Source organism: Coregonus clupeaformis, chromosome 40, assembly GCF_020615455.1.
Source record: "Coregonus clupeaformis isolate EN_2021a chromosome 40, ASM2061545v1, whole genome shotgun sequence".
NCBI lineage: Eukaryota > Metazoa > Chordata > Actinopteri > Salmoniformes > Salmonidae > Coregonus > Coregonus clupeaformis.
This window is the reverse complement of record NC_059231.1, coordinates 6,901,506-6,960,085: the sequence shown is the minus strand read 5'-3', so window position 1 is coordinate 6,960,085 and position 58,580 is coordinate 6,901,506. Positions and strand designations below refer to the sequence as shown.

General features: G+C 45.0%; 3 long non-coding RNA genes across 3 annotated transcripts; all 3 read left to right on the top strand.

The window, feature by feature from the left end:
• The first annotated feature begins 310 nt into the window (after window positions 1-310).
• On the top strand, window positions 311-2,267 carry LOC123482883. The gene is made up of 3 exons (XR_006657998.1): window positions 311-607; window positions 1,056-1,202; window positions 2,174-2,267. It is a non-coding gene; the product is annotated as an uncharacterized LOC123482883 (long non-coding RNA).
• A 7,805-nt stretch (window positions 2,268-10,072) lies between these two features.
• LOC123482882 lies at window positions 10,073-10,847 on the top strand. Its single transcript, XR_006657997.1, has 3 exons — window positions 10,073-10,287; window positions 10,404-10,463; window positions 10,766-10,847. It is a non-coding gene; the product is annotated as an uncharacterized LOC123482882 (long non-coding RNA).
• A 1,675-nt stretch (window positions 10,848-12,522) lies between these two features.
• Window positions 12,523-30,129, top strand: LOC123482881. The gene is made up of 4 exons (XR_006657996.1): window positions 12,523-12,717; window positions 20,441-20,446; window positions 25,619-25,622; window positions 30,118-30,129. It is a non-coding gene; the product is annotated as an uncharacterized LOC123482881 (long non-coding RNA).
• The last annotated feature ends 28,451 nt before the right edge of the window (window positions 30,130-58,580 follow it).

The following is a 58,580-nucleotide window of genomic DNA, read 5'->3' as shown; positions in this document are numbered from 1 at the left end:
GTGACATATGAAGACAATTTTATGAAAATCCTCACCTTCAATGTCAGGACGCTCGGAAATATGAGGACATTTTGGAGTCCTCATTTTTCCGAAGCTCACTACAGTGTTCTAGACGACCATAGAATGCCCTAAACCAAAAAATCTGAAAAGTCTTTAAATGTCACAATCTCATGATTTGAAGTGTGTGTGTGTGTTTACGCTTTTTGCTCACCTGTGAATACGCCACCTAGTGGTCAGTTTTGGAACATTAACACACTTTAAACACACTTTAGTCACATGACACACTTTAGTCACGTGACACACTTTAGTTACGTGACATATCCTGATTTAGTTTGAGCACACTTTCCAACTATTCAAGATAGATTTACTTGAATACACATAATACATGTCATCATAGTCAACTATAACTAAGCTTTGGATAAAAGTGTCTGCTAAATGGCATATTATTTATTTATTATTATAAAATCCCCCTAAATCCCTCAAATAAAAACGTAATTTAGCATCAATTAGCCAGATAAGCTAATGTTAGCAAATTAGCTGAAAGGAATGAAAAGGACTTTTGCCACATGGAAAATTCAGAACTGGAAGAAGTGCAAGAGAAATGAAGGTAATACATTTATTTTTCTTCATTTACAACTAAAGAGATAGTTATTATCTAAGCTGTTCTTACATTTAAGTGTTCTTGACCACAAATGTTACTTAGCACTATCATGTTTTTCCATATAAAGCCAAAGTGATGATATTGGTTGTTCAGTTCAGATAATGTTATTTGTAGAGTTTACAGTACTATACTTTTATAACAGTATTTATCTTTGAAGGTGTTAAGATTGCTTACTGTGCTTACTGTGAAAAGATTGCTATTGTGATTGCAGTTGCATAAGGTTTGCACTGATCGGTTAGCCTAATAAGCTAACCAGATACTGCATTAGTAAGAACATGAGCACGATATGACTAAAGGCAGACTAATACCATTTGATATATCCTTATTCGATTCAAATCAAGTATTAGTCTTTTCTGTATTTGTCTCGCTGACTTTTTGTCATCTTCCAATGTAGATGTTTTCTAGTTGAGGAGCACATGGGCAATTGAAGAGCATGTCAAAACGAAGAGCCAGACTTAGTCCTGAGGCTGAGGCTATTCATTTTATTATTTCTGGAAGTGACAAGCCTTGTATAAAGTCAAATGGATCAATGACTATAAAGGTATGTTATACACACACGCTACTCATACCATATTGGGATGTCATTTGAAACACATTCAAGTCTTACACAAGTGAAAAAATCACTGCGTACCGCTGCATTAGACACATACGGCTTTAACATCCAATTTCAGAAGTTATGTTGTGATTATTTTGCAAGCAGTTGGGGGATGGGGAAAAAGATTCAAGATTTATGAACTACACCTCCCAACTTCTATTAGAATGTGTGATATTGGTGGTAATTTCCTTGGCCAGTCGGCAGACCGTTCGCGCTATGTGTGAAAGCCGGTAATGTGATTTAAATTCAAATTTTTTTTTAAACATTTGATCATAACAACCCCATCGATAAACGGAATGTAGAAGCATTTGGGTGATAAAAATGTACAATACATGTGAATGATGCGTATCAGCGCGTAGAACAAATACGGCACCATTCAAGTTAACAGAACAGCGAAAATGCACCGCCGAGTAGGCCTACCGACAAAGTGTTCACAACATGAGTGGGTGTGTGCGTAATCCCTGCCTGTTGTGATTTGGGATTTTTTTGTGTACGCTGATGTCCTTAAATACAAAGTCTGCAATAAAGCGGTCTAAAGCGAGGAGTCAAAGGCAGACTCAGGTGCAAGTCACTGCAGGTCTAGTGGTGATAACTGCTGGAACCTGACCGGGGATCACATCTCTTTTTGCCCCGCTTTAACGCCATTGTTTCGAGCGTTTCGTTTTAGCTATAGATCTGTCATTAAATCCAACATAAAATACGTCTCCTCGTGATTTCATAGTTTTCAGACCAAATTTATTTTGAATGATGTCACCTTTTTGGGTCCTTACCAGTTTGCACCCCTGCAATGGATCTTTCCCCTGAATATTAAATCATACACATTGATAAGCAGGCTAAATGGGTCTGATCAACTGCAATTCATTAACCTAATTTGAACTGTATTACTTGATACTAAGTTCTTAACTTTGTTACATCAGGACGTGGTGTATTTGCCTCAGCACCAATTGAAAAGGGATCCTTTGTCCTCGAGTACCGTGGGGAGTTTATATCGCAATATGAACGGGACAAGAGGCAGGGAAGTATACGGAAAAGCAAAATGCTTTCTTGTTTGATTTTGAATGGAACAATGGCTCATGGTGGTAAGTAAAACCCTATAAGACATCAGTTAATCTCTATATGTTTATATGTTTTGTGGAGAAAACGTAAATCTGTTTCCCTCTTCAATTTTAGCATAGATGCATCCTGCAAAGATGGTTCACTGGGGAGGCTGGTAAATGATGCCCACAGGTCCCCCAAATTGCAAAATGAAAAGATGATAGTCCAATGTAAACCTCATCTTTGCTTGTTTGCTATTGAAAACATCCAAGCAGAGAGTGAAATAACCTATGATTATGGATAATCTCAGTGGCCATGGCGTGCCTCTGGTAAGTAAATCTGCTTTTGATATATTATAATGTATAGGATCTGTCAAAGAATTATAAAATATATAAATACATGTCCCTTCTTGCATGTATGTTGTCACCGCTTATATATATATACAGTTGAAGTCGGAAGTTTCACATACACCTTAGCCAAATATATTTAAACTCAGTTTTTCACAATTCCTGACATTTAATCCAAGTAAAAATTCCTGTTTTAGGCTTCAGTTAGGATCACCACTTTATTTTAAGAATGTGAAATGTCAGAATAATAGTAGAGAGAATTATTTATTTCAGCTTTTATTTCTTTCATCACATTCCCAGTGGGTCAGAAGTTTACATACACTCAATTAGTATTTGGTAGCATTGCCTTTAAATTGTTTAACTTGGGTCAAACGTTCGGGTAGCCTTCCACAAGCTTCCCACAATAAGTTGGGTGAATTTTGGCCGATTCCTCCTGACAGAGCTGGTGTAACTGAGTCAGGTTTGTAGGCCTCCTTGCTCGCACACGCTTTTTCAGTTCTGCCCACACATTTTCTATAGGATTGAGGTCAGGGCTTTTTGATGGCCACTCCAAAACCTTGACTTTGTTGTCCTTAAGCCATTTTGCCACAACTTTGGAAGTATGCTTGGGGTCATTGTCCATTTGGAAGACCCATTTGCGACCAAGCTTTAACTTCCTGACTGATGTCTTGAGATGTTGCTTCAATATATCCACATAATTTTCCTTCCTCATGATGCCATCTATTTAGTTAAGCGCACCAGTCCCTCCTGCAGCAAAACACCCCCACAGCATGATGCTGCCACCCCGTGCTTCACGGTTGGGATGGTGTTCTTCGGCTTGCAAGCCTACCCCCTTTTTCCTCCAAACATATTGATGGTCATTAAGGCCAAACAGTTCTATTTTTGTTTCATCAGACCAGAGGACATTTCTCCAAAAGTACGATCTTTGTCCCCATGTGCAGTTGCAAACCACAGTCTGGCTTTTTATGGCGGTTTTGAAGCAGTGGCTTCTTCCTTGCTGAGCGGCCTTTCAGGTTATGTCGATATAGGACTTGTTTTACTGTGGATATAGATACTTTGTACCTGTTTCCTCCAGCATCATCACAAGGTCCTTTGCTGTTGTTCTGGGATTTATTTGCACCTTTCGCACCAAAGTACATTCATCTCTAGGAGACAGAACGCGTCTCCTTCCTGAGCGGTATGACGGCTTCGTGGTCCCATGGTGTTTATACTTGCGTACTATTGTTTGTACAGATGAACGTGGTACCTTCAGGCGTTTGGAAATTGCTCCCAAGGATGAACCAGACTTGTGGAGGTCTACAAATTTTTTCTGAGGTCTTGGCTGATTTCTTTTGATTTTCCCATGATGTCAAGCAAAGAGGCACTGAGTTTGAAGGTAGGCCTTGAAATAGATCCACAGGTACACCTCTAATTGACTCAAATGATGTCAATTAACCTATCAGAAGCTTCTAAAGCCATGACATCATTTTCTGGAATTTTCCAAGCTGTTTAAAGGCACAGTCAACTTAGTGTATGTAAACTTCTGACCCACTGGAATTGTGATACAGTGAATTATAAGTGAAAAAAATCTGTCTGTAAACAATTGTTGGAAAAATTACTTGTATCATGCACAAAGTAGATGTCCTAACCAACTTGCCAAAACTATAGTTTGTTAACAAGAAATTTGTGGAGTGGTTGAAAAACGAGTTTTAATGACTCCAACCTAAGTGTATGTAAACTTCCGACTTCAACTGTATACACTGATTAAATAGAGTATAATACAGAATATTTATTGTTGTGTTTCGTTGCAGACACCAAGTGACAAGATCCCAGCTCAACCTTCAGCAGACCCAGAAGTGAGACAGAGATCCACTTCATCCTTCCAACAGGTTATTACACATTTATTGTACATCTATTCTATTTAAATTAAATTGATGTCTCAGTTCATTCCTATATATGAATTAAATGGATTTTTACTGTATTACAACCAACCTTTTGTGTAAAATGTTCACAATATCAAAATTCCCATAACTTGTTTCGATATCATAGCGTAAACAAAATTAGCCCGACCATTTGACAGAACTAACCGCCCCTCAAAACATAAAATTAATCTTTATTCTCTCTAATGCCTATGTTTTTGTATTTTTGGGGCAATGTTTTTGCCCATTTAACATATTTCTTATCAATTTGCGTGATTTAATTCATATGGCAGTTGATCCATTTACATTACTTTTAAGGTTGTGAGCTTTCTTTGACAACAAAAGGATAACTCAAAGTCAGGAACCTTGACTCTAGATGTGTTCAGTCGTCAAGTCCTCATTTGGTAATTAGGCTGTTCAAGACGTAAATGTCTTTCAGATGACGTCCCGATATGGTATGACCCAACCAGAGTAGAGTGTGTGTGTTACACGGTCCTCATATTGTTGGTTAGCAGATATTGTACAGTTTTAACCATTTCTATAGAGTCTTGCATAAAAAGCCCAGATCCACATATGAATTATCTTTCCTAACATCTGTGGTCAATGCAGCCCTTGACCTCAGCAATGAGTCTCACCCCAAAGGCGATTATGATTGACAGGTGGTAGGAATAAATTAAAACTGAACTGAGTATGATCATTAGTTTACTAAATAGATATGATCTATATTATAAAACACAATATTTCTGACATGTTATTGTTGTATTTCGTTGCAGACACCAAGTGACAAGATCCCAGCTCAACCTTCAGCAGACCCAGAAGTGAGACAGAGATCCACTTCATCCTACCAACAGGTTATTACACATTTATTGTAGATCTTTTCTATTTAAATTAAATTGTTGTCTCAGTTCATTCCAATATATAAATTACATGGCTTTTACTATATTACAACCAACCTTTTTGTGTAAAATGTTCACAATATCAACATTCCCATAACTTGTTTCGATATCATAGCATAAACAAAATTAGCCCGACCATTTGACAGAACTAACCGCCCCTCAAAATTAAATGAATCTTTATTCTCTCTAATGCCTATGTTTTTTTGTATTTTTGGGGCAATGTTTTTGCCCATGTAACATATTTCTTGTCAATTTGCGTGATTTAATTTATATGGCAGTTGATCCATTTACATTACTTTTTAAGGTTGTGAGCTTTCTTTGACAACAAAAAGGATAACTCAAAGTCAGGAACCTTGACTCCAGATTGTTCAGTCGTCAAGTCCTCATTTGGTAATTAGGATGTTCAAGACGTAAATGTGTTTCAGATTACGTCCGAGTATGGTATGACCCAACCAGAGTAGAGTGTGTGTGTGTTACACGGTCCTCATATTGTTGGTTAGCAGAATGTGTACAGTTTTAACCATTTTTATAGAGTCTTGCATAAAAGCCCAGATCCATATATGAATTATCTTTCCTAACATCTGTGGTCAATGCAGCTCTTGACCTCAGCAATGAGTCTCACCCCAAAAGGCGATTATGATAGACAGGTGGTAGGAATATATTGTGACTGAACTGAGTATGATCATTAGTTTACTAAATAGATATGATCTATATTATAAAACACAATATTTCTGACATGTTATTGTTGTATTTCGTTGCAGACACCAAGTGACAAGATCCCAGCTCAACCTTCAGCAGACCCAGAAGTGAGACAGAGATCCACTTCATCCTTCCAACAGGTTATTACATATTTATTGTAGATCTTTTCTATTTAAATTAAATTGTTGTCTCAGTTCATTCCAAAATATGAATTAAATGGCTTTTTACTGTATTACAACCAACCTTTTGTGTAAAATTTTCACAAAATCAACATTCCCATAACTTGTTTCGATATCATAGCGTAAACAAAATCAGCCCGACCATTTGACAGAACTAACCGCCCCTCAAAACATAAAATTAATCTTTATTCTCTCTAATGGCTATGTTTTTGTATTTTTGGGGCAATGTTTTTGCCCATTTAACATATTTCTTATCAATTTGCGTGATTTAATTTATATGGCAGTTGATCCATTTACATTGCTTTTAAGGTGGTGAGCTTTCTTTGACAACAAAAGGATAACTCAAAGTCAGGATCCTTGATTCCAGATGTGTTCAGTCGTCAAGTCCTCATTTGGTAATTAGGCTGTTCATGACATAAATGTGTTTCAGATTACGTCCCGATATGGTATGACCCAACCAGAGTAGAGTGTGTGTGTTACACGGTCCTCATATTGTTGGTTAGCAGATATTGTACAGTTTTAACCATTTCTATAGAGTCTTGCATAAAAAGCCCAGATCCACGTATGAATTATCTTTCCTAACATCTGTGGTCAATGCAGCCCTTGACCTCAGCAATGAGTCTCACCTCAAAGGCGATTATGATTGACAGGTGGTAGGAATATATTGTGACTGAACTGAGTATGATCATTAGTTTACTAAATAGATATGATCTATATTATAAAACATAATATTTCTGACATGTTATTGTTGTATTTCGTTGCAGACACCAAGTGACAAGATCCCAGCTCAACCTTCAGCAGACCCAGAAGTGAGACAGAGATCCACTTCATCCTTCCAACAGGTTATTACATATTTATTGTAGATCTTTTCTATTTAAATTAAATTGTTGTCTCAGTTCATTCCAAAATATGAATTAAATGGCTTTTTACTGTATTACAACCATCCATTTGTGTAAAATGTTCACAATATCAAAATTCCCATAACTTGTTTCGATATCATAGCATAAACAAAATTAGCCCGACCATTTGACAGAACTAACCGCCCCTCAAAACATAAAATTAATCTTTATTCTCTCTAATGCCTATGTTTTTGTATTTTTGGGGCAATGTTTTTGCCCATTTAACATATTTCTTATCAATTTGCGTGATTTAATTCATATGGCAGTTGATCCATTTACATTACTTTTAAGGTTGTGAGCTTTCTTTGACATCAAAAGGATAACTCAAAGTCAGGAACCTTGACTCTAGATGTGTTCAGTCGTCATCTCCTCATTTTGTACTTAGTCTGTTCAAGGCGTAAATGTGTTTCAGATGACGTCCCGATATGGTATGACCCAACCAGAGTAGAGTGTGTGTGTTACACGGTCCTCATATTGTTGGTTAGCAGATATTGTACAGTTTTAACCATTTCTATAGAGTCTTGCTTGAAAACCCCAGATCCACATATTCATTTTTTCATTTATAGGTAATCTATAAAACAGTTGTCAATTTCTTAACCCAAATTATTTTCACATACAGTATAATGTATAATATCCTAATTTACTGTTACGGTACTGTGTTATTAAAAACAAATATTTATTCTTCATAATTTCATTCAAGGCAAGCAAGTCCAGTGGAATTGTACCCTTCCAGTGTCCTACTGCAAAGCAGGTAAGAAAGCTGCATTCTTGTCATTAGATAAAATAGTTCATGTTCTTTGTTAACACATTGTGGTATTTTTGATGTGAGGAAACATTGTAGAAATTTGTACAGCTTAGAAAAAGCCGCCATCTGCAAAATCTGAGGCGCCGTCATGATCGTTGTGAGGATCGTTATGAGAAAAGATAGCTGAGAGACAGAGGTCTTTCAATCAGTTTACTAGAATAAATTTTTCTGTGAGTATGTAGGTGTTATGCACAAGTGATGGTACTGTAGGGGAGTATGATACCCTAGGTATTAATACATGTATAAAGTTATTGACAGAATTAGATGCTTTTTTTTTTTTTCAGACCTTGATGAATCTTCAGATGCTGCAGACTATCTTCCAGACTCATGTGGCAATTCCTCGGATGCTTCTATTATAAGTACTACAAGTTCTTGTAGTAAGGAATATAAAACCACAGAAAAGAATCTCCACCACAAATTGTCAGAGAACAAACCATTAGGGAATGTTACAGCACACAGTGGGGATAGTACCACCAGTTCAGAGAAGCCAAGAACATTAAGTTATTCAAAGATGCGCAGCAATCCTTGTACTTCAGTAATAAGCGTAGTGCAATTCATCAGAGAACACATCACACCAGAAAAGCTTCATAAATGTCACACCTTTGTCAATAACAGCAAAAGGAAGCAAGTACAACAAGAAGCAATTTTGTCTTTATTGTAAAAAGGCCATTTATAAATTGGCAAGACACCTCGAATCCATCCACAGTGAAAAGCCTGATGTTGCAATGGCTTTCAGTTTTAATAAAGGATCCCACAAAAGAAGAGAGTTGTTACGCTCTCTTAAGAAGAGATGAAACTTTGACCATAATACTGAAGTGGCAAGCTGTGGCACTGGAGAGATGGTTGCCTGTAAAAGACCTAGTAATGCAAAACCATCTGATGACTACCGTGACTGCAAATTTTGCGAAGGACTGTATGCAAGAAATTCCTATGGAGACATGTGAGAAACTGCCCGAAGAAGTCTGTTGAGGGAGAGCCTCAAGTTGGGCGAAAATGGATTCAACTGCACTTACCAAGACCTGACTCAGTTAAGGAAACTGTTTGGAAGATTGCTTGTGAAATGAACCAGGATGACGTTTCCTCGGTTGTAAGGAGTGAAACTGAATTCCTTTGTATCGGCGAGTCACTGTTGAATTCCAGGAAACCATATGAGAGAAGGAATGACTACATACGCCAAAAAATTAGAGCGATGGCAAGACTACTGATAACGGCAAGGGCTATAACACCTTTGAAGAGCACCGAAGTCCTTGTTATGCCCTGTAACTTTCCCCATGTGATACAGGCAGTAAGATATGTTGCTGGTTATGATGTTGAAAGCAACTCGTATAAAATCCCATCATTGGCTTTGAAATTGGGACACAGTTTAGCCAAAGTTGCAGGCATTATTCAATGCAATGCCATCACTGCAAATCGCCCTGCTGTTGCAGAGTCTGCAAAGCAATTTGCCACTTTACATCAGGAAAAGTGGACAGAGTCCATTTCAGCTGCCGCATTGGGTACACTTCAACAAGCCAAATGGAATAAACCACAGGTTTGACCCTTTACAGAGGATGTGTCGGTTGCACACGTTTCTGCTACTGAGCGTGCTAAGTGTATGAAGGACCTTGAGGAAGAACCCAACAGCAAAAGCTTTGGAAATCTTCCTAAAGTGACTTTGATGCAGGTAGTACTATTTAACAGAAGGAGGGAAGGGGAAGTTTCAAAAATGGAGCTTCAGTCTTTCACATCCAGGGATCTTACAGAGCTGAATCCAGACATTGTGAGGGGCCTTACTGACTTCGAGAGGAAGCTTGCAGAGCACTTTGAGATAGTTGAGATTCGAGGTAAAAGGTCAAGAAAGGTTCCAGTGCTTCTAACCCCTGACATGATCACTGCTATGGACCTCCTCATGATAAGCAGAAAAGAGTGTCAAGTCCACAAAGAAAATGTGTACATGTTTACACGGCCAGGTGTCCTTTCCCATTACAGAGGCTCTGACTGCTTTCGCAAGTATTCAAACAATGTGGTGCAAAGAACCCAGAGGCACTCACCTCAACAAGATTGGGCGGAAATAAGTCGCCACTTTGTCCACACTACTAAACCTCAAAGAAAATGAAATGGATCAACTTGCCACCTTTCTAGGACATGACATCCGTGTCCATAGAGAATTCTATCGGCTTCCAGAGAGTACCCTGCAGCTCGCAAAAGTCAGCAAACTGTTGATAGCAATCGAAAAGGAAGACTGCCTTACCTGCAGGGGAAAGGGCTGGATGACATTGAGGTCAATCCTGAAGGTAAAATTTTTGTTTGAAATATAGTTTTTAGCCACTTCAAATATAACTATTATAAGTGTTGTTAGTCCTTAATTTAAATAATTGGCCGTAAATGTTTTTTACCCAACCATATGAAGTAGAAATGAGTGATGATGATTCCAGTGAAGAAACCATTGCTGACCTACATGAATGCAAAGGTATCCTGACTTGTATATATGTGGTAATATATTTAAGTTATGTCACATAAATGCACATTTCTGTGGGGATTATCGAAATGATCCTCTATCTGTTTTTTAACAATCACATTGGTGGTGATAAGTAATTCCACATTTATGGATTTGCAATCAGTTTATGTTTATATCTCAAATATCAGTTAATATCTAATGTAGAATTGCATATTGCCTGACATTGAGGTTGTTTACAGTGAATAATACAAGCAAGCAAACGTATTGTCATGAAGCTCATAGAACATAATCACATTCATTATTACTTTGCAAAGGCTCAACAACAGAGACTTCTAGGGACCAGACACTTCTGAGGCAAACACCAGAGTCAACCACCCTGGACAACATGGAGGGCACTTCTGGAGTCAACCACCCTGGAGACAACATGGAGGGCACTTGAGTCAACCACCCTGGACAACATGGAGGGCACTTCTGAGTCAACCACCCTGGACAACATGGAGGGCACTTACTGAGTCAACCACCCTGGACAACATGAAGGGCACTCCTGAGTCAACGCACCTTGGATAACGTACACATGAGCAACACACAACCAAGACATGGTAAAATAGTCACATCCCAAGCATCTCAAAGTGCTCCAAAGGGAAAGCAAGGTTAGTAAGCATTTTGTATTCACATGTATTGATAACATCATAGAACTACTAACTAGAATCCTTTGTATCATATCCTCCATTTGTCACTTTAGCAGAGCTCATTGTTAATCAGTTGTATTTTGTTTCCATTTATGAAAGCTGTGAAGGTGAGAAGCAAGTGGACAGGTGATGAAGTGAAAGCTGTTGAGCGGCATTTGCTTAATTTCATAACAAGCTGCAGAATACCAGGTAAAAAGGACTGTGACTCTGCCTCCAAGCAGAGCCAGTAGCTCTGAAAGACAGAGACTGGGTTGCTATCAAATACTACATCCACAACAGAAATGTAGCATTAAAAAGGAAGATGAATAGATAGAACTAGAGCATGCCAACTGTAGCTCAGGTACCATTCAATTCCAATTTCAATCAGCTTCTCCTCAGATAGTGTTAATATCTGTGGGTTTCATGTTCATATTATTTTATTTTCCTTAAATGATTTATATTGTTGGTTCTTGTACAAACATGCCACATAGGCTCGACTGTAGATCCCACATGTTTGTATGTTTATGTATAATTGAGGGCTATTAATGAGCATATGTTTGCTACTTATGGTCACATTTTTTGGGATAACAGTTGATGATATATGTTAATACTCTGCTTTCATTGACAGGGAAAAGAGATAAACAGTACTTAAAGGGATTGTTATTGTTCCTAAGTTTTCAGAAGCACTTTGTTCTTAACCACAAGTTGTTGAATGTGGCAAGGTGTTTAAATTACTGTTAAACTATTACCATTTCAATGGGTGCTTGTAACAGGCCTTGTGTATGGTAACTTGCACTATGTAACTATGATGTGAAATCCCTATGTTATTTAGACAGGTTAGCTGAATGTACACTGTCATGTTTCATAGAAGCTGGATGCTTTAATAGAGAGTTTCATTCATTTCAAACATGCCATTTCTACTGCCTTGTGCATAGCAGGGAAGGAGGCAAAGTGTAGGTGGTCTATTCTGGGTGTTCAATTGATTTGTTAATTTGCATATTTTCGCCTGGCACTCAATAAAAGTAAGGCATAAAGTGTTCCTCTCTTTTTACATGAATATTGACTGCAAATGTATTGTTATAAATAACAATAATACGACTTAAACAGTAGACTGAGAATATATTATATTTATGAGCTATGTGAACATGGATAGGCATTTCTGTTGAAGGTTACCTATCTGGTGAGCATGATTATTATTATAATTTTTTTAAAGCTTTAGTTAAGTATTGTACACCTATGATTCTTATGCAGACATTTCAACATGTAACCGGAACCACGTTCAAATACAGACCCTATTTACAGGTTCTTCATAAGTCACATAAACCTGAAAATCAGTGTGTATCTATGGGCTGCTGTTGCTATGGGCCTTATATGTCACATGAACCCGAAAAGTCCTCATATACTATTAAAATCAGGTCTGAACAAAATATAGCCCTAGACAAAATCTCAACAGATGGATGTATTCCTAGAATCATGGGACCAAACTATTCTGATTCCCAGGTCTCTTGGACCTTGGGAAAGGCATGTCCCAATATGTCACATTTTTGTCATAAGTCCTGATATTGTCTATAAACACGTATGTGTGTGTGTGTGTGTGTGTAAGGGGGGCTCAGGGGGTCTGCTGGATCCTTTTCACGCTCACACACTAGCGATAAATAACCAGCCGATTCATTTCCCGCAGTTGAGCACATGGAATTGCAATGAGTTGGGGGAGACAGCCCATCAACCCGAGACCAGCCGATACGTGCAGCCGTGCGCACAGCAGAGTGGAGCTCTAGTACCGACTCACAAGCGCTCATCTCACCACGCGCACCGAATCAGTAACACTGGCCAAGCACTCAAAAGCTTACCAGTCTCCATCTTTAAAAATAACAGATACCTGAGCTCATTCCATGAAATGACTCACCGATTATTATTACACAGTAATATCACAACCCCTCCTTTCCTATAAACCAATAGCATCATTTGACCAAATAGTAGTAGGATCTAGTCATGTGAATTAGTGTCAGTAAGTCACCCACAGAAGTGGGATAAGTGGTGACTGGCAGTAGCGTTGGCACGTCTGCCTTCTTGGCCATGCCTGTGTGTGCTCACTGTACCACTGCCAGCCCTGCGGACGACTTCATTCTAATGAATGAGTGGTTTGCCTACATGTCAAGCGCGACATGTCACAATGACACAGAGACAAATACAGGGGATATTTTTTTTTTTACGGCTTTCCAGTAACATCACAGGCTCCATTCGGCTCACTGGTGAGAGTGGATTTCCAACCAAAAGCACTATACGTTCACTAGGTTACCACACACACACACAAACACCCACTCTTCTCCTCATGCAGACTTGCTCATCCCCCTCACGCCTACATCCTCCCGGCTCGGCGTTAGAATATATTCTACATCACTATCTGGAGTTGGTTCTCGTACCAACAGGCTGAAAACACCAAGTAATCTGACAGATGCGGATGCATTATTTAAGAACAAGTCTCTTGTTATTAGTTAAGTGTCATACTTCGATCCCTGAATTGCCCCACGCCTTCTAAAATCGCACCTGACAGACGTGCAATTTTGTGTGTGCCACAAGCTCTCAGGTTGGTTGCCATCATTTAGGAATAAACCAAATAGAACGAATGACAGACGGCCGTATCGATCCGCGCTCTGCATTCAATACACTAAAAACCACTGCAATTATAAACCATCACAATGTTATTCAAATAGCGTCTTGTGCTTAAAACCAAATTATAGCACTATTATAGCCTACCGTGCAACCAAGGTGCTATGATCCATTCATATAACCAACAAAAACAATCAAATAACATGAAGAATGCAGACTTGTCTCCAACAAGACATTGCTTGTCATTCATTGCAGTATAAACCCGTTACAATCGGCAAGCGAGATGCAATCAAGAGCCGTTTAAGACAGAGATGAGCTAGACAAACTAGATAGTATATCACAGACGCGTCCATAGCAGCCTCTCTCCCTCTAGACCGTGCTGCCTGCTGGTGTGATCAACTTGAGAATGTTTTCATGACAGGCTGCATGGGCTAACATGTGAGCGCCGCAACTCAGCAGCTCGAGCTCCGGAGCCTCAGCAGCGTACAAGTGATGATTTACAAATACTAGGCTACTACTGTAAAGTAAAGAAAAAGCAGTAATTCACCTGCTGCCAGTTCTCCTCCAGCGAAGGCATTGCAGAGAAATAGCCAGTGTCATGCACGAGTTGGAGTTCCTGAAAAATACTGTAATTCGCCAACACGTCCATGTTGATGCGCGATTTGAAAATAATTTACTTTGATCCACCGGAAAAAATACAACCCCACTTTTGTATGGTGAGGGATTAACAAAAAAAAAATGTATTCAGATCCTGCTCTGTGCGTCTGTCCATGCACCAGAAAGTATATCTCTATATACCACTGGAACTAAATAATACACAGAAGAACCACTATAAACAACAGAAAAAGAAGAGTTGAATATTATGTCACTGAACTGCAATCCTTTTTTCTCTAGCGTTAACTCTCAGGTCTTCAGTCCAGGAGTGGGATGCCAGCTCGGTGACTTGAAACGTCCATCTATTTCCGCATTGCCAGAGATGCAATCTTCGCTCTATAAATTCCAGGTTGCTTTTTCCACTGGCTGCAGTAGCTTAATCAGGCGACTGGGCGAGTAGCTCGGGCTAGCTGTCTAGTGAGCGGAGCGAGCCAAGCGACTCGGAGGGGGGAGTGGTTTGTTGTCAATCAATTCCGTGCGTGACCATATAAGGTAAATAGGGTTTGATGATCTCACTGGCGTCCAATTAAGGCGGCGCTAAAATAGGTAAAAGGGAGGAGTTAGAATGAATGGAGAGCCGCTATTGGCTCTGTGTTGCTGTCACTCTGTTCATACATAGCAGTGAAAGGTGAGCTATTTTTAGATGGCTATATAAACGCAGCAACATACTTCCTTCACTCAGTTGAAGTCTGTAGCCGAACAGGAAGCACACGAACCTTCCAGGCTTCAAAATAACTTATTTTGAACACATTTAATACTCCTAAAACATGTTTTCACTGTAATTCATTAAACACACCATCGAGTATGGTTTTAACGGAAGAAGTGTTCGGACATGAGACCAACAGGAACTCGGGGGCTGTGATGTAACAGCTTTCCCAACACAACACAGCTCCTAGGCGACTTCTCTTGTGGTTTAAGTTTGCAGGCTTTAACTGGACACCCACTGTGTAATACTGAACTCAACGTGTGGACTATCTGTTCTACAGTGCCTTCAGAAAGTATTCACACCCCTTGACTTTTTCCACGTTTTGTTGTGTTAAAGCCTGAATTTAAAATGGATTAAATGTAGATTGTTTTGTCACTGGCCTACACACAATACCCCATAATGTCAAAGTCGAAATTTTTACAAATTAATTAAAAATGAAAAGCTGAAATGTCTTGAGTAATTAGTATTTAACCACTTTGTTATGGCAAGTCTAAATAGTTCAGGAGTAAAAATGTGCTTAACAAGTCACATAATAAGTTGCATGGACACACTCTGTGTGCAATAATAGTGTTTAACATGATTTTTGAATGACTACCTCATCTCTGTAACCCAAACAAATAATGATCTGTAAGGTCCCTCAGTCGAGTAGGGAATTTCAAACACAGATTCAACCACAAAGACCAGCGAGGTTTTCCAATGCCTCGCAAAGAAGGGCACCTATTGGAAGACGGGCAAAAAAACAAAACAAAAAACAGTCACTGAATATCCCTTTGAGCATGGTGAAGTTATAAATTACACTTTGGATGGTGTGTTAATACACCCAGTCACTACAAAGATACAGGTGTCCTTCCTAACTCAGTTGCCGGAGAGGAAGGAAACCGCTCATGAGGCCAATGGTGACTAAAACAGTTACAGAGTTTAATGACTGTGATAGGAGAAAACTGAGAATGGATCAACAACATTGAAGGTACTGCACAATACTAACCTAATTGACAGAGTGAAAAGAAGGAAGCTTGTACAGAATAAAAATATTCCAAAACATGCATCCTGTTTGCAACAAGGCACTAAAATAATTCTGCAAAAAATGTGGCAAAGCAATTCAGTTTTTGTCCTGAATACAAAGTGTTACGTGTGGGGAAAATCCAATCCAACACATTACTGAGTACCACTCTCCATATTTTCAAGCATAGTGGTGGCTACATCATGTTATGGGTATGCTTGTAATTGTTAAGGACAGGGGAGTTTTTCAGGATATAATTATGATGAATTAAACTTTCAGCAGGACAATAACTTAAAGCACAAGTCCAAATCTACACTGGAGTTGCTTACCAAGAAGACAGTGAATGTTCCTGAGTGGCCGAGTTATAGTTTTGACTTAAATCTACTTGAAAATCTATGGCAAGTCCTGAAAATGGTTGTCTAGCAATGATCAACAACCAATGTGACAGAGCTTGAAGAATTTTGAAAATAATAATGGGCAAATGTTGCACAATCGAGGAGTGGAAAGCTCTTAGAGACTTACCCAGAAAGACTCACAGCTGTAATCACTGTCAATGGTGCTTCTACAAAGTATTGACTCAGGGTTGTGAATACTTATTTAAAATAGATATTTCTGTATAATTGTTTAAAAAAAAACTTTGCTAAACACATGCTTTGTCATTATGGGGTATTGTGTGTAGATGGGTGATACAAAAATGAATTTAAACCATTTTGAATTCAGGCTGTAACACAACAAAATGTGGATAAGTCAAGGGGTATGAATACTTTCTGTATCTGTAGCTTGAGGGAAAAATAATATACAAAAAGTTTTGCTTTCCCTTAAAATACACACTGTTTTTATCAAAGCTAATCACAAACCATTTTAATTCTTATACAGTACTTCTAGGCCTTATGGATTGTGAATAATTTTATTATGATTACCAGAAGTGTGTTGATTGGGGATGTAATTAATCATTTGGGCATATTGAGGCATACATCAGCTGCCTGTTTTTAAATAAACATTTCAGGGGAAAGGGAACAATCTACCTTGGCTACTTTACATTATTACATAACAGTCATGTAAATATATAGGTGAACATTTACATATTATTTAAAGGCCAGGGTAAGGGGAGATTTAGTCACAAATTATTTGAGTTTGTTTGCATAGTTAATGCATATAAATTGAAATGTGAATACACAAACAAGTTTCACAGTTATTGCAATGCTTACCTGGACTGTAATAACACTGTACCTTGTTATGTGTATACTTTACTCTACTATTTCTATTTTTGACTACTTTTACTTCACTACATTCCTAAAGAAAATAATGTAGTTTTTACTCCATATGAATACTTAGCAGGACAGGGAAATGGTCAAATTCACACACTTATCAAGAGAACATCCCTGGTCATCTCTACTGCCTCTGATCTGGCGGACTCCTGCCTCTGATCCAGTGTGCCCCCTGGCTCTCTGTAAATAAATAAAAAACAAGAAAATTGTGCTGTCTGGTTTGCTTAAAATAAGGAATTTTACATTATTTATACTTGTACTTTTGATATGTAAGTATATTTTAGCAATTACATTTACTTTTGATACTTAAAGAGGAAGTTCACCCAAAAACACTTCTGGGCCCTTTATAACACTTGCCTGGTTGTTTGTCAGTACCCCAGACAGTTTTTAGGTTCATTGCTTGAGTATTTAGATGTAGGTAATAAGCTGATTGCATCTAAGTCAATCAGAAATTGTTACAGGAGTGGGTTGCAGTTCCGGAGCGACCCACTAGGTGTCATCCTCTGACAACAATAGGCACCTCCCCACTCACAGTCGGGGTGTCACGATCGTCGGAGGAAGTGGACCAATGCGCAGCGTGATAAGTGAACATACTTTATTTTGTTGAGAACACCACACGAACAAAACAACAAACGATACGAAACGTGAAGTCCTTGGTTACAATACAAACCATACGGAACAAGATCCCACAACACACTGTGGAAAACAGGCTGCCTAAGTATGGTTCCAAATCAGAGACAACAAGCAACAGCTGATACACGTTGCCTCTGATTGAGAACCACACCGGCCAACATAGAAACAAATGAACTAGATAATCACCCTAGCACACAAAACACATAGAAACCACACACCCTGGCTCAACATAACAGAGTCCCAGAGCCAGGGCGTGACAGTACCCCCCCCCCCCCAAAGGCGCGGACTGCGACCGCGCCAAACATAAACCGAACAGGGGAGGGCCGGGTGGGCATTCCTCCTCGGAGGCGGTTCCGGCTCCGGGCTTGACCCCCACCCTCCAACAAACCCCCCAAAGCGCCCCTGGTCCGGTCTGGCCCTGCTGGCCGGAGCTGGACTGAACACTGGTGGAGCGGATTGCTCTAGCTCCGGAGTGGAGCAGCTGACCGGTGCCGGACCAGGCACCGGTGGAACAGGCACGGGCTGTGCCGGACTGATGATGCGCACCACAGGCTTGGTGCGGGGAGCAGGGACGGGCCGGACCGGGCTGACGACGCGCACCATTGGCTTGGTGCGGGGAGCAGGGACGGGCCGAACCGGGCTGACGAAGCGCACCACTGGCTTGGTGCGGGGAGCAGGAACAGCCCGGACCGGGCTGGCGACGCGCACCATTGGCTTGGTGCGGGGAGCAGGAACAGGCCGGGCCGGGCTGGCGACGCGCACCATTGGCTTGGTGCGAGAGGCAGGAACAGGCCGGACCGGGCTGGCGACGCGCACTACTGGCTTGGCGCGAGGGGCAGGAACAGGCCGGACCGGGCTGGCGACGCGCACCACAGGCTCGGTGCGAGGGACAGGAACAGGCCGGACCGTACTGGGGACACACACCACTGGCCCTACGCGGGGATCAGGAACGGGCCGGACCGGACTGGCAACACACCCCAGTACCTCTCGCCGTGCCTCTACATTCTCCCTCCCCCTGGTGACCAGTGACTCCCGTAACCTGGTGGCCTCCTTTGCCAACCCGCTGAACCACTCTATCCCGGCCTCCTGCTGCCCCGTCGTCCACGGCGTGAGCCCCCCCCCTAAAAAATTTCTGGGCGTCTCTCATCCCCGTGGACCAGGCCTCCATGGCTCTCGCCAGACTCTCGCTCCTCTGCTCCCAAGTCCAACCTCTCTCCTCCTCCCGCGGCTTGACCCAGTCGAGGTGGATATCCGCTAGAGTCCTCTCTGGCATTGGCTCCTGGACACGCTGCTTGACCCAGTCGAGGTGGACATCCATCAGAGTCACCTCTGGCGTTGGCTCCTGGACACGCTGCTTGGTCCAGTTATGGTGGGATCTTCTGTCACGATCGTCGGAGGAAGTGGACCAATGCGCAGCGTGATAAGTGAACATACTTTATTTTCACCACACGAAACAAAACAACAAACAATACGAAACGTGAAGTCCTTGGTTACAATACAAACCATACGGAACAAGATCCCACAAAACACTGTGGAAAACAGGCTGCCTAAGTATGGTTCCCAATCAGAGACAACAAGCAACAGCTGATTCTTGTTGCCTCTGATTGAGAACCACCCCGGCCAACACAGAAACACAAGAGCTAGATAATAACATAGAAACACAAACACATAGAAACTACACACCCTGGCTCAACATATAAGAGTCCCAGAGCCAGGGCGTGACACGGGGCTAATTATCTGCCTATTGGTGTCACCTGTGTCTATATGCCCTCACTTCCCTTGCTCAGTTTACTCTGCTAATTCCTTGATGTCAAGCAGTACCTATCAGTGTCTGATCACGAGACGGTAGGACAGGTACTCAAGAAGTGTTCTCCCTGTGTCTTTGTGGTTTTCAGTCAGGGTTAGTATTTTGTATTGTTTGCTGTCAGCCTGTTTTTTGGAGACCTATGTGCTCCTCATTTGTTTTCGTGTATAGTCCGTTGTTTTGTATCCTGGCTTTTGGGACCACCAGTAAAGATCCTTGTTTCACCATCATTGCCTACGGTCTATCCTGCACTGCACCTGGATAACACCTCACACCAACCCTTACAAGATATACATTCACATTTTATATTTTAGTCATTTAGCAGATGCTCTTATCCAGAGCGACTTACAGTTTTAGTGACTGCATACATTTTTCATACTGGCCCCCCGTGGGAATCGAACCCACAACCCTGGCGTTGCAAGCGCCATGCTCTACCAACTGAGCTACAGGAGGCCCAAAATACCGCCCAAACACACCGCTCTGGCCTCCCATGACCGCAATAGTCCTTATAATGACTTTCTCTGCACAATTTTTCAGCGAATTTATTTCAGTAGGTACATTTTTACCAATGCATTTGGTTATTTTCGTATTGAAATCCAGGAAGTAGATTAATGCGTGGCGTGAGTCAGGACGCCGGACTTCCGAGGTGGGTGTGGTTGAAGGATGTAAACAATAATTGTATTTTCTCACGCCCTTGTTAAATTTAGTTAGAGTAAAGAATGTCAGATCGAGAACGAAGATGAAATTGGAGACCTGCCTTATTTTCAGAATGGTACTGTTGTGCCATATTGGTTTGAACCAGAGTATACTGAGGCTGAGTTGTTCCATTTGCGGGCTGACCGAGAGAAAATGGCTAGAGAGAGACAGGAGCGAGCAGATGTCAAGGAAACACAGTCTACTTGAACAGAGCAATACTCAATCATGAGGCATCAAAGCCAAAGGAACTGCATAATATCAAGAAATGCTATAGACGGAAGGAAAGTAGTATAGAAACCAACCAAAAAACAATAAGGCAACAACAAATTAAATCCCTTTTAGACAACTTCCTGGACAAAACGTTTCACTGTAATAGTGAAGGTGTAAACTTGGAGGTAGAAAACCTAAACAGTATATTTGACTTCTCAGCTTCGCTATCAAATAAAAAAATGTCAAGCAGACAACCTAAGAAAATTAACAACAATGACAAATTTGATGAATAATGCAAAACCTAAGAAAGAAATTGAGAAATCTATCCAACCAAAAACATAGAGACCCAGAAAACCTGAGTCTACACCTTCAATAGGGCGAATCACTAAAACAATAGAGAAATAGAAGGAAAAGCATGTCAGAAATCAGCTCAATGTAATTGAAGAACCCATAGAATCTAACGACTTCTGGGGAAATTGGAACACACTAAACCAGGGTTTCCCAAACTTGGTCCTGGGCCTCCCCTGGGAGCAGGTTTAGTTTTTTTGTCCTAGCACTACACAGCTGATTCAAATACCCAAAGCTTTATGATGAGTTGGTTATTTGAATCAACTGTGTAGTGCTAGAGCAAAAAACTAAATGTGCACCTAGAGGGGGGGCCTAGGACCAAGTTTGGGAAACCCTGCACTAAACAAACAACAACACAAAGAGTTATCTATCCAAAACTGAGATGTGTGGATAAACCACTTCTCCAATCTTTTTGGCCTTAAATCAAAGCACAAACAGCAAAAACATATACATGATCAAATACAAATATTAGAATAAACTATTAAAGACTACCAGAACCCACTGGATTCTCCAATTACATTGAATGAACTACGGACAAAATACAAACCCTCCAACCCAAAAAGGCCTGTGGTGTTGATGGTATCCTCAATGAAATGATAAAATATACAGACCACATTCCAATTGGCTATACTTAAACTCTTTAACATCATCCTCAGTTCTGGCATCTTCCCCAATATTTGGAACCAAGGACTGATCACCCCAATCCACAAAAGTGGAGACAAATTTGACCCCAATAACTACCGTGAGATATGCGTCAACAGCAACCTTGGGAAATGCCTCTGCATTATCATTAACAGCAGACTCATACATTTCCTCAGTGAAAACAATGTACTGAGCAAATGTAAAATTGGCTTTTTACCAAATTACCGTACGACAGACAACGTATTCACCCTGCACACCATAATTGTCAAACAAACAAACCAAAACAAAGGCAAAGTCTTCTCATGCGTTGTTGATTTCAAAAAAGCTTTTGACTCAATTTAGCATGAGGGTTTGCTATACAAATTTATGGAAAGTGGGGTTGGGGTAAAAACATACAACATTATAAAATCCATGTACACAAACAACAAGTGTGCGGTTAAAATTGGCGAAAAACACACGTTTCTTTCCACAGGGCCGTGGGGTGAGACAGGGATGCAGGTTGAGCCACACCCTCTTCAAAATATATATTAATGAATTGACGAGGGCACTAGAACAGTCTGCAGCACCCGGCTTCACTCTACTAGAATCTGAAGTCAAATGTCTACTGTTTGCTGATGATCTGGTGCTTCTGTCCCCAACCAAGAAGGGCCTACAGTGGCACCTAGATCTTCTGCAAGATTCTGTCAGACATGGGCCCTGACAGTAAATCTCAGTAAGACAAAAATAATGGTGTTCCAAAAAAGGTCAATTTGCCAGGACCACAAATACAAATTCTAAACATCAGCGCCATAGCTAACTTCCACAACCCATTGCCCTTTATGGTTGTGAGGTCCGGGGTCTGCTCACCAAACAAGAAATCGCAAAATGGGATAAACACCAAATTAAGAGTCTCCATGCAGAATTCTGCAAAATTGTCCTCTCTGTACAATGTAAAAAGCCAAATAATGTATGCAGAGCAGAATTAGGCCGATACCCGTTAATTATAAAAAAACAGAAAAGAGCAATTCAATTCTATAGCCACCTAAAAGGAAGCAATTCCCAAACCTACCATAACAAAGTCATCACCTACATTGAGATGAACCTGGAGAAGAGTCCCCTAAGTAAGCTGGTCCTGGGGCTCTGTTAACAAACACAAACAGACTCCACAGAGCCCCAGGACAACAACAACACAATTAGACCCAACCAAATCATGAGAAAACAAAAAGAGAATTACTTGACTAAGAGCAAATAGAGCAAACTAGAATGCTATTTGGCTCTAAACAGAGAGTACACAGTGGCAGAATACCTGAACACTGTGACTGACCCACAATTAAGGAAAGCTTTGACTATGTACGGACTCAGTGAGCATAGCATTGCTATTGAGAGAGGCCACTGTAGGCAGACCTGGCTCTCAAGAGAAGACAGGCTATTTGCACACTGCCCACAAAATGAGGTGGAAGCTGAGCTGCACTTCCTAACGTCCTGCCAAATGTATGACCATACTGGAGACACATATTTCCCTCAGATTACACAGACCCACAAAGATTTCGAAAACAAATCAAATTGTATCTATTGGGTGAAATACCACAGTGTGCAATCACAGTAGCAAGATTTATGACCTGTTGCTACAAGGAAAGAGAAACCAGTTATGACCAAACACCATTGTAAATACAACCTATATTTCTTTTTATTTATTTTCTCTTTGGTACTTTAACTATTTGCACATCATTACACCACTGTATATAAACATAATATGACATTTGAAATGTCTCTATTCCTTTGGAACCTTTGTGAGTGTAATGTTTAATGTTTATTTCTGATTGTTTATTTCACTTTTGTGAGTTCTCTATTTCACAAGCTTTGGCAATGTAAACATATGTTTCCTTACCTTTACCAACAGACAGTGAATGTCTCGGCTGTGTTGGAGACTTTCTTCAGAATGCCCAGGATCAACTGAAAACGAAGGTCCAAATGTGAAGCTCTCTGAAGCCTAAGTGTTTTGGCTAATATTACTCACAAGATATTTATATTACTCTCTAAAATGAAAATAAATAGCCTACCTAATGACATCCTTCCAACTGTATTTTCCAGTATCCTGCCTACATCCCATAATGCAACTGGCTACTATTACTCCTCTTCAAGTTAGTCTGACAATGATGACATGCTGGCTAGGTAAACAGTGTCTAGAACGAGTGGATGCGCGCCATAGAAATAGAATGTATGGAACGCGCACTTCACAATCTGGGTCTACATAAACAATCATTTATATTACCAAACAGCGTAAGAAGTATAAAGTCAATAGTGGTAGTAGAGAAGAACATGTTGCTTGCAATTGCCAGTCAAGCTTTTATACCAATAACATCCTAATTAGCCTGTAAACCCACACAATAAGAAAAGCAGCCTCACACTTGACCACTAACAGCCTTTGAACAATAAGTTGGCTATACAGTCTTCAAGTATACGAGACGAAGAGAGCCGTCAATAGTATTGCAGCGTGTAGCCTTTCGGTTAAAGTTTTGGGCCAGTAACCGAAAGGTTGCTGGTTCGAATCCCTGAGCTGACAAGGTGAAAATACTGTCTATGTGCCCATGAGCAAGGCACTTAATCCTAACTGCTCCTGCTAGTTGCTCTGGATAAGAGTGTATGCTAAATGCCCTAAACGTAAATGTACTGTGCCATCATCAATAAGGCTTATAAATGAATATGCTTAATGATCCCTGAGCCTGCTACATTTTATGTTGTATAGTCCTAGGCCTATTTATTTTCTTGATTGTTGTACATAACATTGTCATGTATTTATGTTCTGTCTCTGTAGACAATACAGACTGCTCTCTTATCAGATCACCCTGGAGTGGATGCTGAGGGGAGAACATCTAGGTCAAGACCAACGACTGGTACTCCCAGCCTCTGTGGTGGCAACAATTATATCTAACTACCCTGACCTCAGCAGCAGCTACATTGTATTCCAGGAAGTTGAGGAGGCTCATAGTGTTATATACGAATAACACTTTCAAGAAATAACATTGTAGTTAATAGTTATAAAACAACAATTACACAGTTACTATGGCATTCACACTGTCACTCATCATTAGTTGGACTAGGGATTTACAAACATGTTCCCGGAGAGCAACCATCTTGTAGGTTCTCACTCCAACAGGTGAGCTTGATTAGGGTTGGGTTTGATTGAAAACCTATAGGATGGTAGCTCTCTTGGTATAAGGTTTGAGAACTGTGGGGTTATGTAAAATAGACTCTCTTCTGCTGTTTTGAGAAGGAGACTAGGAGAGAATACGCGAGGAGCATGCAATTGAGATCTTCCCACAGTATCCTCCTACTCATTGCTCCATGTGCTGGCTCAGGCCTGGGAGGGAGCACGCTTCCAAAACTTCCCCCGGTGCAAAACACGTCTACCTGGGCGCCCAGGCCAGATGAATCAAATCCCCTCATTGAATAGAACGGGTGTTCCCATTCAAGACAATGATGGCATAATGAGTGGACTGCCGGCCATTGCTAGTGTACCCATAGGAGCAAAGCAGGAAGTAAAAGCATAAAGTAAAAGCAGGAAGTGTACCCATCAACCTGTGCTGTGATTTGTTGAATCAACTCAACTGACATTTCAAAAAATACATTCCATTGCATGAGCCACATCAGTTAGCATCATTTGAATGAACATTCCACATTACCATGGAAATGATTGCATCACGCACGGCAAGAGGTACCGATGCTTCAAGTCTGGAACCAACAGGACCCTGAACAGCTTCTAACCCCAAGCCATAAGACCGCTAAATAGTTAACCAAATAGCTACCTGGACTATCTGCATTGACCCTTCTTCCACAAACTGTATTACTCACTGCATACGCTGCTGTTTCTGTCACTTTATTCCTAGTTATATGTACTACCTCAATTACCCCTGCACATCGACTCAGTACTGGTACCCCGTGTATATAGCCAGGTTATCGTTACTCATTGTGTATTTATTACTTTTATTATTACATGTTTTACTTTTCTATTATTTCTCTGTTTTTTCTCTCTGCATTGTTGGGAAGGGTCCGTAAGTAAGCATTTCACTGTTAGTCTCCACCTGTTGTTTACAAATCATATGACAAATAACATTTTATTTGTGACAACACCAGGCAGCCATTGCAAGTGTACCCATGAGAGGTTCCAAGCCTGTTCTATTCATTCTGATTTCTACGCCCATGAGTTTACCGGAATGAATACACCCCTGAATGGTGGTCTACATAGCAGTCACACTGCACGCAGCCACCAATAATTGCCAATCTCAAGAAACCATTTCTGTATGGACCTCGCTTTGTGCACTGGGGCATTGTCATACTGAAACAGGAAAGGGCCTTCCCCAAACTGTTGCCACAAAGTTGGAAGCACAGAATCGTCTAGAATGTCATTTTATTTTTCCGTTATTTAACTAGGCAAGTCAGTTAAGAACAAACTCTTATTTACAATGACGGCCTACACCGGCCAAACCCGGACGACGCTGGGCCAATCACGGCCGGTTGTGATACAGCCTGGAATCGAACCAGGGGGTCTGTAGTGACGCCTCAAGCACTGAGATGCTCGGGAGCCCATTGTATGCTATAGCGTTAAATGTACCGTTCACTGGAACTAAAGGGCCTAGCCCGAACCATGAAAAACAGCCCCAGATCATTATTCCTCCTCCACCAAACTTTACAGTTGGCACTATGCATTGGGGCAGGTAGCGATCTCCTGGCATCCGCCAAACCCAGATTTGTACGTCAGACTGCCAGATGGTGAAGCATGATTCATCACTCCAGATAATGCGTTTCCACTGCTCCAGAGTCCAATGGCGGGGAGCTTTACACCACTCCAGCCGACGCTTGGCATTGCGCATAGTGATCTTAGGCTTGTGTGTGGCTGCTCGACCAAGGAAACCCATTTCATGAAGCTCCCGATGAACAGTTCTTGTGCTGACATTTCTTCCAGAGGCAGTTTGGAACTCGGTAGTAAGTGTTGCAACCGAGGACAGACGATTTTTACGTGCTACGCCCTTCAGCACTCGGCGGTCCCGTTCTATGAGCTTGTGTGGCCTACCACTTCGCGGCTGAGCCATTGTTGCTCCTAGACATTTCCACTTCACAATAACTGCACTTTTAGTTGACCGGGGCAGCTCTAGCAGGGCAGAAATTTTATGAACTGACTTGTTGGAAATGTGGCATCTTATGACGGTGCCAAGTTGAAAGTCACTGAACTCTTCAGTAAGGCCATTCTACTGCCAGTGTTTGTCTATGGAGATTGCATGGCTGTGTGCTCGATTTTATACACCTATCAGCAACGGGTGTGGCTGAAATAACCGAATCCACTAATTTGAAGGGGTGTCCACATACTTTTGTATATATAGTGGACTTTGAATTGGAGCTTTCCAGTCCATGGTGGAAAGAAGATGGGAACAAAACCCGGTTTCAACCGGTCCCCATTGTAGTCAGTGGCCACAAAGTGATCACTGGACATGGTCATCCACAGCTGTTGAATGACTTCAGGCATCGTATCGACACCATAAGCCGGATGTCGGATGGCCTGCATCCATGCCTGACACAAAGCTCCGTCGCAGTCAGGAAAAGAGTGGAAATGTGTGGTGTATTTGTATCTGAGCAGAACATTATTGCACTTCATTTTGGCCAATGTCACTCAGCTACTCGACTACTAAAGTTATTCACCTAGCCTTACTTTACTTTGGAGATTACTAACCGCTAGCCTAGCTAGCTGCCATATCTTACTTTACTTTGGAGATTACTAACTGCTAGCCTAGCTAGCTGCCAACTCTTACTTTACTTTGGAGATTACTAACCGCTAGCCTAGCTAGCTGCCATATCTTACTTTACTTTGGAGATTACTAACTGCTAGCCTAGCTAGCTGCCAACTCTTACTTTACTTTGGAGATTACTAACCGCTAGCCTAGCTAGCTGCCATATCTTACTTTACTTTGGAGATTACTAACCGCTAGCCTAGCTAGCTGCCACCTCTTACTTTACTTCAGAGATTACTAACCGCTAGCCTAGCTAGCTGCCATCTCTTACTTTACTTCAGAGATTACTAACAGCTAGCCCAGCTAGCTGCCATCTCTTTGTTTACTTCCTTTCATTCTGATTTCCTTTCTTGAAGACCAATAGTAAGACGCTCCTTCGTCCCGCCTCCTGTAATTATCCATCTTAAAACCATGAAGAAGAGTATCTACCGAATTACAGACTATGTGGAAGACCTTTGCACACAAAGTAGGTCTTTGTTTTTTTAAACTTTCTACATTAAACAACACATGTATTTGGCAATTCAATGACGAGACACCAATCATTGTTTATGTAACAATACATACACCGTTTTTAATACACACATTTTAGGTAATTTCGGAAATTCTGCATTTTTATATAAAAATACAGAAATCTACAGTAAATACTCAAACAATGAACCCAAAAACTGTCTGGCGTAATGACAAGTGTTATTTATAAAGGCCCAGGAAGTGTTTTGGGTGAACTTCCCCTTTAAGTATATTTAAAACCATTTTTTAATTTTATTTTACTCACATACTATTTTACTGGGTGACTTTCACTTTTACTTGAGTCATTTTCTATTAAGGTATCTTTACATTTACTCAAGTATGACAATTGGAGACTTTTTCCACCACTGATGCCTGCATGCCTTTGTAGGCCACACATACACGGTATACACAATGTGCATTAAGGCCATCGCTACAGTCCATCTCTGATTTGACATTGTAATCAGACAGGAATATTCTTACAAACTAGCCAGTTCAACTTGCAAACAGTTATTGTGAAACATATTGTGCCGTAACATGGCCTGGCTGTGGTTGTGTCCCAAATGACACCTTATATAGTGCGCTACTTTTGACCAGAGCCTGGTGGTGCACTATAAAGGGAATAGGGTGCCATTTGGGACACATCCTACTGCTGTGCAGCCTGCAGGATGTGTTAACAGAATCCAGATCCTTCATTATAATCAGACAGTATCTGCTAAGTAAACATTCACAATGTAGGACAAAACCATCAATATGGTAAGATAGGATATGGGTGGAGGGGAGCAAATTAGGGTTATTGCCTTGCTCAAGGGCAGATTTTTCACCTTGTCGGTTCGGGTATTCGAAGCAGGGACCTTTCGGTTACTGGCCCAATGCTCTAACCGCTAGGCTACCTGCCATCCTTAACAACCTAGTCAGCACAGCAAGCCAAGACAGCGGGATTTAATTACAATTTCAGTGGCCATAGGAAAAAGGTACATGCAATAACTATTATGAATTGTGACATTGTGAAGTTGCACACTCAGTGGTTACATATGACGAGGATTACATTTGTTGCACCGAGGATATTAAGCAACGCTTTATTTGTTGTCAGTATCAATGTTCATACCAAATATGTTGCTATGTTGCTACATTTTTTGTCTCCAGTGACTTATGTTCTAAGCATGTTGTTATCTAGTCCTGTCACAATTACTAAGTACTACTTATGGTCTTTATCCTTTGTCAATGACAAAGATTCAATTACTAATAGTTACAATGTAATAACAATATAATAGCCAATCTGTTTCCAACCCACGTCCATCCATAAAGTAGGAATTCATAGAGTATTTTAGTGTTAGTGAGTAATTGAGTTTGTACCTGTGTTGTGCTTTCTCCTGCTCCCTCTCCTCTCCCCGGGGACTGGGAGCTTTGTCTCAGTGGAGTACGGGGGCAGATGGTTGCTAGATTGGCTGTTTCAGGACATTTTCCCTATTGATTTTTATAGGTCTCTCTGCCAGAGGGAATTAGATAGAGCAAAGGGAGGAGGAAGGTGGATGGGGGGTGGGAAAGAGATGAGAATGTGTGTGTTTGTGTGTGTGTGTTTGTGTGTGTGTGTTTGTGTGTGTGCGTGTGTTTGTTTGCGTGTTTGTTTGTGTGTGTGTGTGTGTATGTGTGTGTTTGTGTGTGTGTGTGTTTTTGTGTGAGTGTGTGTGTTTGTGTGTTTGTGTGTGTGTGTATGTGTGTGTGTTTGTGTGTTTGTGTGTGTGTGTGTTTGTGTGTTTGTGTGTGTGTGTGTTTGTGTGTTTGTGTGTGTGTGTGTATGTGTGTATGTTTGTGTGTTTGTGTGTGTGTGTGTGTGTGTGTTTGTGTGTGTGACGAATAAGCCCGCTTGGTCTTTGACTGCAACAGAAACACACAGGAGATGATACCAGCTGTTGGCAGCTGGGCGCCTGGTCGCTCCGGGCCGTGCGATTTTTCTCGCTGATACACCCGCCTGGTGTGTATCCTGAGGTGGGTCAGATGTTGCTGGTACACACGTAGCAACGCTTCTCCCTGTGATTGGCCAGCGGGCAAGTGGGGGGTGGGGGGGGGGGGCAGGTGTTTGTGTGTGTGTGTATGTGTGTGTGTATTCCTGCATCTGTGTGTGAGTGCTCCCAGCACAGCAGGCAGGTGTGCGTGTTAGTGTGTATGTGTGAATCAGCCGGGCTGTAGGCCACAGCTGGGCCCTCTCACCCCTGATGGTGGGTGGGCTCCTCCCCCTGCTGGTAACCCTCTGTCTGGAACAGCTGCTTCTCAGCTAGTCTGAGCCTCACAGCCTCCCAGGCTCAACACAACACAACACAGAGCAGCCTCCAAGGCTCAACACAACACAACACAGAGCAGCCTCCCAGGCTCAACACAACACAACACAGAGCAGCCTCCCAGGCTCAACACAACACAACACAGAGCAGCCTCCCAGGCTCAACACAACACAACACAGAGCAGCCTCCCAGGCTCAACACAACACAACACAGAGCAGCCTCCCAGGCTCAACACAACACAACACAGAGCAGCCTCCCAGGCCCAACACAACACAACACAGAGCAGCCTCCCAGGCTCAACACAACACAACACAGAGCAGCCTCCCAGGCTCAACACAACACAACACAGAGCAGCCTCCAAGGCTCAACACAACACAACACAGAGCAGCCTCCCAGGCTCAACACAACACAACACAGAGCAGCCTCCCAGGCTCAACACAACACAACACAGAGCAGCCTCCCAGGCTCAACACAACACAACACAGAGCAGCCTCCCAGGCTCAACACAACACAACACAGAGCAGCCTCCCAGGCTCAACACAACACAACACAGAGCAGCCTCCCAGGCCCAACACAACACAACACAGAGCAGCCTCCCAGGCTCAACACAACACAACACAGAGCAGCCTCCCAGGCTCAACACAACACAACACAGAGCAGCCTCCCAGGCTCAACACAACACAACACAGAGCAGCCTCCCAGGCTCAACACAACACAACACAGAGCAGCCTCCAAGGCTCAACACAACACAACACAGAGCAGCCTCCCAGGCTCAACACAACACAACACAGAGCAGCCTCCCAGGCTCAACACAACACAACACAGAGCAGCCTCCAAGGCTCAACACAACACAACACAGAGCAGCCTTCCAGGCTCAACACAACACAACACAGAGCAGCCTCCCAGGCTCAACACAACACAGAGCAGCCTCCCAGGCTCAACACAACACAACACAGAGCAGCCTCCCAGGCTCAACACAACACAACACAGAGCAGCCTCCCAGGCTCAACACAACACAGAGCAGCCTCCCAGGCACAACACAACACAGAGCAGCCTCCCAGGCTCAACACAACACAACACAGAGCAGCCTCCAAGGCTCAACACAACACAACACAGAGCAGCCTCCCAGGCTCAACACAACACAACACAGAGCAGCCTCCCAGGCTCAACACAACACAACACAGAGCAGCCTCCAAGGCTCAACACAACACAACACAGAGCAGCCTCCCAGGCTCAACACAACACAACACAGAGCAGCCTCCCAGGCTCAACACAACACAACACAGAGCAGCCTCCAAGGCTCAACACAACACAACACAGAGCAGACTCCAAGGCTCAACACAACACAACACAGAGCAGCCTCCCAGGCCCAACACAACACAACACAGAGCAGCCTCCCAGGCCCAACACAACACAACACAGAGCAGCCTCCCAGTCTCAACACAACACAGAGCAGCCTCCCAGGCACAACACAACACAGAGCAGCCTCCCAGGCACAACACAACACAGAGCAGCCTCCCAGTCTCAACTCAACACAACACAGAGCAGCCTCCCAGGCCCAACTCAACACAACACAGAGCAGCCTCCCAGGCCCAACACAACACAACACAGAGCAGCATCCCAGGCCCAACACAACACAACACAGAGCAGCCTCCAAGGCTCAACACAACACAACACAGAGCAGCCTCCCAGGCCCAACACATTACAACACAGAGCAGCCTCCCAGGCCCAACACAACACAGAGCAGCCTCCCAGGCCCAACACAACACAGAGCAGCATCCCAGGCCCAACACAACACAACACAGAGCAGCATCCCAGGCCCAACACAACACAACACAGAGCAGCATCCCAGGCCCAACACAACACAACACAGAGCAGCATCCCATGCACAACACAACACAACACAGAGCAGCATCCCAGGCTCAACACAACACAGAGCAGCCTCCCAGGCTCAACACAACACAACACAGAGCAGCATCTCAGGCCCAACACAACAAAACACAAAGCAGCCTCCCAGGCTCAACACAACACAACACAGAGCAGCATCTCAGGCCCAACACAACACAACACAGAGCAGCCTCCCAGGCTCAACACAACACAACACAGAGCAGCCTCCAAGGCTCAACACAACACAACACAGAGCAGCCTCCAAGGCTCAACACAACACAACACAGAGCAGCCTCCCAGGCTCAACACAAAACAACACAGAGCAGCCTCCCAGGCTCAACACAACACAACACAGAGCAGCCTCCAAGGCTCAACACAACACAACACAGAGCAGCCTCCCAGGCTCAACACAACACAACACAGAGCAGCCTCCCAGGCTCAACACAACACAACACAGAGCAGCCTCCAAGGCTCAACACAACACAACACAGAGCAGCCTCCAAGGCTCAACACAACACAACACAGAGCAGCCTCCAAGGCTCAACACAACACAACACAGAGCAGCCTCCCAGGCTCAACACAACACAACACAGAGCAGCCTCCCAGGCTCAACACAACACAACACAGAGCAGCCTCCAAGGCTCAACACAACACAACACAGAGCAGACTCCAAGGCTCAACACAACACAACACAGAGCAGCCTCCCAGGCCCAACACAACACAACACAGAGCAGCCTCCCAGGCCCAACACAACACAACACAGAGCAGCCTCCCAGTCTCAACACAACACAGAGCAGCCTCCCATGCACAACACAACACAGAGCAGCCTCCCAGGCACAACACAACACAGAGCAGCCTCCCAGGCCCAACACAACACAACACAGAGCAGCCTCCCAGGCCCAACACAACACAGCACAGAGCAGCATCCCAGGCTCAACACAACACAACACAGAGCAGCCTCCCAGTCTCAACTCAACACAACACAGAGCAGCCTCCCAGGCCCAACTCAACACAACACAGAGCAGCCTCCCAGGCCCAACACAACACAACACAGAGCAGCATCCCAGGCTCAACACAACACACACAGAGCAGCCTCCAAGGCTCAACACAACACAACACAAAGCAGCCTCCCAGGCCCAACACATTACAACACAGAGCAGCCTCCCAGGCCCAACACAACATAGAGCAGCCTCCCAGGCCCAACACAACACAGAGCAGCATCCCAGGCCCAACACAACACAACACAGAGCAGCATCCCAGGCCCAACACAACACAACACAGAGCAGCATCCCATGCTCAACACAACACAACACAGAGCAGCATCCCAGGCTCAACACAACACAGAGCAGCCTCCCAGGCTCAACACAACACAACAAAGAGCAGCATCTCAGGCCCAACACAACACAACACAAAGCAGCCTCCCAGGCTCAACACAACACAACACAGAGCAGCATCTCAGGCCCAACACAACACAACACAGAGCAGCCTCCCAGGCTCAACACAACACAACACAACACAGAGCAGCCTCCCAGGCCCAACACAACACAGCACAGAGCAGCATCCCAGGCTCAACACAACACAACACAGAGCAGCCTCCTAGGCTCAACACAACACAGAGCAGCCTCCCAGGCCCAACACAACACAGAGCAGCCTCCCAGGCCCAACACAACACAACACAGAGCAGCCTCCCAGGCCCAACACAACACAACACAGAGCAGCATCCCAGGCTCAACACAACACAACACAGAGCAGCCTCCCAGGCTCAACACAACACAGAGCAGCCTCCCAGGCCCAACACAACACAACACAGAGCAGCCTCCCAGTCTCAACACAACACAACACAGAGCAGCCTCCTAGGCTCAACACAACACAGAGCAGCCTCCCAGGCTCAATACAACACAACACAGAGCAGCATCTCAGGCCCAACACAACACAACACAGAGCAGCCTCCCAGGCCCAACAAATTACAACACAGAGCAGCCTCCCAGGCCCAACACAACACAGAGCAGCCTCCCAGGCCCAACACAACACAGAGCAGCATCCCAGGCCCAACACAGCACAACACAAAGCAGCATCCCAGGCCCAACACAACACAACACAGAGCAGCATCCCATGCTCAACACAACACAACACAGAGCAGCATCCCAGGCTCAACACAACACAGAGCAGCCTCCCAGGCTCAACACAACACAACACAGAGCAGCATCTCAGGCCCAACACAACACAACACAAAGCAGCCTCCCAGGCTCAACACAACACAACACAGAGCAGCATCTCAGGCCCAACACAACACAACACAGAGCAGCCTCCCAGGCTCAACACAACACAACACAGAGCAGCCTCCCAGGCCCAACACAACACAGCACAGAGCAGCATCCCAGGCTCAACACAACACAACACAGAGCAGCCTCCCAGGCCCAACACAACACAGAGCAGCCTCCCAGGCCCAACACAACACAACACAGAGCAGCCTCCCAGGCCCAACACAGCACAGAGCAGCATCCCAGGCTCAACACAACACAACACAGAGCAGCCTCCCAGGCCCAACACAACACAGAGCAGCCTCCCAGGCCCAACACAACACAACACAGAGCAGCATCTCAGTTCCAACACAACACAACACAGAGCAGCCTCCCAGGCCCAACACAACACAACACAGAGCAGCCTCCCAGGCCCAACACAACACAACACAGAGCAGCCTCCCAGGCTCAACACAACACAACACAGAGCAGCATCCCAGGCTCAACACAACACAGAGCAGCCTCCCAGGCACAACACAACACAGAGCAGCCTCCCAGTCTCAACACAACACAACACAGAGCAGCCTCCCAGTCTCAACACAACACAACACAGAGCAGCCTCCCAGGCCCAACACAACACAACACAGAGCAGCCTCCCAGGCCCAACACAACACAACACAGAGCAGCCTCCCAGTCTCAACACAACACAACACAGAGCAGCCTCCCAGGCCCAACACAACACAACACAGAGCAGCCTCCCAGGCTCAACACAACACAGAGCAGCCTCCCAGGCTCAATACAACACAACACAGAGCAGCATCTCAGGCCCAACACAACACAACACAGAGCAGCCTCCCAGGCTCAACACAACACAGAGGAGAGCAGCCTCCCAGGCTCAACACAACACAGAGCAGCCTCCCAGGCTCAACACAACACAGAGCAGCCTCCCAGGCTCAACACAACACAGAGCAGCATCCCAGGCTCAACACAACACAACACAGAGCAGCATCCCAGGCTCAACACAACACAGAGCAGCATCCCAGGCTCAACACAGCACAACACAAAGCAGCATCCCAGGCCCAACACAACACAACACAGAGCAGCATCCCATGCTCAACACAACACAACACAGAGCAGCATCCCAGGCTCAACACAACACAGAGCAGCCTCCCAGGCTCAACACAACACAACACAGAGCAGCATCTCAGGCCCAACACAACACAACACAGAGCAGCCTCCCAGGCTCAACACAACACAACACAGAGCAGCATCTCAGGCCCAACACAACACAACACAAAGCAGCCTCCCAGGCTCAACACAACACAACACAGAGCAGCATCTCAGGCCCAACACAACACAACACAGAGCAGCCTCCCAGGCTCAACACAACACAACACAGAGCAGCCTCCCAGGCCCAACACAACACAGCACAGAGCAGCATCCCAGGCTCAACACAACACAACACAGAGCAGCCTCCCAGGCTCAACACAACACAGAGCAGCCTCCCAGGCCCAACACAACACAACACAGAGCAGCCTCCCAGGCCCAACACAGCACAGAGCAGCATCCCAGGCTCAACACAACACAACACAGAGCAGCCTCCCAGGCCCAACACAACACAGAGCAGCCTCCCAGGCCCAACACAACACAACACAGAGCAGCATCTCAGTTCCAACACAACACAACACAGAGCAGCCTCCCAGGCCCAACACAACACAACACAGAGCAGCCTCCCAGGCCCAACACAACACAACACAGAGCAGCCTCCCAGGCTCAACACAACACAACACAGAGCAGCATCCCAGGCTCAACACAACACAGAGCAGCCTCCCAGGCACAACACAACACAGAGCAGCCTCCCAGTCTCAACACAACACAACACAGAGCAGCCTCCCAGTCTCAACACAACACAACACAGAGCAGCCTCCCAGGCCCAACACAACACAACACAGAGCAGCCTCCCAGGCCCAACACAACACAACACAGAGCAGCCTCCCAGTCTCAACACAACACAACACAGAGCAGCCTCCCAGGCCCAACACAACACAACACAGAGCAGCCTCCCAGGCTCAACACAACACAGAGCAGCCTCCCAGGCTCAATACAACACAACACAGAGCAGCATCTCAGGCCCAACACAACACAACACAGAGCAGCCTCCCAGGCTCAACACAACACAGAGGAGAGCAGCCTCCCAGGCTCAACACAACACAGAGCAGCCTCCCAGGCTCAACACAACACAGAGCAGCCTCCCAGGCTCAACACAACACAGAGCAGCATCCCAGGCTCAACACAACACAACACAGAGCAGCATCCCAGGCTCAACACAACACAGAGCAGCATCCCAGGCTCAACACAACACAGAGCAGCATCCCAGGCTCAACACAACACAGAGCAGCATAACACTCAGCATCAGTCTAACACCCACAGCAGAAACACTATCTCTGTAGTATTCACTCTGCTCACAATGAGATAGACAATAATTATCAATTCTGCTAGGATTTTTTCCTGCATTTAACTTGGTAAGTTGTTTTTAGTTGTAACCCATTTGACTATGAGTTTTTTTCCTGGCCAGGTTAAATGGTTAGGAAAAACTTCTGGGTCTAGTGATAAAGTAATGCTTCCAAAACTTTTCTGTCAGGGATCATCAACTAGATTCAGCCATGGGCCGATTTTTAAAAATTATTTATTTATATATACTTTTTTTATTAGCCCATCCTCTTTGGAGGACAAAGGTAACTTTGTTTTTCCATTTTAGTTTTTACAGCTTTTTTGTTACTGTCACACCCTGATCTGTTTCACCTGTCTTTGTGATTGTCTCCACCCCCCTCCAGGTGTCACCCATCTTCCCCATTATCCCCAGTGTATTTATACCTGTGTTCTCTGTTTGTCTGTTGCCAGTTCATTTTGTTTCGTCAAGCCTACCAGCATTTTTCCCCTTGCTCCTGTCTTTCTCAAGTTCCTGTTTTCTAGTTTTCCCGGTTTTGACCATTCTGCCTGCCCTGACCCTGAGCCTGCCTGCCTGCCGTTCTGTACCTTGTCACACCACCCTGGATTATTGACCTCTGCCTGCCCTGACCCTGAGACTGCCTGCCGTTCTGTACCTTGTCACACCACCCTGGATTATTGACCTCTGCCTGCCCTGACCCTGAGACTGCCGTTCTGTACCTTTTGGACTCTGATCTGGATTACTGACCTCTGCCTGCCCTTGACCTGTTGTTTGCCTGCCCCATGTTTTTGTAATAAACTTTTGTTACTTCGACACTGTCTGCATCTGGGTCTTCTCCTGAAACGTGATAGTTACTTATATATTTTACACACGTTTTACATACATGGTACTTTTTTACACAGTTACATAACAAAGACATCGTTTTTAAAAATAAACACATCTATCTAGTGTTTTCAGTAATAACTATTACCGATCATGAGCTTTTATAACCCAGCCCTCTGCTACTCTCAGCCATCCCACCTATCTCCGTAGACCACCCCCTTTTGATTTCCACGCGTCATATATTTTTGCCATATATTTTTCAACTGTGCTGTGGTGTCTCACATGAACTTTGAACTTTTTTAATCGCATAGTATTCACAGATTGTACTTTAAAGATAAATATTTTTCCTAAGAGTATTATTATATTGTTGATTGATTGACTATGGCTTTCCAAATCACAGAACACTGCTATTTGTACGGTTAATTTCCGATGAATGTTGTGATTTTTCAGCCATTCCTGAACGTGTTACCAGAAAGAAGCTACATACCAGAATAAGTGATCTAAGGATTCTGTTTTTTCATAGCAAAATCTGCAGAGCTGAGATTGTTGCATGCCCCATATATACAGTACATTCGGAAAGTTTTCAGACCCCTTCCCTTTTTCCACATTTGTTGCGTTACAGCCTTATTCTAAAACGGATTAAAAATAAATAAATCCTCATCAATCTAAACACAATACCCCATAATGACAAAGCAAAAACAATTTTTTGATTTTTCTTTGCTAATTTATAAAAAAATAAATAAAAAAAACCTAATTTACATAAGTATTCAGACCCTTTGCTATTAGACTCGAAATTGAGCTCAGGTGCATCCTGCTTCCACTCCTGAGTGGCGCAGCGGTCTAAGGCACTGCATCTCAGTGCTAGAGGCATCACTACAGACCCTGGTTCGATTCCAGGCTGTATCACAACCCGGCCGTGATTGGGAGTCCAATAGGGCGGCGCACAATTGGCCCAGCGTCTTCTGGGTTTGGCAGGTGTAGGCCGTCATTGTAAATAAGAATTTGTTCTTAACTGACTTGCCTAGTTAAATAAAGGTTAAATAAAATAAACATCCTTAATGTTTGTACAACTTGATTGGAATCCACCTGTGGTAAATTCAATTGATTGGACATTATTTGAAAAGGGACACACCTGTCTATATAAGGTCCCACAGTGGACAGTGCATGTCAGATAAAAAAACAAGCCATGAGGTCAAAGGAATTGTCCGTTGAGCTCCGAGACAGGATTGTGTCAAGGCAGAGATCTGGGGAAGGGTACAAAAACATTTCTGCAGCATTGAAGGTCCCCAAGAACACAGTGGCCTCCATCATTCTTATATGGAAGAAGTTTGGAACCACCAAGACTCTTCCTAGAGCTGTCCCCCCGGCCAAACTGAGCAATCAGGGGAGAGGGCATTGGTCAGGGAGGTGACCAAGAACCAGATGGTCACTCTGACAGAGCTCCAGAGTTCCTCTGTGGAGATGGGAGAACCTTCCAGAAGGACAACGATCTCTGCAGCACTCCACCGATCAGGCCTTTACGGTAGAGTGGGCAGACGAAAGCCACTCCTCAGTAAAAGGCACATGACAGCCTGCTTGGAGTTTGCCAAAAGTCACCTAAAGGACTCTCAGACCATGAGAAACAACATTCTCTGGTCTGATGAAACCAAGATTGAACTCTTTGGCCTGAATGCCAAGCGTCACGTTTGGAGGAAACCTGGCAGCATCATGCTGTGGGGATGTTTTTCAGCGGCAGCGACTGGGAGACTAGTCAGGATCGAGGGAAAGATGAACGGAGCAAAGTACAGAGAGATCGTTGATGAAAACCTGCTCCAGAGCGCTCAGGACCTCAGACTGGGGCGAAGGTTCACTTTCCAACAGGACTACGACCCTAAGCACACAGCCAAGACAACACAGGAGTGGCTTCGGGACAAGTCTCTGAATGTCCTTGAGTGACCCAGCCAGAGCCTGGACTTGAAACCGATCGAACATCTCTGGAGAGTCCTGAAAATAGCTGTGAAGCAACGCTCCCCATCCAACCTGACAGAGCTTGAGAGGAAATGCAGAGAAGAATGGGAGAAACTCCCCAAATACAGGTGTGCCAAGCTTGTAGCGTCATACCGAACAAGACTCGAGGCTGTAATCGCTGCCAACGGTGCTTCAACAAAGTCCTGAGTAAAGGGCCTGAATACTTATGTAAATGTGATATTTCGTTTATTTTTTGGGGGGGCAAAAATATCTAGAAACCTGTTTTTGCTTTGTCATTATGGGGTATTGTGTGTAGATTGATGAGGGGAAAAAACGATTTAATACATTTTACAATAAGGCTGTAACGTAACAAAATGTGGAAAAAGTAAAAGGGTCTGAATACTTTCCGGATGCACCGTTTAACATTCTGTTGGTGGCAAGAATTTTTAATAATAATTTACATTGAAATACTTGTGTTGAATCAAGCGTTGTTTTGTGTATCAGTTCATACACCATTTGCCATAGAATTGGTACATCAACAATTTCTTCCCAGCTATTTTGCAACTGTTATGGCACAGCTGTCAATATGTTTGTCCTCAAATGAAACTGATATATCTTGCCAATCTTTTTCAGACAATTTTGGTCTTTAATATATGGCAGACAAACAAGTTCCCTACGTTCTCCCCCTTCCACATGCCTCTTCCATTTCGCTGCAATCAGTTGGTTGTAACTTTGGATTGAGCAAACATTCCTGTGTATTTTCGATAGCTGTATGTGTGACATAAATCCGTGGGACAATTTTTTTCTTGAGCGGATGGTCAGGGGGCCTGAATTTGTAGACTGAAAATTGACCGCAAGAAGCCCAAACAGATATAATATTTGACTAATATTTATATATGATAACATATTCAGTATCTCTCTATTATACGTGGGAATACTTTGGAACAGATTTCCCAAAGTAAAATCACTTGGAGCTGATTTGCTGGTGTTTGTACAGTCTTTTATGTCCCCCCCCCCATTTCTTTTTTTTTTTTTTTGTTTATTTTGCTCAGAAAACTCAGGGGACCAAGTAAAATCACCTGCGGGACAAATTGAGCCCACATCCCGCCAGTTGGAGAACCCTGCTTTATGGGAGGCATATCTGGCTAATTGAAGTCAAGTTACAAAGGCACAGGCAGGTGCAAACAAAGATTACAACTTCATCTCTTTCAGTGGATATGATGATCCATGTTCTGTTAGTTGTAATTAGCTGCGTAAGCTGTTATTGTTGCGCTTGACATCATGTGGACTTGGCTGTGCATGGATAGTCATGGTAACTGATCCACAGGAGTAAACACACAGGGCTTCATTCCTCCCCCTCCATCCCTCTGTGCCCTCTCCCATGGGCCTTGGGGAGGCTGTCACCCAGGGAGAGACTGGCAGGACCAGTCACACACACACACACACACACGCACGCACGCACGCACGCACGCACGCACACACGCACGCACGCACGCACGCACGCACGCACGCACACACACACACACACACACACACACACAGCCGTGTATAAACACACAGCCCCCCTGTTGGATAACACTGCTCTAAAGACTGGCTCTTTGCTAGTCAGACATATGCTACCTACCTGGACCAAGGGGCTGCCTTCCCAAAAACACCCTAATCAAATGTCCCTCTCTCTGTGACTCACAGGCACTTGCATATAATCACTACTGGGAATTTTGACAAAGATATCAACATCTGCTGAGTATCGCTGCTGATGATTATCTAACAGGCCAGATGCATCTCCACGTTCTGGTAGCATTCACCACAAGGCAAGCAGGCATCAATAATGGAATTTACATGAATGGGTAACAAACCCCATAGCTTACAGTATTCATAAGCCAACATCAGCGCTGTGTGTCTATTCTCTCCGGCTTGACTTCTACTTAGAGATTCAACCTTATGTTCAGTCAGTGTGGCAAGTCCTTATTTGATCTGTAAGGACAGAATATAAACTTGGAATACGCATGCAGACTCTGTGTATAAATCATGCATTGAAGTCAATGGGAGATTTGTGCTATAATACTGTTTCTCTTTCTGTTCCTCCTTTAGAGTGCATCTCAGTTAGCTAGCAGTGACCTGGGTGCCGACACAGCAGTGTGTGTAAAAGGAGAAAAGAAGAGAGGAGAGAAGAGGCAAAGAGCAGAAAATAGGAGAGGGGGATGGGGATGTGTGTTGGGTAGAAGCATGAGATCATAAGAGTCAAACTGAGGTAAGAATGAAATTACATCACAAGTGGGAATTGTCCCAATCAGGTTGGACTAGAGCGCCACTGAGGAGATGAAAACGTCCGCTCTTATTAGAGCTCCCCTCTTCCAGACAAGGCCACTTTCCCTCTTTCCCATTATCCCATCTCTTCCTCAACCCCTCACTCCTTCTTCTGCATCTCTCCTTTTTGCTTCTATCCCATATCTCCCTGAATCCCTCGCATTCGCTTCGCATTCGCTTCTCTCTCTCTCTCTCTCTCTCTCTCTCTCTCTCTCTCTCTCTCTCTCTCTCTCGCTCTGTCTCTCCCTCTCTCTCCCTCTATCCCACTTTCTCTGGCACCCATCCTGTCATCCCCAGCTTTGGAGTGAGGGATGTGACCCTGAAGCATTTGGATGAGAGGACAACATTAACCAGAGAAGGAGGGAGAGGGAGAGAGATAGATCACTGAGGGAGGATGGGACATATACCCTACCATTCACCCCCCCACCATCTATTTTATAATACATTTTTACTCTCTCCCCAATAAAGCGCAAAAGGCCATTGAGCAAAATAGTTTTGGGTTGGGAGACCTCAAAAGAACAGAATGATTAATTTAGCGCAAGGAATGATACTTTGAATGATAAAGGGAATATATTTATCTCTGCTCTTTCATCTGGCGTCCCCCACTACTGTATGAAAGACTCAGGAACCAGCGATAGGTTGGATCTCATCAATTCAATCATGATTAAAAATCAAGTCTCCTCTCTCACCTCTCTCTCTCTCTCTCTCTCTCTCTCTCTCTCTCTCTCTCTCTCTCTCTCTCTCTCTCTCTTTCTCTCACTCTCTCTCTCTCTCTTTCTCTCTCTCTCCTCTCTCTTCTCTCTCTCCTTTCTCTCCTCTCAGCTCTCTCTCTCTCTTTTTCTCGTTCTTTGGGTGCCAGAGAAACATTGTTATTCCTCTGCCTTCTGCATTTACTATCACAATTGTCCTTAAGAAAAACATCCCAGAAAGAGTGAGAGTGAGGGGGAGAGAGAGAGAGAGGGGGGGGGAGAGGAAAAGAGAGAGAGAGAGAGAGGGAAATGCAAAGAGAGAGAGAGAGTTGAAGAGAGAGAGAGATTCAGAGAGAGGGAGAGAGTGTTACAACACTGTATATATACATAATATGACATTTGAAATGTCTTTATTCTTTTGAAACTTCTGAGTGTAATGTTTACTGTTAATATTTATTGTTTATTTCACTTTTGTTTACTATCTACTTCACTTGCTTTGGCAATGTTAACACACGTTTCCCATGCCAATAAAGCCCTTAAATTGAAATTGAAATTGAAATTGAGTGTGTCAGAGAAAGGGAGAGAGGGACAGAGAGACAGAGAGAGAGAGAGAGAGAGAGAGAGAGAGAGAGAGAGAGGATTTTACACTAGAGTGTATCTGGTGGGTAATTCCATGTTAGCCTTGTCTCCACTAAAAACGAAGCAAACAAGATAAGACAGAAGACACAGGTTATCCTAATCTATCCCATATATAAAACCTTGCCTGCCTGACCGTCTATGTGTGGGTAGCACATCGGACTCTCTCCTCTCCTCTCCTCTCCTCTCCTCTCCTCTCCTCTCCTCTCCTCTCCTCTCCTCTCCTCTCCTCTCCTCTCCTCTCCTCTCCTCTCCTCTCCTCTACCTTAAACCACTTCCCTCTCTCCTCTCCTCTCCTTCCCTCTGCCACAGTGGCATACAGAGCTGTAATCTTATTATCCTGCTGTGGGAGGCTGGAGAACAGCCCTCCCCTCATAATCTCTCTCTCTCTCTCTCTCTCTCTCTCTCTCTCTCTCTCTCTCTCTCTCTCTCTCTCTCTCTCTCTCCCTCCCTCCCTCCCTCCCTCCTTCTCTACATGGCATTACAAGTAGGAGGAGGAGGAAGCTGAGCCAACTGGCCAGCCACAGACCCTACAAACATCTGACACATCCCTGGACTCTCTCTGCTCCTTCTCTCTCTCTCTTGCTTTGGCTCTATATTTTTTCTCTCTCTCTCTTTTTGGCTTGCACTTGTTCTCTCCTCCTCTGTTGTGTTCTCTCCCCTCTCCTGTGGTTGTGTGCGGATCTAGATAAGCTTAGTAGGGCACAAGGAAAGGGAGAGGGAGAGCCAAGCCAACACATCCCCCCCACACACACACACACACACACACAACACACAGTAGCACAAACCCCATTGGTGCTTGTGTTCCCAAACGAAGATAAAGTAGCACAGACCGGCTCTGCGTCCCCTGTCTCTGTCCACATGGCTGAGCCCAGTGTAAATATTTAGAAAGGGGGTCGTGGGTGGTGCTAGTGGCGTATTTGAAGACCTCTGTCGTCCTAACCCCCCCCCAGTCATAACTGCTTACATTTTGAAACCTCCTTTTTCCCCCTCACTCTGTTCCCAGATCCAGTTGCACCGGTCAGAGAGCTTTGATATTGGAGCTCATACACTTACAGAAATGTGCACACACACACGCGCACACACACACACCCGCGCACACACACACACACACGCACGCACACACACACACGCACACACGCACGCACGCACGCACACATGTGCACAAGCACACGCACTCACACAAACACACACATATAACCAACAACTCTGAACCTTGCGCACACACACCATCACTATCACCAAATAAAGTGCAGCACATCCCCCAATGCCGCGGTAGTCCTTAACATGTAAGAGTGATATTGCTCTCCCCAACCCCCTCTGCAACCCATATTATTAATAATGGAAGGAAGGGAAGCAATATATCTTTGTGCTATGGGAGGTATAGGAGGTTAAGTGTATTCTCCAGCTAACTGTGCATTATGATTTTAAAAAAGAGAAAGAGTGCTTATGTTGAAGAGGCACCAGCCGAGCAAATAGGGAAAGAAGACAAAGCCCTTTGGCTGAAAACTAATAATAATAGTAGCAGTTACTGGTGGTATTTACATAGTATTCAAATGGATGGCAAGTGTCCCAAGGATGCGCGTGCATCTGTACACACATATTCCTGTGTGTGTATGTCTTTCTGTGAGTGCATGTACGTGTGTGTGTGTGTGCAGCCAGGTCAGTCACAGTGTGCTGGTCTCTGTGACACACCCTGTGGTGGTGTCCCCTGCCTGCAGCATGCTGTTGTTTGAGCCTGGGCCAGAGCTAAGCTATGTGCTGGTGGACTGTCACTCCCACTTCCATCTGCCCTCTGATCAAAGCTTCTACCACCGCCCTCCTGTGGCCCTCCTGGCTCACCCCCTATCCTCCTTCTCATTCCTCCTTCTCCTCCCGTTCTCCATTCTCTCTATTCTTCTGCCCCTCCAACCTTGACACCTGCCCCCTGGCTGGGCTGACACACGGAGGATCGGGCGCCAGGCTACTACCACAGGACAGTCTGGCAGAGAGAGAGAGAGGGAGAAGGAGGTAGAGAGAGAGAGAGACAGGGAGGGTGGGAAAGGAAGGAAGGAGCTAGAGAGAGCGAGACAGGGAGGGTGGGAAAGGAAGGAAGGAAGGAGGGAGAGTGAGAGAGACAGGGAGGGTGGGAAAGGAAGGAAGGAGGGAGAGAGAGTGAGACAGGGAGGGTGGGAAAGGAAGGAAGGAAGGAGGGAGAGTGAGAGAGACAGGGAGGGTGGGAAAGGAAGGAAGGAAGGAGGGAGAGTGAGAGAGACAGGGAGGGTGGGAAAGGAAGGAAGGAGGGAGGGAGAGTGAGAGAGACAGGGAGGGTGGGAAAGGAAGGAAGGAGGGAGAGTGAGAGAGACAGGGAGGGTGGGAAAGGAAGGAAGGAAGGAGGGAGAGAGAGTGAGACAGGGAGGGTGGGAAAGGAAGGAAGGAAGGAGGGAGAGTGAGAGAGACAGGGAGGGTGGGAAAGGAAGGAAGGAGGGAGGGAGAGTGAGAGAGACAGGGAGGGTGGGAAAGGAAGGAAGGAGGGAGGGAGAGTGAGAGAGACAGGGAGGGTGGGAAAGGAAGGAAGGAGGGAGAGAGAGAAGGAGAAAGACAGAAAGAGAAAGAGAGAGAAAGAGACAGAGGAGCGGGACATACTGAGGCATTGTGGTATATCGAGGGGGGACAGACAGAGAGACTGAAAGAGGCTGGCTGGTTGGTTGATGACCCCGTTGAGACACCTTCTTTATGAAGTCATAAACAGAAAGGCTATGACCAGAATGCTCATCCATTAGAATGACCTTCCTTTTCAATGATCAGCTGTTGTCAGTAGGCAGCCTCTTTTACAGCCCAGGTAATGGATGTTTATATATACATGCTATGTTGGCCAATGTAGCCATATAATTCGACATAACCATATAATGATAATTATATCGTCGCATAGCAGTAATCCCACCAGCTTGCACATTTAATGGGCAGTGATTGACAGTTTGGAATAAATCTTCTAATTTGGTTGTAGTCACAGAAATTAATTACCAGCCAATTGTGTCAGACGTATTAATTTAGAAGATTATACATTACATTAGCCGAGTGCCTTATTAGTTAGGGTTATATACGCTAAGCTTGGGCTTGGGCATTGAAATTAAATCACATCAGCAAAGAAATGCGGAACATTTTTCCATGGTTGGTTTGCCGAATATGTTTGTGTGTGTACAGTGTGTGTGTGTGTGCGTGTGTGTGCATGCGTGTGTGTGTGTGTGTGTGTATGTGTGTGTGAGTGTGTGAGAGAGAGAGAGTTATTGTATGTTTTCCCCCCATTTTTCCTGGGACATGTTACCATGGATAACTCATCCACCAATGCCTATCCATCCCCCATAATAGTCTATTAATGTTCTGTATTATGTCATGTTTCATGTTTTGTGTGGACCCCAGGAAAAGTAGCTGCTGCTTTTGCAACAGCTAATGGGGATCCTTATAAAATACCAAATACCAAATACCAAATACCATAATAGTTGTCTCCCCGTTAAATCACCCGCAGAGAACCTCACCACACGATACTCTTGTACACGGTTACATTTCAGGGGTGGCTCGCATGTTTGACATCAAATAAATCCCAAATAAATGAATTCATAATTGGAAGCGCTGCTCACGCTGAGAGACAAGCACTGCGTCACTGTCTAAATTAGTTATTCAGGGGTTGTTGCTATGGGGGGAGGTGGGGGAGGCGAGGGAGAGGGGGGAGTGATTGAAGGGGTGGCGAGGGAGGGAATGAGGGATAGAAAGCAAGAGGATTTGAATATTGTTTCGATAGCCAGTGCTTCGAGAGAGAGAGAAGAGAGACAAGATAAATAAAAGGGAGAGAGAAAGAGAGAGAGAAAGAGCGAGAGAGAGAGAGAGAGAGAGAGAGAGAGAGAGAGAGAGAGAGAGAGAGAGAGAGAGAGAGAGAGAGAGAGAGAGAGAGGGAAAGTGAGAGAAAGAGAGAGAGAGAGAGAGAGAGAGAGAGAGAGAGAGAGAGAGAGAGAGAGAGAAGATGCATAAAAGGGAGAGAGAGAGAGAGAGAGAGAGAGAGAGAGAGAGAGAGAGAGAGAAAGAGAAAGAGAGGGAAATTGAGAGAAAGAGAGAGAGAGAGAGAGAGAAGATAAATAAAAGGGAGAGAGAAAGAGAGAAAGAAAGAGAGAGAGAGAGAGAGAGAGAGAGATAGAGAGAGAGAGAGAGTTCAGTCCCTGGTGGCGGAGGTAAAGCATGGCGTGTTGCTCTAACAGGCTTGTCTCCCATTAGGAGGAGTAGCAGTGTGGTTTAGCAGAGGTGAGGAGGCAGTCTGAGCTGGGGGAGAGGTAGGGATGAGGAGGGGAGAAGAGAGTAGATGATAGGAGGGAGGGGAGAGAGGGGAGGAGAAAGGAGAGAGGGGGAGATAGGAGAGATAGGGGGGGTAGAGGTGAGAGAGAGACTGACAGAGAGAGAGGGGGGGGGTGTAGAGGACAGAGGGTTATCCTAGCAGCAGGAGTGAAGTCTGGCATGTCCCCTACCGCTGGGAGCTGTCCTCTGAAAGGGGAAAGATGATTTTGGGGGCATTTTCTTTAAACTGCTGCCATACTGGAATCAGCTAGTAGTGCTGGGGCTGTGCTCAGCTTTTTAAATGGATGTGTTAGATAGTACCCCACAGGGGGCAGGTTACTGACAGCATCAACACAGCTAGACTAGGGGGCAGGTTACTGACAGCATCAACACAGCTAGACTAGGGGGCAGGTTACTGACAGCATCAACACAGCTAGACTAGGGGGCAGGTTACTGACAGCATCAACACAGCTAGACTAGGGGGCAGGTTACTGACAGCATCAACACAGCTAGACTAAATCAAATCAAATCAAATCAAATTGTATTGGCCACATGCGCCGAATACAACAGGTGTAGACAATACAGTGAAATGCTTACTTACAGCCCTTAACCAACAATGCATTTATTTTTTAATAAAAAAAGTAAAATAAAACAACAACAAAAAAGTGTTGAGAAAAAAAGAGCAGAAGTAAAATAAAATAACAGTAGGGAGGATATATGTACAGGGGGGTACCGGTGCAGAGTCAATGTGCGGGGGCACCAGCCAGTTGAGGAAGTTGAGGTAATATGTACATGTGAGTAGAGTTAAAGTAACTATGCATAAATAATTAACAGAGTAGCAGCAGCGTAAAAAGATGGGGTGGGGGTGGGGGGGCAGTGCAAATAGTTTGGGTAGCCATGATTAGCTATTCAGGAGTCTTATGGCTTGGGGGTAGAAGCTGTTGAGAAGTATTTTGGACCTAGACTTGGCACTCCGGTACCGCTTGCTAGGGTGGCTGGAGTCTTTGACAATTTTGAGGGCCTTCCTCTGACACCGCCTGGTATAGAGGTCCTGGATGGCAGGAAGCTTGGCCCCAGTGATGTACTGGGCCGTACGCACTACCCTCTGTAGTGCCTTGCAGTCGGAGGCCGAGCAGTTGCCATACCAGGCGGTGATGCAACCAGTCAGGATGCTCTCGATGGTGCAGCTGTAGAATTTTTGGAGGATCTGAGGACCCATGCCAAATCTTTTCAGTCTCCTGAGGGGGAATAGGCTTTGTCGTGCCCTCTTCACGACTGTCTTGGTGTTTTTGGACCATGATAGTTCGTTGGTGATGTGGACACCAAGGAACTTGAAGCTCTCAACATGTTCCACTACAGCCCCGTCGATGAGAATGGGGGCGTGCTCAGTCCTCTTTTTTTTCCTGTAGTCCACAATCATCTCCTTTGTCTTGGTCACGTTGAGGGAGAGGTTGTTATCCTGGCACCACACGGCCAGGTCTCTGACCTCCACCCTATAGGCTGTCTCATCGTTGTCGGTGATCAGGCCTACCACTGTTGTGTCGTCGGCAAACTTAATGATGGTGTTGGAATCGTGCCTGGCCATGCAGTCATGGGTGAACAGGCAGTACAGGAGGGGACTGAGCGCGCACCCCTGAGGGGCCCCCGTGTTGAGGATCAGTGTGGCGGATGTGTTGTTACCTACCCTTACCACCTGGGGGCGGCCCGTCAGGAAGTCCAGGATCCAGTTGCAGAGGGAGGTGTTTAGTCCCAGGATCCTTAGCTTAGTGATGAGCTTTGAGGGCACTATGGTGTTGAATGCTGAGCTGTAGTCAATGAATAGCATTCTCACGTAGGTGTTCCTCTTGTCCAGGTGGGAAAGGGCAGTGTGGAGTGCAATAGAGATTGCATCATCTGTGGATCTGTTGGGGCGGTATGCAAATTGAAGTGGGTCTAGGGTTTCTGGGATAATGGTGTTGATGTGAGCCATGACCAGCCTTTCAAAGCACTTCATGGCTACAGACGTCAGCGCCATGGGTCGGTAGTCATTTAGGAAGGTTATCTTAGTGTCCTTGGGCACGGGGACTATGGTGGTCTGCTTGAAACATGTTGGTATTACAGACTCAGTCAGGGACATGTTGAAAATGTCAGTGAAGACACTTGCCAGTTGGTCAGCACATGCTCGGAGTACACGTCCTGGTAATCCGTCTGGCCCTGCGGCCTTGTGACCTGCTTAAAAGTCTTACTCACATTGGCTATGGAGAGCGTGATCACATAGTCATCCGGAACAGCTGGTGCTCTCATGCATGCTTCAGTGTTGCTTGCCTCGAAGCGAGCATAGAAGTGGTTTAACTCGTCTGGAAGTCTTGTGTCACTGGGCAGCTCGCGGCTGTGCTTCCCTTTGTAGTCTGTAATAGTTTGCAAGCCCTGCCACATCCGACGAGCGTCAGAGCCGGTGTAGTACGATTCAATCTTAGTCCTGTATTGACTCTTTGCCTGTTTGATGGTTCGTCGGAGGGCATAGTGGGATTTCTTATAAGCGTCCGGGTTAGAGTCCCGCTCCTTGAAAGCGGCAACTCTACCCTTTAGCTCAGTGCGGATGTTTCCTGTAATCCATTGCTTCTGGTTGGGGTATGTACGTTCGGTCACTGTGGGGACGACATCATCGATGCACTTATTGATGAAGCCAGTGACTGATGTGGTGTATTCCTCAATGCTATCTGAAGAATCCCGGAACATGTTCCAGTCTGTGCTAGCAAAACAGTCCTGTAGCTTAGCATCTGCGTCATCTGACCACTTTTTTATTTACCGAGTCACTGGTGCTTCCTGCTTTAGTTTTTGCTGCTTATAAGCAGGAATCAGGAGGATAGAGTTATGGTCAGATTTGCCAAATGGAGGGCGAGGGAGAGCTTTGTATGCATCTCTGTGTGTGGAGTAAAGGTGGTCTAGCGTTTTTTTTCCTCTGCTTGCACATTTAACATGCTGGTAGAAATTAGGTAGAACTGATGTAAGTTTCCCTGCATTAAAGTCCTCGGCCACTAGGAGCGCTGCCTCTGGATGAGCGTTTTCCTGTTCACTTATGGCCTTATACAGCTCATTCAGTGCAATCTTAATGCCAGCATTGGTTTGTGGTGGTAAATAGACAGCTATGAAAAATATAGATGAAAACTCTCTTGGTAAATAGTGTGGTGTACAGGCTTATCATAAGATACTCTACCTCAGGCGAGCAAAACCTCGAGACTTCCTTAGTATTTGATTTTGAGCACCAGCTGTTGTTTACAAATATACACAGACCGCCACCCCTTGTCTTACCAGAGTCAGCCATTCTATCCTGCCGATGTAGCGTATAGCCCGCTAGCTGTATGTTGTCCATGTCGTCGTTCAGCCACGACTCGGTGAAACATATTATATTACAGTTTTTAATGTCCCGTTGGTAGGATAACCTTAATCTTAGGTCTTCTAATTTATTTTCAAATGATTGAACATTGGCTAATAGGATTGATGGAAGAGGCAGTTTACTCGCTCGCCGTCGGATCCTTACAAGGCACCCCGATGTACTGTACCAGCAGCCCAAACAACCATTCAGGAATCAACAGGCATTCAGCCAGTGGTCACAGAAACAGTCATGAGGAATATTAGGAGATGAGAGTGTGTTTGGGTTTGTGTGTGTATGTGTGTGTGTGTGTGTGTGTAGGGACAGTACAAGGAGATGAGTGTGTCAGTTTGTGTGTGCTGTGGCGGGGGGATGAGGGGATGGGCGATAGTGACAAGGGTCTGCATCCTAGGAGCAAATATTGCTCTGCTTGAGGGTTTTGCTGAGGTCGATAAGGCCTATATTTACTGACAGAGAGAGACATGCATTAATTTATTGCACGGATGGCAGTTAATCAGAGCATTCTAGATACACTGACATTATTCTCTGCTGGGGTGGGGGGGGTGGTATCGGAGGCAGGAGGACAAGGGCTGTGACTTTTATCCCTGGAGTGCATGGGGGGTGGGGGGCTGATGGGGTCATGTGCTGTGCTCTGATAGTGAGAGGCAAATAGAGGGGGAAGACGAGGGGAGGAGGGATGGAGAGAGATCTTCAGGCAGCTCAAAGAACATCAAGGATAAATGGGCAGAGGGAGAGTGACATAGAGAGAGGGTAGGGGAGAGAGGGTGGGTGGGTGAGAGAGGGTAGGAGAGAGAGAGAAGCAGAGGGTAGGATAGTGAGGGTAGGAGAGAGAGGGTAGGAGAGAGAGGGAAGGAGAGAGAGGGTAGGAGAGAGAGAGAGAGGCAGAGGGTAGGAGAGAGAGGGTAGGTGAGAGAGGGTAGGAGAGAGAGGGAAGAGAGAGAGAGGGTAAGAGAGAGAGTGTGGGTGGGTGAGAGAGGGTAGGCGAGAGAGAGAGGGAAGGAGAGAGAGGGTGGGTGAGAGAGGGTAGGAGAGAGAGAGAAGCAGAGGGTAGGAGAGAGAAGGTAGGAGAGTGGGAAGGAGAGAGAGGGAATGAGAGAGAGGGTAGGAGAGAGAGAGAAGGAGAGAGAGGGTAGGAGAGAGAGAGGCAGAGGGTAAGATAGAGTGTAGGTGAGAGAGGGTAGGAGAGAGAGGGAAGGAGAGAGAGGGTAAGAGAGAGTGTGGGTGGGTGAGAGAGGGTAGGAGAAAGAGAGAGAGAGGGAAGGAGAGAGAGGGTGGGTGAGAGAGGGTAGGAGAGAGAGAGAAGCAGAGGGTAGGAGAGAGAAGGTAGGAGAGAGAGGGAAGGAGAGAGAGGGAAGGAGAGAGAGGGTAGGTGAGAGAGAGAGAAGGAGAGAGAGGGTATGAGAGAGAAGCAGAGGGTAGGAGATAGAGGATAGGAGAGAGGGGTAGGAGAGAGAGAGAGGGGGAAGGAGAGAGAGGGAAGGAGAGAGAGAGAGGGTAGGAGAGAGAGGGAAGCAGAGGGAGAGAGAGAGAGAGAGAGAGAGAGAGAGAGAGAGAGAGAGAGAGAGAGAAGGAGAGAGAAGGAGAGAGAGGGTAGGAGAGACAGGGTAGGAGAGAGAGAGAGAGGCAGAGGGTAGGAGAGAGAGTGAAGGTGGGAGAGGATAGGAGAGAGAGGGAAGGAGAGAGAGGGTAAGAGAGAGAGGATATGTGAGAGAGGGTAGGAGAGAGAGGGAAGGAGAGAGGGGGTAAGAGAGAGAGAGTAGGAGAGAGAGGGTAGGAGAGAGAGAGGGTAGGAGCGAGAGGGTAGGTGAGAGAGAGAAGGAGAGAGAGGGTAGGAGAGAGAGAAGCAGAGGGTAGGAGATAGGGGAGGATAGAGAGAGAGAGAGAGTGGAAGGAGAGAGAGAGAGATGGAAGGGGAGAGAGAGAGAGAGAGAGAGAGAGAGAGAGAGAGAGAGAGAGAGAGAGAGAGAGAGAGAGAGAGAGAGAGAGAGAGAGAGAGAGAGAAGGAGAGAGAGGGTAGGAGAGACAGGGTAGGAGAGACAGGGTAGGAGAGACAGGGTAGGAGAGAGAGAGAGAGGCAGAGGGTAGGAGAGAGAGTGTAGGTGAGAGAGGGTAGGAGAGAGAGGGAAGGAGAGAGAGGGTAGAGAGAGAGAGAGAGAGAGAGAGAGAGAGAGAGAGAGAGAGAGGAGAGAGAGAGAGAGAGAGAGAGAGAGAGAGAGAGAGAGAGAGAGAGAGAGAGAGAGAGAGAGAGAGAGAGAGAGAGAAGGAGAGAGAGGGTAGCAGAGACAGGGTAGGAGAGAGAGAGAGAGGCAGAGGGTAGGAGAGAGAGTGTAGGTGAGAGAGGGTAAGAGAGAGAGGGTAGGAGAGAGAGAGTAGGAGAAAGAGTAGGAGAGAGAGGGTAGAAGAGAGAGGGTAGGAGAGAGAGGGTAGGAGAGAGAGGGAAGGAGAGAGAGGGAAGGAGAGAGAGGGTAGGAGAGTGAGAGGGTAGGAGCGAGAGGGTAGGTGAGAGAGAGAAGGAGAGAGAGGTTATGAGAGAGAGAAGCAGAGCGTAGGAGATAGAGGATAGGAGAGAGGGGGTAGGAGAGAGAGAGAGAGGGGGAAGGAGAGAGAGAGAGAGAGAGAGAGAGAGAGAGAGAGAGAGAGAGAGAGAGAGAGAGAGAGAGAGATACAACACTGTATATATACATAATATGACATTTGACATTTCTTTATTCTTTTGAAACTTCTGAGTGTAATGTTTACTGTTAATATTTATTGTTTATTTCACTTTTGTTTACTATCTACTTCACTTGCTTTGGCAATGTTAACACACGTTTCCCATGCCAATAAAGCCCTTAAATTGAAATTGAAATTGAAATTGAATTGAGAGAGAGAGAGAGAGAGAGAGAGAGAGAGAGAAAGTGCATTCTCAGCTGGGTCAGCATTAGTGCTGTGTTGGTGCTTCCTGTGCCAAGGAGAGGAATAAAAGTAGAAAATTGGAGGGTGGGGAGGGAGAGATAACACAGCAGGGGCCAGGGAGGGCATCCACTTAAAGAGAATTCAATAGAAATGAGCGAAAGAAGAGGGGACGGAGGGAAGGAGGAGGAAAAGAGAGAGGTGAGAGTCAGAGTCAGAGTTTGACCCTTTCTCCTCTAGTCTCTGCCCCTCTCTCTCTCATCCTTCCGTTCCAAAGGTTAATTTGATGCTAATATGGCCAATATTGAGAGGACGATCGCTATCTTGGGCTCAGGCTCTGAACCTTACCTGCAGGCCATTGGAAGGAGCTGGAGGGGGAGTCATTGGAAGGAGCTGGAGGGGGAGTCATTGAAAGGAGCTGGAGGGGGAGTCATTGGAAGGAGCTGGAGGGGGAGTCATTGAAAGGAGCTGGAGAGGGAGCCATGGACGGAGATGGAGGGGGCGCCATTGAAAGGAGCTGGAGGGGGAGTCATTGAAAGGAGCTGGAGGGAGAGCCATGGAAGGACATGGAGGGGGAGCCATTGGAAGGAGCTGGAGGGGGAGCCATTGGAAGGAGCTGGAGGGGGAGCCATTGGAAGGAGCTGGAGGGGGAGCCATTGGAAGGAGCTGGAGAGGAGCCATGGAAGGAGATGGAGGAGGAGCCATTGGAAGGAGCTGGAGGGAGCCATTGGAAGGAGCTGGAGGGGGAGCCATGGAAGGAGATGGAGGGGGAGTCATTGAAAGGAGCTGGAGGAGGAGCCATTGGAAGGAGCTGGAGGGGGAGCCATTGGAAGGAGCTGGAGGGGGAGCCATGGAAGGAGATGGAGGGGGAGTCATTGAAAGGAGCTGGAGGGGGAGTCATTGGAAGGAGCTGGAGGGGAAGCCATGGAAGGAGCTGGAGGGAGGGCCACTGGAAGGAGCTGGAGGGAGAGCCATGGAAGGAGCTGGAGGGAGGGCCATTGGAAGGAGATGGAGGGGGAGCCATTGGACAGAGATGGAGGGGGGAGCCATTGGAAGGAGCTGGAGGGGGAGCCATTGGAAGGAGATGGAAGGGGATAGTGATGCCAGGGTCAGCTGTGTATTGGGATTCATACTGTTCTGACAAGATCCATTGTATTGTATAGGCTAACTGTAGCAATTATTCTGTATGTTTATTATGGTGACGTCTGTCTATCTGATGTCCTTTTAGTGTCTATAACAATGATCTATCCATGTATCCGCTTAAAGTGCGCATTAGTATGGTTTCTCTCCAATTGGGTGCGCCGGGGTATTGTGGGTATGCATACACTGAGTGTACAAAACATTAAGAACGCCTTCCTAATATTGAGTTGCACCCACTTTTGCGCTCAGAACAGCCTCAATTTGTCGGGGCATGGACTCTACAAGGTGTCAAAGCGTTTCCCAGGGATGCTGGCCCATGTTGACTCCAAAGCTTCCCACAGTTGTGTCAAGTTGGCTGGATGTCCTTTGGATGGTGGACCATTCTTGATACACACAGGAAACTGTTGAGCGTGAAAAACCCAGCAGCGTTGCAGTTCTTGACACAAACCGGTGCACCTGACACCTTTTAACATACCCTGTTCAAAGGCACTTAAATATTTTGTTCTGCCCATTCACCCTCTGACTGGCACACATACACAATCCATGTCTCAATTGTCTCAACACTTAAAAATACTTATTTAACCTCTCTCCTCCCCTTCATCTACACTGATTGAAGTGGATTTAACAAGTGACATCAATAAGGGATCATAGCTTTCACCTGGATTCACCTGGTCAGTCTATGTCATGGAAACAGCTGGTGTTCCTAATGTTTTGTTTTGTAGGACTGCTGTGAAGGTAACATGGGGAGGACTGCTGTGAAAGTAACATGGGGAAGACTGCTGTGAAAATAACACGTGGAAGACTGCTGTGAAGGTAACATGGGGAAAACTGCTGTGAAGGTAACATGGGGAGGACTGCTGTGAAGGTAACATGGGGAGGACTGCTGTGAAGGTAGCATGGGGAATACTGCTGTGAAGGTAAAATGGGGAGGACTGCTGTGAAGTTGCATGGGAAAGACTGCTGTGAAGATAACAAGATTTTTACCAATGCCTGTGTGTCCATGTATGCTGATGATTCAACCATATACAGTTGAAGTCGGAAGTAATTTTTCCAACAATTGTTTACAGACAGAATATTTCACTTATAATTCACTGTATCACAATTCCAGTGGGTCAGAAGTTTACATACACTAAGTTGACTGTGCCTTTAAACAGCTTGGAAAATTCCAGAAAATGATGTCATGACTTTAAAAGCTTCTGATAGGCTAATTGACATAATTTGAGTCAATTGGAGGTGTACCTGTGGATGTATTTCAAGGCCTACCTTCAAACTCAGTGCCTCTTTGCTTGACATCATGGGAAAATCAAAAGAAATCAGCCAAGTCCTCAGAAAAAAATTGGTAGACCTCCACAAGTCTGGTTCATCCTTGGGAGCAATTTCCAAACACCTGAAGGTACCACGTTCATCTGTACAAACAATAGTACGCAAGTATAAACACCATGGGACCACGCATCCGTCATACTGCTCAGGAAGGAGACGCGTTCTGTCTCCTAGAGATGAACGTACTTTGGTGTGAAAAGTGCAAATCAATCCCAGAACAACAGCAAAGGACCTTGTGAAGATGCTGGAGGAAACAGGTACAAAAGTATCTATATCCACAGTAAAACGAGTCCTAAATCGACATAACCTGAAAGGCCTCTCAGCAAGGAAGAAGCCACTGCTCCAAAACTGCCATAAAAAAGCCAGACTACGGTTTGAAACTGCACATGGGGACAAAGATCATACTTTTTGGAGAATTGTCCTCTGGTCTGATGAAACAAAAATAGAACTGTTTGGCCATAATGACCATCGTTATGTTTGGAGGAAAAAGGGGGTAGGCTTGCAAGCCGAAGAACACCATCCCAACCGTGAAGCATGGGGGTGGCAGCATCATGCTGTATGTAAACTTCCGACTTCAACTGTATGTAGGCTATGTGTGCCATTTTTAGAAATGTTTGTAGCTCTGTCCTTGAGCTGTTCTTGTTTATTAATGTTCTGTATTATGTCATGTTTCATGTTTTGTGTGGAAGAGTAGCTGCTTTCGCAACAGCTAATGGTGATCCTAAAAAAATACCAAATACCAAGGTAACATGGGGAAGAATGCTGTGAAAATAACATGGGGAAGACTGCTGTGAAGGTAACGTGTTGCTAAGTTATCTAAACCAGTCTTGACCTGTTAATGTCTTGGCCTGTTAGAGTCTTGGCCTGTTTTAGGCTTCACCTGTTAGTCTTGGCCTGTTTAGGCTTGGCCTGTTTAGGCTTGGCCTGTCAGAGGCTTGGCCTGTTAGAGTCTTGACCTGTTAGAGTCTTGACCTGTTAGAGTCTTGACCTGTTAGAGTCTTGGCCTGTTAGAGTCTTGACCTGTAAGCATTTTGGCCTGTTAGAGTCTTGACCTGTTAGAGTCTTGGTCTCTTAAGGCTTGGCCTGTTAAAGTCTTGACCTGGTAGAGTCTTGACCTGTTAATGTCTTGGCCTCTTTAGGCTTGGCCTGTTAGAGCCTTGACCTGTTAGAGCCTTGACCTGTTAAAGTCTTGACCTGTTAGAGTTGTGACCTGTTAGAGTCTTGGCCTGTTAGAGCCTTGGCCTGTTAGAGTCTTGGCCTGTTAGAGTCTAGACCTGTAAGTGTCTTGGCCTGTTATAGTCTTGGCCTGTTATAGTCTTGGCCTGTTATAGGCTTCACCTGTTAGTCTTGGCCTGTTTAGGCTTGGCCTGTCAGAGGCTTGTCCTGTTAGAGTCTTGACCTGTTAGAGTCTTGGCCTGTTTATGCTTGGCCTGTTAGAGTCTTGACCTGTTAGAGTCTTGACCTGTTAGAGTCTTGGCCTGTTAGAGTCTTGACCTGTTAGATTCTTGACCTGTAAGCATTTTGGCCTGTTAGAGTCTTGACCTGTTAGAGTCTTGGCCTCTTAAGGCTTGGCCTGTTAAAGTCTTGACCTGGTAGGGTCTTGACCTGTTAAAGTCTTGACCTGTTAGAGTTGTGACCTGTTAGAGTCTTGCCCTGTTAGAGTCTTGGCCTGTTAGAGTCTTGGCCTATTAGAGTCTAGACCTGTTTGATTCTTGACCTGTAAGTGTCTTGGCCTGTTTATGCTTGGCCTGTTAGAGTCTTGACCTGTTAGAGTCTTGACCTGTTAGAGTCTTGGCCTGTTAGAGTCTTGACCTGTTAGATTCTTGACCTGTAAGCATTTTGGCCTGTTAGAGTCTTGACCTGTTAGAGTCTTGGCCTCTTAAGGCTTGGCCTGTTAAAGTCTTGACCTGGTAGGGTCTTGACCTGTTAGAGTTGTGACCTGTTAGAGTCTTGCCCTGTTAGAGTCTTGGCCTGTTAGAGTCTTGGCCTATTAGAGTCTAGACCTGTTTGATTCTTGACCTGTAAGTGTCTTGGCCTGTTAGAGTCTTGGCCTGTTAGAGTCTTGGCCTGTTAGAGTCTTGGCCTGTTATAGGCTTCACCTGTTAGTCTTGGCCTGTTTAGGCTTGGCCTGTCAGAGGCTTCACCTGTTAGTCTTGACCTGTTAGAGTCTTGGCCTCTTATAGTCTTGGCCTGTTAGAGTCTTGGCCTGTTACAGGCTTCATAGGCGTTTTGCCTTTCGTAGCCTTTTGGATGCTACTGCGTACTATTGCTCTTTATTTTGAGATTTTGTAATTTTTTATATTTTGTCAACTGCAATTTTTTAAACTATTTACCTGCACTA